Source organism: Adiantum capillus-veneris, chromosome 17 (genome assembly GCF_014529385.1).
Source record: "Adiantum capillus-veneris isolate H3 chromosome 17, ASM1452938v2, whole genome shotgun sequence".
Lineage (NCBI taxonomy): Eukaryota > Viridiplantae > Streptophyta > Polypodiopsida > Polypodiales > Pteridaceae > Adiantum > Adiantum capillus-veneris.
Genome location: NC_140947.1, coordinates 114,800,347 through 114,872,435, shown reverse-complemented (window position 1 = coordinate 114,872,435; position 72,089 = coordinate 114,800,347). Strand labels below are relative to the sequence as shown.

Here is a 72,089-nt window from a genome sequence, read left to right as displayed (position 1 = left end):
TTTTCCCATTCCCTAGGCTCCACAAGTTTCCTATCAAATTCCAAGTCAACCACGAACTCTACTTAGTTGACTTATATTCATGTGCACGGACCTAGAGAACGTAACCCTAAGTGATTAGTCCACAAAGGGAGTAAGCCCAAAGATTTGTGAAAAGCTTCAAACTTCTCATGAGGTAGAGGCTCGTAGAGCCTTGTGAAAAGATATGCAGAGTTACTGTGTGTAGATGCATAAGCCAAGCTGACCTCTCCTACAAAGAGTCTCTCCCTATCATAACGATAATGCACCTAGATGTTCTTTATGCTAGCATGGAGTGCTAGGTACCTCTAGCTATCATTGAAGATAGTGATGACATAATACTTGAAAAGCATCTGAACCAAACGCTCTCAATAATAGCTACGAAAATTGCCTTGTACTCAGCCTCACAACTAGAAGTGTCTTCTCATTATGTATGGTTCTCTCTTTTTATCCACTCTTGTTGCTTCATCAAGGACTCCAATGATCACTTAATTGTGTCTAGAGCTCATTGCTTCCGTAGACATGAAGGTAAAGGCATCTAAAAGAGGACACTAGCAGAAAAAGTCTTCACAACCACAACATAACCGTGCAATTTTTTTATTCCAAAAGAAAACTCATTAATAAAGACCATTCAAACAAACAAGAGGGGACAACCCAATCTTTTAACCAACCTATAAAAAAAATAAAGCAAATTTAGGCAAAGAACTCGACATTGCAAGCACAAAATGGTTCACAATTAGTAGTACATTTCATTTCTTTGTCCCCCCCCCCCCTTCTCTCTCTCTCTCTCTCTCTCTCTCTCTCTCACACACACACACACACACACACACACACACACACACACACAAAAGCAACAAACAAGGTGAAAACCAAATCGTCCCTTCACATTGGACTGTCATTATAATGAGTTTTATAATGGCACGAGGTTGTGTGATAGCAGTGGGGAACTTGGAAGGAGTTCCCAAGTAGAAAAGGGTGTTTTAAGGAGACACAAAATGAGAAGTTTAGTATGTGTGGTGTGACATAGGATGGCAAATTGGTATTGAAGTAGGGTTTTGCATATTGTGTCGGGGCACTTCGATTCATGTATTTCATTAGATTCTTCAATATTGCAACCCTCAACTAAAAGAAACGTTTCAAAATATTTCAAAGTAATCCAATTCTATGTAAGTCTTCATTTTGATATGTTTTTTTTTTTTGCAATAAATCACATGTAACAAGCTTTAGAGACTTGCTGGTGCGACGCTAGTGCATTTAAGCATTGTTTTTTATCAATAGAATTAATAAGTTCTCTAAATTGTCTTTTCTTTTTCAAGAAATAGATCCGTCCATTAGTTAAGAATATTTCCCAAACGGCTACAACCAACCTCTACTATAAGGGCTGCATCAAAACGTGGGGAGACTCTCCCAATGATAATACAAGATATGTACAATGAGGGCTAAATCGCAAGATGGGAGGAGGGAATAGCCATAGTGGTGGCCGGTAGTGCCATCTAGGCACGCCATGGACCATGGTGAAGAAGGGCCTAGGGTGCCAAAGTCATATGAAGGCCTCACGACACTCTCGCATGCGATTGTAGCTTCCCTGAAGTTTCTCAAATTGACCTTTGAATCAGCTCCAGTCAGATATCACAAACATTGTGTACCATTAGGACATGATGAGCCTCAAAAAAGAGAAAGCAGTGGGCCCGTCGGATGAAATAAAGTGTCAAGCCGCAAATGAGCTCCCAAAGACACTCTCTATCATTGCACCACTCCTGGGGGATGGGCTCTATAGCAAGATGGAGTGTGGATCGACCCTCTCGAATCACTATGATCCTGCTACTGGAATCCATCTCAAATCAAATCGATGGACCTATGAGTATGGACTAGGCTGCAACACCCCAAGTGTATCGGCGGGTTGTGGTAAGTGTTGGCATCAGCCAAAGAATCCATAGCTAAACCTGTTGTGCCATGGAGCAGTCCCAAAAACAGTGACACTGAGTCTCAAATGGGTGATCACAGGTTGCACATGCTACCGAGAAGCCGTTGTGTACCAACCAACTCCCAACTACATTAGCTCTATGGGCAACTAAGCCATTGAAACATGGTACGGGCTATCTACTATCCCACAAGCGCTCACAGAACCCTGACAAGAACTCTACTGTGAGACCCTCCTCTTGCTAGTGATCATCAAGTCTCTAAAGCTACAAATAATAGAAAAAATGATAGATTTTAATAGTAAATTATCTTTAATATGCCTTTTATGATCATCGCACATTCTAAATTTATAATTGTTACACATTTTATAATCCAATATGAGGGGAGGAATCTGGTAGCAACAAAAAATGAAATCTCAAAAGTCTTGTGACACTAACTTTAAACAAGAGAGACTTCTTGACAATAAACCTTTAATTTTCTGATTGAGAATGCAAATGGTCCCCTTCAAGATAGAAAACTTGATCTCTTATCCTTGGTGGTAGTGGAAACCTGCATAGGATTCAGAGAGTAAATACCACCAGTTCTCACAAAAGGGGAAAAACATTGCTCATGCGTTTCATGAAGCCCTTTGAGATACTCCAATGTCACACTTGGCACCTCCGGCCTATTTCTTGAATGTAACGTCTAGACGTGTCAGGATTGGCCCTTAGATAGATGAACCCATCAGGGACAAGACCTGATAAAGTAGATATGAATGGTTCAAACCATAATTCATAAATGCAACATTTCTAGCTCACTCATCCGCTTTGATTCATGGAAGCTCCCATGAACTCCTGTTGACATAGCCTAAAATAAATCAACTCTTGCCAACAAAAAAAATAAGCCCTTATCTACCATCCACTAAGAGAATCAATAGTGTCTAAACCACGGGTGTGACTGCTTGAAAATTGATTTTTGAAGGTAAAGAAGAGTAGCAACTAAGGTTTTTGAGGGTACCAAAGCACAAAGTAATCTATCTATAAGTTTAATTAGCATGGATGACAATAACCAAGAGAGTAGAATGAACATTGATAACTTTGATTTTGCACATGAAGGTGCTAATGATGATGCCCCCATGTTTGGCAATTATCTTGTTACTAGGTTACAGCAAGCTATGGGCAACCCTGCTTTGCAAGCCGAAGTTACTCAACAACTTCGTGCTTATGGGATTTCCCTTCCTCTTCAAGAGGAGAGAGAGATTAGGAGGCCTCTTGATGAGACCCCCAAAATAATACTCTCTCCCATATGAGAGGAGGGATCCAAAGAACAAGAAATCAATGAATCCCTAAGTTCCTCTGAAGATGTGTCTCCACGAAGACGGCAGTCTAGACGATCGTCAAGTCCTCCCAAGAGGAAACGGTCAACCCACAGTCCTTCTCCTTGTCACTCTGAAAGGGAAGAGAGGAAACAAAGGAAGAAAAGGGCAAGAAAGAGGTCACCATCTCTCCTTCGTCTTCACCTTCCTCCTCTTCTAACGAAAGCTATGGCTATTCTCCTAGAGAATACAAGAGGAGAGGACATCCCAAATCTTACCCTACATAGTGAAGGTCCCAAAAGCTCAAGAAATTCAAAGAGGGAGGAAAGAGTATCTCTTTTCTCGCCTATGATGGCACCTTTGGTGCTATGAACAAAGTATTGGCCTTCATCCAACAATTTGATGTGGCCTTTGGAGACGAGGACTTCACAGAGTCCTCCAAGCTACACCATGTAGCTATGCACTTCCATAAATCTTCTTATTAATGGTGGGCTAGCCTTCGTGGCAACGGCAAATCCCCAAAGACATGGAAAGCTCTACGAGTTTCCATCATAAAGAAATTTCTTGCAAGCGATGCAAAGGACAAAGTGCTTACCGAATGGCGGAGTTTGAACCTTCTCTCACATGAGTCTATCCACAAATGTGTAGACAAGTTTTGGGATTTACATCTCAAGGCTACTGTCTCTCAAAAGATAGACTTCACCGAGAAAAAGAAACAATTTTGTGTGGGATTACCTAAAGAGATGGCCGAGTATGTCAACTCTCAATGGCCTAGTTCTATCACCGAAGTAATCCACCATAGCATGGTTGCTTCGCGCATCAATTTTCAACAAGGGGCTCGAAGGAATATCAAGCCCATGGAAATCAAAGACAAAACTGTTGCAAAGGGCAAAACCAATGCCTAAAATTCTTCCCAAGGTAGTTCCAACAACAGCAACAAAAACAATCGGTCCAAGGAGAAGGGAGTTTACAAAGGTAAAAATAAACTCTCTCCTGAAGAGCTTGAAGCTTTTCGCAAGGACCACAAATGTTTTAAGTGTGGGGAATGAGGACATGGATATCGCTCTTGCCCCAAGAGAAATGCTTGCAATGAGACTCCTAGAGCTTCCACTATCGAAGCTCCAAAAGAGGATGAGAGAATCACCTCTCTCCTATGCTTGGGGAAAGGTAAGGGAGCATGATGCCTTTATCTTTTTTGACCCTGGATCTACTCACAACTTCATATAAATGGAGTTGTCCACTAAGTTGGGCATTCAAGCTTTCGAGATGGGAGATACTGTCACTGATGACGAAGCTTTCAAGGGACAGAAAGCCTCCATTACTCCCTTGATTGGGAAGTTGAGGCTTCATGTCCAAAGCTACGTAGACAAAGAAGACTTTTACATTCTCATCTCCAACATGAGGATGTTATTCTAGGGGCACCATGGTTCAACCGCATGGCTTCCAACATGAAGTTCCCTAAAAGGAGAATCTACTTCACTTATAGGGAAAAGAACATGTATATAGATGCTAGTGAGTTTGGTCGTACTATACCACTTGTAAATCCTCTTGCTTTTGATGCTAGTGAGTCTCGTCGTACATACTGCATGTGTGTGGACTATCGCGCACTAAACCATATCACTATCAAAAACACATTTCCCGTACCTCACGTAGAAGATCTACTTGGTAAGCTACAAGGATTGATCTTAAAAGTGGATATCATTAAATAAGGATAGTGGATGAAGATATCCTAAAGACCGCTTTTCGTACAATGTTTTGTCTTTATGAATATCTAGTCACGCCTTTTTGCTCGACTAATGCACCGGCCACGTTCAATCGTTTAATGTAGAAAATATTTAGACCCTATGGAAAATTCACTAGAGTGTTCTTTGATGATATCATCATCTATTCGAAGACCTTCGATGAACATAAGAAACATCTCCAGGTGATTTTTCAAGCTAATTTGACGGAGAACAAGCTTTTTATCAATCAAAAGAAAAGTGAATTTTTCCTTCAAGAGATTCAATTCTTAGGTCATATTATCTCTCAAGATGGTATCCGTATGGATCCATCAAAGTTGGAGGTAATAAAACCATGGCCTAACCCAAGGAATCTACATGAGCTAAGAATCTTTATTGGTATGTGTGCATACTATAGACGCTTCATAAAATTCGCTCAAATAGAAGGACCATTACATGACTTAACAAAGAAGAACGTTAAGTACTCATGGACTGCTAAGGAGCAGAATGCTTTTGATAAGCTCAAAGTGAAGCTTATCTCCCAACCAGTCCTTATGCTTCCGAATCTTTAAAGCCATTTGAGGTCCAATGTGATGCTTATGGTGATTGCCTTGGAGTAGCTTGCTTCAAGAAGGGCATGTCATAGCATATGAGAGCCGAAGGCTCAATACGGATGAACAGGTCTTGGGCATTTATGAGAAAGAACTTTTAGCTATTTTACATGCCCTAGACACATGGAAGCACCATCTATTGGGGACTCTATTTAGTTTACAAACAGACCACCAGATTCTTAAGTACTTCATGACGCAAACCAAGCTTTTCGACAAACAAATGAGGTGGGAAAATTTTCTTTCGCAATTTTATTTTCATATTGCTCACATTGCTGGTAAGCACAAACAAGTGGCCGATGCACTTTCACGACGACCAAACGTTAATGCAGTGTCTATGGCAACTCACAATGATCTATCTTCTATGATAGATGAGTATGCTACTGACCTTGACTTTAAAGACATAATGTCAGCCCTTGGTTTGGGGAAGAAAGAGGAACCATTCACCTTGTAGGATGGTTATCTTCTCCATGGGAATAGGCTATGTGTTATCCACTCGCTTCGTGAGAAAGTCATGTATGAATCCCATGCTCCTGCGTATGCAAGGCATAGAGGCATTAAACCTACTCTTCGAGGAGTTTACTTCTATTGGCCTACCATGAAAATGGACATACAAGAGTATGTTTTAAAATGTGTGGTATGCCAAAAGACTAAGTATGATAGAGGTAAGCAACCTGGATTACTTCAGCCATTTCCAATCCCTAATTCACCATGGAAAGTATATCCATGGATTTTATCTTTGGATTACCCAAGTCTATCCATGCGAATACGGGAATATGGACAAAAGTCAACAGGTTTAGCAAGCAAGCACACTTTTTTCCTATCAAAAAGACTATTAAGGCACACCAAATGGCAACTCTCTTCATGTCTCAGATTTTCAAACACCATGGATTGCCAATATCCGTCCTGTCAGATAGAGATCCTAAAATGACCAGTAATCTTTGGAAAGGTCTCTTTGAAAATCTAGGTACAAGATTGAATTTCTCTTCGGCCTATCACCCACAAACTGTAATGGAAATGGCCTATGAACTTTGAGAATAGTGGAATTAGGAGAATTAGATAAAGCATTTTTGTGAGACTACTTTGAGAACATAGAGGGTGAACTTAATTGATGGTAGCAACATAATTATAGTACTTAATTAACTTGGCATGAAAAACACTTTTGCAAGAGACATAGTTTAGAGAACTTGACAACAATTGAGGACCGGATTTATGTGGAGCCGATCCCCCCTCCATAAGGCTTTTGTATTATAGATTCTCCCATCAAAAGAGAGACTTGGTACAATACAATCTTTGTGTTCCTTGTGATCTAGGTGATGCAATGAAGATGGAAAGCTTCATGCATCACAAGCATAACATAGTCTTTGTTTTAAAAAATATTAGCTATCCCTACCCTTAGTCCCAAGGCCTCAACACCTTCAAAGGTGGAGAGAGCTAGCGGGGAATGAGGGCAGGGAAGAGGAAGAAGAAACATGCATAGGAGAAAGAAATAGTTCCTCACTTATCATCACTCTTCTTGTTAGCATACATAATAGCATAGTAATGAAGATGGAGAGGATGGCAATCTTAAGCATTGAAGGATGGATCTTGGTTGGATTTGCATTCCGTAGCCAAGAGTGTTGGTGCAGGCTCTCAACTTCTCAACAAGATTGGAGAAGGAGATGAAGCTCTTTCACTTTGCACAAGTGAGGATGACCTTGAGTGTGTGTGTGAGAGAGAGTATACCCCCCAAGCACACCCCTATCTTCTCTTGGTCAACCCCTCCTTGTAGCTCAAGTAAGCATGCTAGTCTTGGGACAAGTGTCTCCCTTTCCCCTTTGAGAGAGAGGACTTGATAAATGCATAAACCATTAATTAAATTAGCTAAATTTTCATTGGACCCCTGAGGAGGTTGACATGTGTCCTTGTTGCCTCCTTGGTCTAGGTTTGCCTTGAGTGAGGGTGTGTGTGTTCTCTCTCATGCTCCCAACGTGTAGGGCTTGCCCCCTCCTTGAAGGGACTTGTTGACTTTTTGACACCTCAAGCCCCTCAACCTTGGACCTGGTTCCCACCACAAGCTTGGCCCTTAATCCCCTTAAGCTTGGGCCAGGTTCCCACCTCAAGTACAACCCTAGCATCTCAAGCATGACAAGCACATCAAGCATCTCATTCATCAAGCACCTCAAGAACCTCAAGAATCTTAGTCATCAAGCACCTCAAGCATCTCAGTCATCAAGCATGACAAGCACCTCAAGCTTGGGCCGGGTGGGCCGGGTTCCCACCTCAAGCACAGCCCTAGCTTACCTAAGGTCCAAGGCTTTTCACGCTTAACTATTGGAGGTCTTTAATGAAGCTAACCCTCAGGTATTTTAAGCTCCATTAGCTAGCCTTGCTCTTTGACAGATCATCTCTCATTTGGACCCCTTTAACCTTGGCCCCGTGTTGAAATAGATCCATAAGCACATGTCTATATTCTAACCCTTGTTCTCGTGTATTCTCCCACATTAAATGATTATTTTAATATGAGAAAATCATTTGGGCTGGTTAGAAATTAGATTTTATGACATTACCTTTCTCTTGAAATCATAGTCGTCCTCGACTATGAGGTAGAAGAGATAAAGTCTTAGTCATTAGTCTATGTTTCTTAGCGGGTAGAGGATCCCTTTCTACCCTACCACATCATTCCAAGATGGATGACTAATCCATTTGGTGCTTGGGAGACATAGATGCCATAAGCATATCTGCTCTTTAGTCCATTTCATTCTCCCAAGTAGAGTGACAAATTCTACTTGGTGTTTGAGAGACGTCGTCATCACAAACATGATTCTAAGTATGCATACTACTTAAATTTGTGCACAATGAAAGAGAATCAGTCTTATAAGACAAAAACATTGGTCATTTAAAAGAAATTTGCACATTTTCTTACTCTAATGTAGCATTGTAAGCATTGATAAGGTTCATACCATCCTTAAGTTGTATTCATTGCATCCATCTAGCATCTTCAAAAGGATAATTTTTGAGCTTAATAAGATACCGTCAGATAATCTTACCATGTCATGGTACCTTGTCTTCATGCCGAAGGATAGCTTTGGGTTGTAGCACCTCTTCTTGGTCTTCGATTTTGGGAGGGTCTTCAATAATTGGTTCACTTGGTGGATCTCCTTTGTAGAGCTTAAGTAGGCTCACATGAAAAGCATTGTGTATGAGCCAATGGTTGGGCAACTTGAGTTGATAAGCCATCTTATTGATTGGCTTTAATATTTGAAAAGGACCATAGTATCTTTTGGCTAGTTTCGCATAATACTTTTGATGGCCCTTAGGATTTTTGCTTGTCGTTTGCTTCAATCAAGCCTTGGGAAACTTAAGTAAGACCCAATCATTTTCTTTGAACGTTAAGGCCCTTCTGTGCTTGTTAGCAACAACTTTTAACCTTTGTTGAGAGATGGATATATCCTCCTTAATATTTTGAAAAGATTCTTGTAGCTCACAGCTATACTCATCGGCTGGCGAAGATCTTCCCATGTACTTTAAGTAGCAAGTGACTTTTAGGTCTTCCCTCTATGATCTCAAAAGGTGCTTTTTCCATAGAATTATGGACAGTAGTATTTTACGCATACTCTACAAAAGGTAAGTACTTTTCACATTGTAAGCATTGATTTACTTCTATAACATAAGTTTTTAGTAGATCGAGCATCGTAAGATTGGCTATTTCACTTTTTCCATTCATTTGTGGGTGGTAGGCCTAGGTTTTCAAAGAGACCTTTCCAAAAATTATTGGTCATTCTAGGATCTCTATCTGACACAATGGATGTTGGCAATCCATGGTGTTTGAAAATCTGAGATGTGAAGAGAGTTTCCATTTGGTGTGCCTTAATAGTCTTTTTGACAGGAATAAAGTGTGCTTGCTTGCTAAACTTATCGACTATTGTCCATATTCTCGTATTACCATGGATAGACTTGGGTAATCCAAATATAAAATCCATGGATATACTCTCCCATCGTGAATTTGGGATTCGCAATGGCTGGAGTAATCCAGGCTGCATCCCTCTATCATACTTGGTCTTTTGGCATACCACACATTTTGAAACATACTTTTGTATGTCTACTTTCATGGTCACAAAGGGAGTGGGTAACACATAGCCTATTGCCATGGAGAAGATAACCATCCTGCAAGGTGAATGGTTCCTCTTTATTCCCCAAAGCAAGGGTTGGCATTAAGTCTTGAAAGGCAGGGTCAATGGTATACTCATTAATCATTAAAGATAGATCATTGTGAGTACCTATAGTGAAAGGACGGTGGTAATGCGTGTGCTAGTCTCCACCAAATTGTGCTATCTTATAGCCTCCCCCTAGCGTACACATTGTCCGGTCGTGCCAGTGGCCTTGCCCATAGGACCCATGTCCTTACATCCCCCCCCCCTTCTTGGAGAATCATTTTCGTCCTCGAAAATGAACGTAGGAAACTGTTTCTTACGTGCGGAGACATTCTCCCATGTAGAACCTTCTTCAGGTCTATCTAGCCATTTTACCAACACCTGTCGTCTGACATGATGTCTGGTGCGAAGCTCATGAGAACCAAAATATTTTCGGGCTCGTGAGGGATGCTTGGCAGTTCGATATGGTCAACTAACACACCTGTGTCAATGACATTATCATTCTATCCTAGCTGTTTTTGTAAACGGCTAACATGAAAAACAAGATGAACTTGTGAGTGCTCTAGAAGAGCTAACTTATAGGCTACTTGACCTATACGTTTGATAATGGTAAATGGTCCACAACAGCAGTTTAACAACTTTTCCCGTCTTCAGACTTTCTGAATGCTTTGAAACTTTGAGGAGAACCTTGTCTCCTTCTTTGAAAGTAGCAAGATGACGATGCTCATCTGCGTACTTCTTATGTCGATCTTGAGCTTGCTTAACATTCTGTTGAGCAACTCGAAGCATGTCAACATGGTCTTGGAGAAAATCCTTCGCTTGTTGTATCTTCTCCTTAGCCAACCCCACCGTAACGGGTGATCTAGGTTGAAATCCATACAAAAGCATAAATGGACTAAACCTTGTAGTCACATGCTTTGAACTATTATAAGCAAATTCCAATATAGGTAAGTAGTCTTCCCAATTGGTTTGCTTCTGGCTAACATACGCTTGTAGCATATCCTTTAGCACTTGATTAACTCTTTCTGTTTGACCATCCATTTCTGGATGATCAGTCGTACTTAGATTAAGTTTAGTTTCCAACTTTTGGAACACAGCTCTCCAAAAGTGATTACTGAACTTTCAATCTCTGTCACTAATGATACCAGCTGGAAAACTGTAAGTTTATATATATGCTCTACAAATAGCCGTGCTAATTTCGGTGTCTTAATCGTAGTCTTAATGGGAATGAACCGACCCATTTTTGTGAGACGGTCGACAATTACCCATATGGCATCATGGCCATGATTTGTAGTAGGTAGTCCTACTACAAAATCCATAGAGATACTCTCCCACTTACCTTGTGGAATCTATAAAGGATGTAAAAGGCCACCTAGCTTGAGGTGTTTTGTCTTATTAACTTGGCACTGTTGGCAATTTAGTATGTACTCTTGAACATCATGATGCAAGCCCGGCCAATAAAATTGCCATCAAACTAAGGCATACGTCTTATGAATACCTGGATGACTAGCACTTGGACTATCATGACACTCAAATAAGATTTGGCGCCTAGTGTCTGAGTCCTTTGGCACACATACTCTACCCTTGTGGAGTAAGTAGCCATCATCAATGGAAACAATATTCCATCGCTTAAGCTCTTCCTGAGTAGGGGTGGAACTCTGTGTTGGAGTTTTTATCTACACGTGCAGAGACATGTTGATATGGCTGTACAGAGACATGTGAGTGTGAGGGATCCGTTTTTAAAACTGCACTCCATACTTTAGCATATGGCTGATCTTGTGCACACTTGCCATGTAATGATTCAAAAAATCCACTCTTTATTTGCGTGAAAGCAAGTGAATTAATCTGAGGCATCCGACTTAGTGCATCCGCTACAACATTATATCGCCCCCTGCGATATCGTAGCTTACAATCATAATCTTGAAGGATTTCTGCCCATCTAGCTTTACGGCCCTTCAAGTCTGTTTCAGTAGTAAACCATTTGATACTCTCATGGTCAAAAACTACTTCAAACTCGGCACCATGTAAATAGTGTCGCCACTTTTATAAAGCATGAATTATGGCATAGAGCTCTCTCTCATAGACAGAATAATTCTATTGAGCTCCATTTAACTTTTTACTTTCAAATGCTATAGGTCTTCTCTTCTGGAGAAGTACTGCACCAATTGCTTTATCACTAGCATCAGTCTCTACCACAAACGGCTTAAGTGGGTCAACGGTTGCTAGGATAGGAGCAGTGGCTATAGCTACCTTGAGCTGTTCAAAACTACATTTTTGGGCTTCTTCCCAAGAAAAGGTCTTACCTTTTGCTTTAAGTTGAACCATCATAGGAACAACGATTTTGGCATAATCACGGATATACTGTCGATAAAATCCAGCCATGCCTAAGAATATTTGAAGCTCCTCAACCGTGTTGGGATGTGGCCATCAAAGAATGGCAGCGACCTTGTCAGTGTCCATTTTGATGCCAGAATAAGAGATCACATGACCGATGTAATGCATCTCTGTTTTTAAGAAATCGCACTTGCTTAGCATACATTGCGTGAACTCGTAGTTGTTCGAACACTAATCGTAAGTGTTCTATGTGTTCATCTTCACTCTTACTGTAAATGAGAATGTCATCAAGGAAAGCCACAACAAATTTTCCAAGATAGGGAAGTAAGACACTATCCATGAGTGTCATAAATGTAAGTGGAGCATTGGTTAAACCAAAAGGCATAACCAAAAATTCAAAATGCCCGAACCGTGTTCTAAAGGTAGTTTTGGAGATATCTTGCAAAAGGATACGCACCTGGTGGGATACTGAACGAAGATCTATCTTTGTATAGTATCTCGCCCCATGGAGTTGATCAAACAACTCATCCACTCTTGGCAGAGGATACTTGTTCTTGATGGTTATGGCGTTTAATCCGCGATAATCTACGGACATGTGCATAGTACCATCTTTCTTTTTTACCAACAGAATTGGTGATGCCCAAGACGAAGTGCTAGGTCTAATGAAACCACAGGCGAGGTAGTCAGCCAACTGACTCTCAACCTCCTTGGCTTCTTGAGCACTCATACGATAAGGTGGTTTACTCACTGGTTTAGTGCCTGGCAAGACATCTATGCCATGATGCACATAACGTGTAGGGGGTAAACCCGGCGGTAAATCGCTTGAGAATACATCACTATACTCCGTGAATAAGTGAGTCAATTGTTGCCGGGCAAAAGGAGAAAGTAAACTAGAGTTATGATGGGATGGAGAATCTTGTAATTCCTATAATGTTTGTTTTACAACAGTTGCACGTTGCTCTATAGAATTAAAATTGAGAGCACTTTGCTCGTTAGATTTGTTAACACTTTGTTTATCATTAGAATTCATTCCACTTTGCATATCATTACTAGAATTCAGTGCACTTTGCTCTTGAGAATTCACAAGACGTGGAGACAAGCAGTAACACAAAAAGACTTCATCTATTAAATCTGCTTTCTGCAAAATAGAAAGCTCGGCTGTACATATAAGAGGTGCAGATGGTATATTTTTCTCACCAAGAAAAAGCACATGTTTACCATTGGCCATAAACGATAAGGAGTTGTGTTCATAACTAGTGTGCAATGTGTTTCCTAAACCATGCAGCCACTCTCGTACTAAAACTACATCAGCAGGGTCCATGTTCATAACTTGGAAGTCAAGGGTCATCGTATGATCTTGAACAATAAGCTCAACCCCCTGAACTACCGTGTCCCATACTTCTTTATCATTCCCAGACATATGCTCCACCAGATACTTGTGAGAGCAGGGAGTCTGTGTAAGCTTCAATTTCTTGATTAGCTTATAGTTCAAGAAGTTATGAGCTGCACCATCATCCACTAAAATACGAACACATTGATCGTTAATAGTGCCATGCATAAGAATCAAATCATGGCCCGGGCCAAAGGTGGGTTGCCACATTGAAGCAGGTACACAACACTCGTGCTTTTCTTCCATATGAAGAACCTCTACATCACAATATTTAGGAGATGAATCTAATGTGAGGTGTTGCACCGTGTGCATGGCCTTTTCTTTGCTTTGCAAAACTGGACAATCTTTCTTGTTATATTGGTCCAAAAGACATCTAAAACACAAATTGTGTTTCTTTACACGCTCAAAATCAGCAATACTAAGAGACCCACGTGGAGTATCTCGTGATTGCTTAGGCTTCTTAGGCTCTTGTAGTGGGCGTGGAGAGGTAGATTGTCTTTTATTCCTCTTGGAACGGGTGGGAGATCTACCTCGCCATTGGCTCTTAGCCACATTGCTCTTAGCAAAATTATTCTTAGAGTAGGGAACATTTCCTTTCCTCTCTTGGTGGTCATCATTATATCTTTGGGCATGACTGATGGCTTCTTCCAAAGTTTTTATATGTTGGATTTTGACATGAAGATGATAGTCTTTGTCAAGACCCCTATTAAAACCCAGTATCTTTTGGAATTCATCTAGACCTTCTAGTTTTAATATGATTTCTCGATACTTCGAAAGATACTGTGTGAGAGAGAGGCCAGACATGTGGCATGCATCCCATGCTAACCAATTCTTATCTTCTTCATTGGAGTCCAAAAACTCTTTGGAGAAAGAAGCTTGAAACGTAACCCAAGACGGAGGACGAGCATCTATTGGAAATGTCTTCCACCACTTATAGGCCTTGCCTTTAAGAGAGAGATTTGTTTCCACAGCTATCTTTATATCCGGGGTGTGTCTCAATCTATGAATATCACTCCATTTATGTAAGAACGTATTGACCGCATCCTTGTTGCGATCACACTCTTCCCCGTGAAACTCAGGAATGGTGATATTCTTAAGTAATGCATTGCTACCTTTTGCATCTTCTGAAGCACTTGTCTCTTGGATTTCTTGAGTCGTGCGAGCTTGGCTCCCTTGAACTGTGCCACTTGTGGCTCCTTGAGCCGTTTGTGAATTCATAAATTTTACAAGTAACTCCGTAAGATTGGTAACATTTGCATTGAGTGCAGAGAGGTTGCGTTCAAGTACACTTTGGCAATTTTCCAAAGTCTTGAAAGCAGCCATACCTACAAGGCCATGATCTCCTAGATCATCGTCATCATGCATATTAATGTCAGCAGCACTTGTGGTGCCTTGACTTTGATCTACGTGCTCAAAATCAAAAGTGCGTGTAGGTGGGACAGCCTCACTGGCCATGGTAAACACACACTAATGTAAAGAGAGAAAAAAAACGTCAACTTGTACCTTGTGAAATTGAAGTCTTTGTGTTTTGTATGCTCCACAATTTGCGTTGCATGCGAACCTCCCCTTGCGAAAATTATAGCGCTTCTCGCATCGTTTGTCGTAAGAACACCTTTGTTGATTCTTCACAAAAACTTGTCGTTTTTTTGAAGGCTTTTTGTTCACTTTGAAGCTACCTCCTTGAGAAAAGCAAAATTTTTGGAGGAAAACTTGCCTTCCTCCAAGAAGTGAAAAGGAAGCGTGAAACTACTTCCTTGAAGTTTGAAGCTTTCCCTTTCCTTTTAGTTTTCCTTTCAATAAGTATGCTATCTTTCCTTGTTATACACAACAAGAGTCAATAGCTTGATGGTAAAGTGTTGGCCTTTTACCCTCACGGGGTGGGTTCAACCCTCCTTCATGTAAGGGTTAAGTGAGCCTTCCTACGTGCGCAGCCAACGATGCCAACGAAAGCCTTCGGAGCCTCGGTGCCGTCGAGTTTGCCTTGGTCACCTGCCTTGGTCGTGTAGGTGAGGCGGTCGACTGTCGTTGTTTGTATTCGGGGCACACACAGGAAACTGTGCCTGTCTTCTTTTTGCTGCACAACGGATATGTCGCTATCTGCGGAATGTGGGGGAGAAGCAACGCGTCGCATGCACATGCAACCCGCTTTTCTCCTTCCCCAAAAATAGCTCAGATACCAGTGAAAGGGTGGTGGTAATGCGTGTGCTAGTTTCCACCCAACCGTGCTATCTTATAGCCTCCCCTAGCATACACACTATCCGGTCGTGCCGGTGGCCTTGCCCCATGTCCTTACATATAGACACCGCATTAGCTTTTGGTTGTCAAGAAAGTGCATCGGCCACTTGATTGTGCTTACCAACGATGTGAGCAATATGAAAATAAAATTGCAAAAGAAAATTTTCCCATCTCATTTGTTTGTCGAGAAGCTTGGTTTGCGTCATGAAGTACTTGAGACTCTGGTGGTCTGTTCGTAAAATAAATGGAGTCCCCAATAAATAGTGCTTCCATGTGTCTAGGGCATGTAGAACATCTAAAAGCTCTTTCTCATAAATGCCCCAGATTCGTTCATTCGTATTGAGCCTTCGGCTCTCATATGCTGTAGCATTCCCTTCTTGAAGCAAAAGTGCTCCAAAGCAATCACCACAAGCATCACATTGGACCTCAAATGGCTTTGAGAGATATGAAGCATAAGGACTGGTTGGGAGGTAAGCTTCTCTTTGAGCTTGTCAAAGCATTTTGCTCCTTAGCCGTCCATGAGTACTTAACATTATTCTTTGTTAAGTCATGTAATGGTCCTGCTATTTGAGAGAATTTTGCTATAAAGCGTCTATAGTATGCACACATACCAATAAAGCTTCTTAGCTCATGTAGATTCCTTGGATTAGGCCATGCTTTTATTACCTTTTACTTTGATGGATCCATACAGATACCAGCTTGAGAGATAATATGACCTAAGTATTGAATCTCTTGAAGCAAAAATTCACTTTTCTTTTGATTGAAAAAAAGCTTGTTTTTCCCCAATGCTTGAAAAATCACTTGGAGATGTTACTTGTGTTCCTCCAAGGACTTGGAGTAGATGATAATATCATTAAAGAACACTCCATTGAATTTGCGGTAGGGTCTAAAGATTTTCTCCATTCAACAATTGAACGTGGCTGGTGCATTAGTCAAGCCAAAAGGCATGACTATATATTCATAAAGGCCATACGTTGTACGAAACACGGTCTTTAGGATATCGTCATCCATTATCCTTCTTTGATGATAGCCAAATCCTAATGAAGTAGGTAGAGCATTGTAGCTTATCAAACAGATTTTCTACCAGAGGCACAGGAGATCTATTTTCTATATAATGATATGGTTTAATGCTCGATAGTCCACACACATGCGGTATGTGCCATTTTTCTTTTGCACTAAAAGAATTGGAGAACAAAAGGGAGAGGAGCTAGGCCTCACCATCCCTTTGTCTACCAATTCTTGTACTTGCCTCATGATCTCCTCTTGTTGAGCTTGGGAAACTCGATAAGGAGGCTTGTTAGGTAGTGAGCTTCTTGGTAGGAGCTCAATTTGATGGTCATCATCCCCTCGTTTTGGAGGTAAGTCCATAGGGATATCATCGATGAACACATCTTGGAATGCTTTTAGAAAATTAGACAAGTCTAACTCTTCTTGATTCCTACCATTTACATTTGATGAAACATTAGGACCTTTTAGGGACTCTTTGACAAAAATCATGTACATAGAAACTGAGCTCTTCATTGATTTATCAAAAGCAAGAAAATTTACAAGTGGTATAGTATGACCAGACTCACTAGCATCTATACACATGCTCTTTCCGTTGTAGGTGAAGTAGATACTCTTTTTCATGGAGCTTCATGTTGGCAGCCATGCGGTTGAACCATGGTGCCCCTAGGATAGCATCCTCATGTTGGGCGACAGAATGGAAGGAAGGTGTGTGCACCTACCTGGTGTGCACCCATTGCGTTGCAAAATCCAAACTTCTCTCTGGGCGCGCCACCTCTTGGGCAAGCCCCCGTCCCCCTCCCCCCCCCCCCCTTGGAAGAACCGCATTGTCGGGCTCCTTTTCAACGCAAAACGCGAAGAAGCAAGCTTGAACCTTGCACGTCAAAACTGCGACCAGTAGCACATCCGCTAGGCTATCTACGACTGCCTGTTTGCGCTTCTGCCATTGTTTATACAAAATCAGATGCCAATCTGTGTGAATGTGAGGATGGCGGCAGAAAAAAATCTTTGAGTTTGCTGCCTAGCTCGTCTGAACCCAGCCTAAGGACTGTAAATAACTACTTTTGTAGGTTTTCTCACCTTCAAATTTAAAATCTAGAACACGAACTTAGGCATGTTTTCAGGAATGTAGTGTAGACAAGACTCTCTCTCTCTCTCTCATAACAGGTCTTGAGTTCAACTCTTCTCGTCTTGGGATGATTTCTTATGACGTTATAATCTCTTCTTCTTCTCTCTCTCTCTCTCTCTCTCTCTCTCTCTCTCTCTCTCTCTCGCGGCTCTACATTAAAACTTTTCTTACTCCTTCTGTATATATATATATATATATATATATACAGCGTGGCCATTGGGAATTCCGTCGCTTACGAAACTAAACCAGGCATGGCCGATTGTGAGCGTCCTTCTCTATGCACTTCAGTAATGCAACATGACAAGCAACAGACGATAAAATACTTTATTGGAGGTGGTTTTGGGGCGGTGTCAAAAAGGCCCCCCTAAGCCCTTGAATCAGCCATAGCTGCAGCTCTGAAATGCACAGCTATGTTGAGGATGATTAGTTCGCGCTTGTTCGTGTTTCTTGTCGAGGAAAATGAGATCAGGCATTGTAGCTACAGAGCTCATGGTACGGCATACATACACCTTGAGGAAGTGTAATGAAACAGTGCTGCTGGAACTACCTTCCGCAAACAATGAGTACCCTTCTTACTATGGGCATTCAAGGAAGGGACTACCGTTGGGCTTCACGAAATGAGCAAAGAAGTATGATTGATTGAGAGACCATATGACCCATCTGGAAGCCTTTGAACAATCGTTTACATACATACCAAATCAACCTTTGAGGACTGGCAAGCTTGGTGTTTCAGTTCGTCTGTGTCTTGCATGCGCATCGCGTTTTGTGGTAGATCAAGCTTGAACAGTCATCATATGGGAAGAGCTTCAACAATGCTTCTCTGCTTACGCTAATTACACAATTAATGTATTCATTAAGCAATGAAGAAGGCACATGGAAGATGAACTGGTGCAAGCATTTCAGAACATGAGCCCTCTCGACACGTAAAGGCAATGTGCAAGGCGCACTCGGGTGGAAGGTAATGTGCAGTGACCTTAGAAGGCAGAGTGTATGGCTCAAGGTAAGGATCACATATGGGGGGGTATCCCGCTAGACGCAGCAGAGGATGAGTCGGCGGTGGATGAAGACATAGCATCCTACCTGGGGAGGAAGAGGATATCATTAAAGAAGATCGAGAACCTACACAAACGACGGCTTCTTAGTGCGTTAAGTACTTCAGCAGCGACACGTAGTGGCTCCACAAGGAAGGAGTACATCGACTTTGGGTGTGCAGTCTGCAGCAGCCGTTTCCTGTGTAAAGCGCTAATTGTGCTACTCATTTTTGTACTCCTTATTGTCCTCATCATTCTTCTTGCTACCTTCCTCCCCAATCATCACCCTCCTAGATTGCATCATGACAAATACACCGTTGCCCTGAGCAAGGCTCTTCTCTTCTTTGATGCACAAATGTGTAAGTTTCTCGTGATGTGATGTGATGTGATGTGTGTGTGTGTGTGTGTGTGAGAGAGAGAGAGAGAGAGAGAGAGAGAGAGAGAGAGAGAAGAAGAAGAAGAAGAAGAAGAAGAAGAAGAAGAAGAAGAAGAGAATTTTAACGTTGTGAGCAATTATCGCAAGAGACCTTAAAGATCTATCCGACGAGGAGAGTTGAACTCAAGACTTGTTATTCAAGAGAGAAATGGCATAATTAATTTACCACACTTAAATGATAGAAAGGTTATACCATTTTCCTCTTTTTATTAGCACACACACACCCAAGAAGAAGAGTATTTTAACGTCTCAGAATTTTGAGAGAGAGAGAGAGAGGTGTGTTCAAGCAACATAGTCATTTCATGAATGTTGCTTATATGTTGCAGCTGGTGAGCTTCCCAGTAATTCCACCATCAAGTACCGAAGAAGCTCGGGCTTGCAAGATGGTATTTTAGCAGATGGAACATTTGTAAATCTGACCGGGGGCTTCTATGATTCGGGGAGCCATGTCAAGTTTGGATTTCCGGCAGCCTTTGCCACTACCCTTCTTAGCTGGACTGTGATTGAGTATAGTGCAAAGTACAAGGATGCAGACGAGCTCAGCCATGTCAAGGACATCATCAAGTGGAGCACAGACTACCATCTCAAAACCTTCAATCATTCTGATGACGACGTCCGACACATATATGCACAGGTATCAAATCATGAAGTTGCTACAGTGTTGTGTAAAGAAAGGGGAGGAGAGAGCTGTCTGAACATGTTAGTACATAGGATGTTAAGGAATGCATGCAAATATGCATACGGCCATTAGTGATGGTGCATTTTCTCAGTTTGAAGAGCTCACTTGAGCTCAAGAGTGGCATCCGTGCTCATTCAAAAAAGGACCCACCACGGGAAACATCTTTAGCAGACCCGCCTTTTCATTGCAATCCAATTAATCACTAGTTGTGCTAAAGGTTTTGCACGCAACGCTCCCAGTCGGACCCGAAATGTAATTAATTGCAGCTCACCGCTTGCATTCAGGTCTGCCCACACTCGAAAATTGGCCAAGGGTCTCGAGCCCACAACCCCACGAGAACCAAATGCCTCAATTTAGGTGAGTTACGCCAAGTAGCCCACATCGATTGCTTGTGTGAGAGCTCCAAGAATAGGTATTTGACTTTTATCTTGCAATCAGTAGGGCTTGATTAATGATGCGAATGGCGTCCAAATCAAGGGCTTAAGGGCTCATCCAAGACCTATTGCAGAGGGCTAAAAGCTCATGCATTCAATCAATCCAAAGCAAACAATTTTTTTTTGGAATCTCTTCCACTAATTAGCACCATAGTGTGAGTAGTGGCACACATGAGTGTACATATCTTATCTTTATTAGTGAGAGTGAATGAAAATGCAGCCTAAATGTGATGCAAATAAGGTTGATTCAATCACAATGGCGAGAACTAAGGAGAGAGATCCGGGGGATACAGAATGAGGAAATTCAGATCTTGAAAACGGAATTACGAAACCTAATCAAGGCCGAAGTAAATGTAACAGAATGCATTATGCAAAAGAAACTCGATGAGGTAGTAGCAAGTTTTGAAGCATGGAGAACAAATATGGAAAAGCACATGGGGAAAAAGATGCAATGATCGAGGAGCTAAAAGGAGAACTTGCAGCTTGCAAATCTGCAACTAAGGAGAAGGGAGACGACCAACCTTCGGTGCTGAAGGAGCTCGAGGACATGAAGGATCATATGAAAGCTCTACGGGAAGGAGATGAATAGAAATCGAAAACGACATCTTCATGGGCGGAACGTCTTTTTAAGACACAAGAAAAGGTTGATGAAGCAGAGAAATGGATTGAGGATGCGAAGAAAGGGAAGGCCCAGATGTCCGAGACCACACCTACCTCCACCATTATTAATATGACCATTGAGGAAAGCAGAAAAGGAAGAATTGGGCTCTGCATGTGCGGGTCACAGGAGTCAAAGACAAAGAGAATGTAGATGAAGAAGTGAAGGAACTGCTACAACGCATGGGCATCAGAGAGCCTACTCACACAAGTGCATGGAGAGTGGGCAAGAAAGGAATCGATGAGAAGGGAAACGTAAAGGATAGGGCACTTATTCTCCGCTTCCCGAATATAGAATAAGGAAAGAATTTCTAAAGAAGAGGCCAACTCTTAAGAAAACCGGTATTTTCCTGGGAGATGACCTTACATTGGCACAAGTGGCACACATGCAAGAGTTGATGCCAGAGATCAGGGCAGCAAGAGAAAAGGGGAAAATCGCCTTTTATAGAGGAGGGAAAGTAGTGGTTCTGGAAAAGCGCTCATCATGACGGTGCGAGACCTTTGGGGCGACGCTTCGGATAGCGGCGTGGGATTGTAATGGATCATATAGGCTAGATGTAGGTGCCTTTGAAGACAGCTTTAGGGACAGAGACAGTTTTCTACTCAGAGACACACCAGATACCGGGATAGCTTATGCCACATGTGAAGGGTTATTTATGGGAAACAGCTGGTCGACCAGACAAGAGATCTCTACGGGGTAGCCGGGGTTCAGGAGAAGTAGCAGTCTTATTTAAAGAGGAGCTGAAACCACTACTACAGATTATCAGGAAAGATGAGCAAGCAAGGTATATGTGGGTGAGAATGAGAGCCGAGACAGGTAGATTTCTATATATCGTTAAATGCTACTTCCCTCCAAGTACATCAGTCTACTCCTCACCTAAAGGAGAGTCCCCTTTCTCCATATTGAATAATGACATATGGGAGTTCTCTAGAGATGGAGACATCGTTCTCTTAGGAGACTATAATGCCAGAACGGCCAACTCTCAAGCAGTATTCTATGATACTTCTGAGGAAATGCTCAGAGAAGTGGATTTATCACAGAGGGGGCTTACTAGAAATTCACAAGATATAGAACACACTGAATATGGGAGACATCTCATGGAGATGGCAACTATACATGGTTTGGCCATACTTAATGGTCTAGAGAATTTCCCTTTATATGGGGGATTCACATGCTTCCTGCACAGGCATGGGGCCAGTACAGTGGATTATGTCATGACTTCACCAAGCTTTATTTCTAGTATCGAGGACTTTAAGGTGGGACCCAGACCGGTTGGGATTGCAGTGGATCATGCTCTCTTGACCTTATCAATCTCCTTCCAATACAATGCCTCTCAAGTACAAAGGAAGAAGACACACACAAGATATACTTTCACGCCAGAGATTGATTCAGTCTATGTGGAAAAGATCTATAATAGGATGTGGGCAGCCGAGCCAGTATATACTGTAGAGGAGTTTACTTCTCAGTTAACAGAGATACTACATGGAGCAACACAAGAGGCATACCCACATACTCAACCTGATCAGAAGAGAGGATCTGGGAACATGCCTCAAAACAGTTGGTATGACGAGGAATGCAGAGAGACGAGAACCCAGGTCCAGAAAGAGCTTACACTTGGGATCATCACATATAAGCAGTCTCGGATTGCTCTTCGGCGTATAGTACGTCGCAAGAAAAGGGCATTTTTAGCCAAACTGGAGAAGGATTTATATCAGCTCTTCTTGAGTCAGGACTCACATGAGGCCTGGCGTTTATTTCACGAGCACTCACTGCCTCTGACAATTACTTCTCCTGAGATTTGGGGTCAATATGTAACAACATTATATATGGTATCTGGACAGCCTCCATTACTATATTCGCTAGAGCCATGCCCTGCTACTAGTACTTTCTTTACTACGGAAATGGTGAAAAAAGCCATTGATAAGATGAAGACAAGAAGAGCATATGATCATGATGGTTTAGTAGCAAAACATCTGATCCATGGCAGGGATCTACTTTCAGAAGTCCTTGCTCGTCTGTTTAATCGGGTCATGTGTGAAGGATTACCTGAATCTTGGAAATTATCTACTATCGTACCTATTTTCAAGTCAAGGGATCCTATGATACCCGGGAACTACCGTACCATTATGGTAGGTCACACATTGACCCGACTGTACGCATCCATTCTTGAACAAGAATTGAGTAGATGGGCAGAGAATGAGGGCATAAGGACAAAAGGACAAGCTGGATTCAGGAGTGGTTATTCCACTTTAGATCATATTCTTACACTCAGAGCCATTATTGAGGAAGGAAGAGGAAGTGGGAGAAGGATGTATTGTTGCTTTGTGGATGTTCGGAAAGCTTTTGATACAGTACCAAGGGCCAGATTGATGCGCAGGATGCAAGGGTTAGGGGTCCCCAAAGAGATTATTGGGGGATCATGGCCTTATACGGGTCTTTAACTGGTTATGTACGTACTCCAGAAGGGGATTCCGACATTGTTCATTCCACCGTTGGAGTAAAGCAGGGATGCCCTCTGTCCCTTACTTTATTTGGTATGTACATAGATGAGGTATCAGATTACATTGATAGAGAGGGTGACAGAGGTGCTCAACTTGCAGGGTCATGGATCCCTTTGTTGTTGTATGCAGATGATATTGTATTGATAGCAGAATCACCAGATGGAATGCAGAGGCAGCTAGATGCATTACATAAATTCGCGGAGGACAGTGGACTGTCGGTAAACTTGGGTAAAACCAAAGTTATGGTGTTTATCACCACACCGCAGTGGGTTAGGAGATCGGCACGTACATTTGCATATGGCCAGGATACAGTAGAGTGATGCATACACATACCTTGGTGTGGTATTTGCAGGACCGAAGTTTACTCTTAAGAAAGCAGCGGATGCTAGATTGTCCAGAGCCTCTGCGGCCTTGGGAGGGTTGGAGAGGATGTGTCCACAACTGCAGTTTCAGGAACCACGAACAAAACTTTGGCTCTTTGATACTGTGGTGGCTTCGGCTATGCTTTATGGGGTCCAGATTTGGGGACCATCTGTGGATCAAGATAATTGGAAGTCAATGGAGAGACCTTTGGTATCTATGATTTCCCGAATGATTAGAGCCAAGGCCTCCGTACCACACGCGATTACCCGAGCGGAACTAGCTGCCCCTCCGATAGAAATTGAAGCTCTTACCAGATTAGTGTCCTTTATACATGGTTTGTGAGATACAAATAATTGCCGATATACTAGACTGGCCCTCGAATCCTCTCGACAATTAGCAATGAAAGGGGATACATCATGCTGGTATGCGCAACTGTCCTCGTGGTTTCAGAGACACGGGTTCAGTATGGAAAGATTACCCCCCTTCCAATACTCTCTTGAGGCTCCATCACTGGCAATTTACACGAACGGAGATTAATAAAATCATCCGTCAGGATCTTATACAATTGGATACTAAGAGGACATGGGTAGACCCTACACAAGAATTGGGCACGAAGATGGCCGACTACAAAGAAAACTTCCTACAGCTATCTGAAGATGGATTTGTGATTCGCCCGAGCTACATGGATACCCACTTGTCTCATGGTTTGAGATGTGCTATTGGTCAGATTCGTACATCCTCACACCAGCTGGAAATTGAATTTGGCAGATTTAGGGGAATCCCACCTAAGAGGAGAATTTGCAAATTATGCGGAATGGAGCCGGAGACTGAATTACACTACATATGCCATTGCACCGTATACTATGAGATACGTGAGCGTTTCCATTGCCCATTTAAAGAAGGCTTTGGACCTCTAGATAGTCATGCAATACCAAGATCAAAGATGCTTAGGCTTGTACCTACTTGAAGTACATCGGCACAGGGATAATCTAATGAGAAGACAAAGAGCACTACAGCCTCAGAGGCAGATCACAGATTTCTTCGGATCAAGAGAAGCAAGAGTGGAAGGAGAAGCAAGAGGCCAGCAGCCAGCACAAAGGAGTACCCACATTCATACCAAAGGCACCCTCATTGACAGGGCGATTGAGCTTAGGAAATCGAGACGACCATGACCGAGATGCAGAAGCACACTTCACCAGAGGAGACTACAACAAAGGATTAGAAGCATTCTAGCCAGACACCCAGAATGCTCCTAAGAAGTTTATTTAATATTTTGTATTTAGTTTTTCACATTTATTTTCACACTTTCACACTTTTCACACTTAGTACTTTAGTACTAAGGTACCCAGACATTGTAACAGATTCACCACTTTTGTATCAGTTTAGTCTCATAGGTCATTCTGGCCTTTTGAAGACGTTAATATAACATTCATTTCATTTCATTTCTCTGTGTGTGTGTGTGTGTGTGTGTGTGTGTGTGTGGAAAGATCGTCCAAATAATGAAGATCTAGACTTTACACTCTCGCAAATCTTTAATGTGTGCTACTTAGGACGAATGATGGTTCCTTTTATTTCCTTGTAGAGAGAGAATTAAAGAGAGAGAGAGAGAGAGAGAGAGAGAGAGAGAGAGAGAGAGAGAGAGAGAGAGAGAGAGAGAGAGAGAGAGAGAGAGAGAGAGAGAGAGAGAGAGAGAGAAATGAAATGATATATTAACGTCTAGAGAAGGCCAAAGTCACCTATGAGACCAAAAAAGTTACAAATGGTGAATCTAGTACAATGTCTGAGTACAACTAAAAAAGGGGGGGGGATGAGAGCTGATACAATGGTACAATGGGTGGGCTGATACAATGAGTGATATAAAGGTGGTATAAAGCTAGTAGAGGTAGGCAAATAAGGGGAGACGGGGGGGGGGGAGGGTAGTGGGGGTCAGAGGAGATCTCTCATCAGTCGGTGGCGAATCTTGTCAATACCCTCCATAGTCAGTACTCTGACTCGGCACCTCACATGTTGAGCTAGGGTGATCCGGATCCTCTGCTGCAGCCTCTTGCGATACTGTGAAGTCCCCTATGCTCGTGGGCATTTGGATCTCCCTAGCTCAATCGCCCGATCGATCGACGTATCTCTGGTGTGGGTGTGATCTGAAGTTGAGCTCTATTGTGGTGAGCACTCCTCTGGTTGCTCATTGTATGGTGTAAAGAAATCTATGATTTGCCTCTGAGACTAGCTCTCCCCTTATGTCCTCAGCAAGCTCTCCGTGTGTCTGCGCAGCTCGAGTAAAAACAGGCCTAGGCATCTCTGGTCAGGGTATCATGACTCTAGAAAGTGGTCCGAAATCCCCTCTGAACAAGTAGTGAAAGCGGCCGCAAATTTCATAGTACACCAGGTAGTGACGTATGTAGTACAACTCTGTCTCTATCTCAATATGACATAAATGACATGTCATGGCCTGTGCTGGTACTTCTCGAAATCTACCAGTCTCGATCTGAAGCTGATGCGAGGATGTGCATATCTGGCCAATAGCACATTATACCCCATGAGAGAAGTGTATATGCATGTATCTAGGCCTAGTCACAAATCCGTCCTCTGTGAGTTGGAGAAGATGCTCTCTATAGAAAGCCATCTTCGTGCCCAACTCCAGTATTGGTTGTATCCATGTGCTCCTGGTATCTAGCTGAATAAGATCCTGCGTATGAGTCTATTGATCTCTATCCGTGTGATAGATAGGGAGTTTTATATGGAGTGACGATAACCAACTAGGTTGAAAACGGGTGGACTGGAGTAAGCTCCTAGAGTTTAGACCATCCAACCATAGACACCTATCTTGAGCCAGTGCCTTGTATGGCAGGGTGTAAACTAATGATAAATTTGCAGGAGAAATTGCACATGCAATGCAAAAAGGTGCAGAAGAATAAAGTGCATGAATTTGCATACCGCTCCAAATAAATCAGTGTTAAACACTAGGGCCCATAACACTTAGTGTGCATGCATTTAACACAAACTTATGCAAACCGCAATGAAGCCTTTCAACATGAGGTGGACCATAACAGAATGTGAAAGCTTAGTCACACCTAGGTACCAACCATGAGACATTCCCAGTAACTGAGCATACTCGGCTATATGTAGAAACGACCCTCCGTTAAGGTGGTTTCACAGCACTTGTCATTGCAACAAGTCTGTACTGAGTACCCAACAATTTTTGGCCACTGAAATTGTTCGTGATACGATGTGCTCCAAATGGTTTGATAAACGGATGCGACCAGCACGTAGGGACTTCGTCGCGACTCATCAGTAAGAATTAGGCGCCAGTGTCAGTCTCAAAGACTCATATTCACCACATGTGGAATATGTCTCAAATAAGGATGGCCGAAAAAGTGACATCCATCAAGTACAAGATGTACTTGTGTGTGGAGGAACTGCAAAACACTCCGCGACAAGAGTGAGAGGGACCCTCATTATCTTGCTCCACACTGGCTAAACCGAACTCCTTGAGTTCTTAGACCATGTTGTATCCCATGTGACAACATGTGCCAAATTGAACCCTACAAGTAGGTTCGTAACAGCATAAGACAGAAAGATAGATTGGACACTTGGCCCAAAATACTTTGTGCCGACATGCCCTTGGCATGGCTCTGTAACATTCAAGCGTACTCAGACGTCTTAAAAAACCAAGCAGAGCATACTAAAAATGGAATAACACCAAATCAATAGATGCGTACCTGGAGATTTGAACATAATGTACACTTACCTGTATTCAAATGGAGAGGAGCATGTCCCCTACCTGAAAAAACAAACAGCATTGCACTGGGAACCCTAGGTGTTGCCTTTGCAATCCAAGCCCTTGGATTAGAATTTACATAGTCAAACCCCTTGGTAAGACTCTTTATAGAAATTGCTCAACTAGCAGATAACGGTTAACAACATAGTCAACCGTGTACAAAATGATGGGAATCAACTTGAAAAGTGCGTCTGTCCGCTACCGCGTGTGGTAGATTGCAGAATTCTATCCTTGAAAGTATAACTGGGAGAGATCAACTGTGATCCTCAATGCAGATCAAACTGTGATCCTTAATGCCTATGGGGTGAGGTAATAATCACCCGCCGGGTCTTACCCCAAAACAGTATGTCCATAGACACGCCGTAGTGCTATAGAGAGAGCAGGAAATCCACAAAAGTGAACTGCCGAGCTCTTATGGATAGTCATGCTGTCGTAATTGATTGCTGCATCTATACTTTCTTGTAGAGATCAGCTGCTGTGAGTTGAATATTATCAAAAACTGAACTTGAGTGCCGCACTGAAAACATGTAGTGCAAACATGACACCCTAAACGTCCGTAATGACAAGACTGTTGCTTATCCATTAACGTCGTTGTGTACTTCCTTGGGTAGATCTTGAAAACAATCACCCAAAGAATGCCAATAGTTGGGTCTGACCCTGACAACGGCTCGTAGCGTGTTTGGCTCATAGCGCTTATGCAAAGTAGTGTTCAATCGACGAACCAATGAAGACTAATGGGAGTAGCATCTTAGCCACGTGCTAGCTGTGAGTTAGAGCACCTTGGCTCAAGCTGACTCACGAGCAAAACATGTATCAAAAGCTTCTTAGAAGAGTTTCTTTTTTTCCTTAGAGAGGGAGAGAGAGAACGAAAAGAAGAGCATTCTGGGTTGAGGAACTTTCCTTAAATTTCTAGTGTGTGTGTGTGCCCAGAATGGGTGCTCTTAGACATCTTATGCCTGACTGGCAGCTTATCTGATAAGCATGCAACAATCGGCTGTATAATGCTATCATCGAGAGAGGGAAGAGAAAAAACAAGCCACAGCTTGACCCATCAATCTTGTAGCAGTCGTGATGAGAAGAGGATGACTTAAATAAGGCACTTTGCCTGTGAAATAAGGCCTATTTTTAGGTTCCTTTTAGTGTTGTTGTGTGTCCTATTTTGCCAGTTCCCCGAAGCCTTGCTTCCTATAAAATTGCCAAAGCACTTTGCTTTGCACAATTGCCAAGTAAAGTGTAAACAGGGAAAAACAAGAAAAACTTAAACTTGGCTAACCTGGTCGTTGCTGTAACCAGTTGGCCCGATATTCCGTGGAATAAAACTCGCAGGTCTATCGTATGTACAGATACGTCGCTTGTATGATATACGCCCGTTTGTTTCTCATGAAAGAACCCGCTAGCATATTGTCAAGTCCGTCCCAAGTTTGTATGCTCATAGCATAGGCCGAACATGGAAGTCTTGTCTTTGCATGATACTTTTCAATAGACCTACTTTGGATGCTACCATGCCTCAGAGCTACAGATACTCTTGCTCAAAGACAAATGTCCTAGTAAAAGAAAGTCGACCTTGTCGAGCAGTCACAAATAATCGACCTTGTCGAATTATACAATGTATTGAAAAGCAAAACAAAGTATGTACCTCGTACCGGCTTGGCTTGATTACGGAGACGAAGCCGTGCTCCAGTGATGTCTATAAAACAAGCCCTAACAATTTGCTTGATAGCTTCTTGAAATGGTCGTTAATGGTTGGTCCTGTCGTCGTTTGATTGCTTGAATGACCGATAACTGGCCGAGAAATCAAGTCCGAGCAACTTGTTTGATAGCTTCATGGAAGCAGTTAATGATCGGCCTTGCTGAGTACGTTGACCGTACAGTCATAGGTTTAGCGTTCAAGCCACAGGCTTTGCCTGTACATGCATGTACTGCTAAACCACTGTGTTTGCACTTAGTGTCGGTCATACTTGCACCTTGCAGACGTTTGTCCGTGACAAACATCTCTTGGAACAAGCTCCCCTTGCACCATAAACAATGGTCGCAAAGCTTGTGCTGACTAATGCAAAAATTCTACAAAATTGAAATGAATGAGAAACATCAATTTCAAATTTATTGTACTTACCGGCCATTGAAAACGTCTATTTTGGCATCACCATCAGATAAGAAGCAGTTGTCGAAGTGGTGACCACGACATGCATCATATGCATGAAAGTTCAAAAATTGCAAACGTGTTACTGTAATTTTCCACATGCCTGGCATGCTGCACCCTTGTCAACAATGCCGTGCCCTTCATAGTCTCGGTCGATGCACTTCTCCTTGACTTCCCTCGATTCTCGGTTTCTTGGTTGAGTTTGGCCTTACCTTGGCCTAGCGTAATTCATACCGAGGCTCATGGCTTCCTTGGCATTTTGTCACACCCCACTTGCATGCCTTGTATGAGGTGTGGGTTCGAGTTTCCATGGTCAGGAATCGGCTTCTCGTCGGCAGGCTCTGTCCGTGGTGGTCGTATCGATGCCGACTATCCTCGACTGCAACGCATGGCGCCCGTGGCGGTGGCGACGGTGTCGACGGCGCTCGTTGAATGGGGGGTGTGTAAGCCTCTTAATATCTTTGAAGGGTGGCCACCCTTTGACTGTGGGCGGCCCCCAAGTGGAAAACGAAACTAGAAATAAAAAAACGTAAAGCAGCGATGGCGGCCGTTGAGGAGCTGCGCAGAGGTTGCAGAATGCAATGTGATGCTCGCCAGGCTATGGACCAAGGTCGTGAATTGTCTGGCATGGCGGCGCGCACCGTTCAAGCCCGCCCTCGCGAAAATTGGTGCAGGTCGGATTTCTTCCCCCCTTGCCGCAAGCGGCCTTGCACACGGGCCTTGACCTTCGACCTCATCCTCGTCTGCTAAGCGGCCTTGCCCGCGCAGTTCTGCTGCGTCTTCTTCTCCTCCCCATGCAAGACATGCAAAGCCCCCCAAACGTGAGGATTGGAACAAGAGAGAAACCATGCAATGCCCTTCCTCCATGGCTCCCTCTTCCATCGAGCTTTGATACCAATGTAAGACCTAGGGTAACTGAACATAGGATCCTCCTCCCTACCGCCCCTTATATAGGCCTAGCTCCTAGCTCTTGCCCTAAGCGGATCCCCAGTCCGCACTGGTCCAGTCCAGGCCCTTGGCCTAGGTCCCTGACCCCCTAGGTTGGGCCTTGCCCCGTAGGACCCTTGTCTTGACAAGTGCATCCAAGGAGTACTGAAACGGAGGCAATTTGTCTACGTTGAACTCATGTAATTGAATTTTGAAACCATGATGTCATCTGCCCATACCAACATACTGTATCACCATGCAATGCTAGCTATGTGGAGGACTCAAAGGCTAGCTGAGCATATCTGTCTCTAGGGAGGTCCCATAAAGTGTGCATAAAGGATACTGATGTAGTAAGTGCCTCGACCATGACGGGAGGAGCAGCTAGCTCGGATCGAATAATGTCATGTGGCATTGAGGCCTTAGCCCGAATTATCCGAGAAATCATAGAGACTAGAGGCCTCTCCGTACATCTCCATCCATCAATGCTACCAGATCTGCCATCAGTTAGTCCAGTCAGTCTAGAATAGGAAGTGATCTGGCACTTTTGTGAGTTTGTTCGCAGATCGTGCATGACCAGTCACTTAGATTAGATGCATATCCTCCGGTTGCACACAACATGATCATCAAATTACAGTCAGAACCCATCAAGAGCATTTTTACAGTGCCTAGACCTATTTTCCCTGTTTTTGACATTTTTCACTTATTATTTTTAAGTGACTTTTGTTGGGAACTAGGTAGGGCAATTTTGCTAAGATAATATATAAGCAAACCAGAGTCAGCACTTTCTGGCAAAAGAGGCAGCAGGAGCACCGCTCAACAGGCACCTTCTCAGCAAGACCCCCGACTGCGTGACCTAGCGTTTTTGCAACTCAGCATCAAGTTAGCGTTTTTGCAAGGACAAATCAGCCTTGGCGATTTTGCATTGCAGAGGAGCTTCGGCATTGGTAGACACAACATAACCACTTCACGACAACAGATCAGCCCTAGCGTTAATGGATTTTATCCAACAACAGATTTTCAGCCCTAGTGTTTTTGCATCTGCAGACATTTCAGCGTTTTTGCAGATCTTCGCGACGGAATCCCCACCAGCATCAGCGTTTTCAGTTTTCAGCAGTTAGCACTCGCAGAAGAAGCCCAGAACCTCGCAGATCTTACCTTCCTGCAGCAGTTCCTCGCCGCACGATCAAATTCCTCAAGGTTTACAGTTTCAACCCGGAAAACGCAGATTTCAGCATCTGCGTTTTCAGCACGTCGTCATCGCATCGTCGCCATCGACATCGTCATCGACATGGAGTCAGAATTCAGCAGATAAAGATTTGCAGATTTCAGCCCCTCTCGTCGTCATCCTCATCGTCGTCGACATCGTCGGCAAGTCCAAGCATTGTAGAGATTTGTGCAATCATGAGTAGACCGCTCTCGCTGTAGAGAGTGGGGCCCTTGGAGGAGGGTTTGACAACTTCCCGGTGTCGTATTCTCTTCTCTCTCTATCTCTCAGTCTCATGCACCTTCATTCATAGTGTTCATCCACTTTGTTTCTGACCATTGCACTCTCTCACTAAAGGAACAGAAGGCTCTCCCTTCTGTAAGTAAAAGGAACCTTGAGCACAGTTCGGAGCACTCATCTTGAGCAAAGTTCAACATTCATTCCGCTGCACCTTACATTTTCCTTGTCGCTCTAATCTTTGGCATAACCTCTTGCATATGGGCGATCTGTGAGAGGGTAAGATCATCCCCGAGAAAGATGTCCATTTTCTTAAGAGTTGGTCTCTTCTTCAAAAAATCCTTCGCTTCCATGGAGGAAAAACGAGGATGAGTGCCCTTTCTTTCGAGGTTTCTCCCTTGCTCCCATTTTTCTTGTTGCCCACTCTCCAAGCTCTTGAGCATCGGCTCATGAACCCCCATCAAAGCCATGAGTTCTTTTACCTCTTCGTCCACATTATCTTTGTCTTTAAGGACGCAAATTCTCACATGTAGAGAGCGCACACGCCTTCTTTGCTCCTCTTCTAGTGTCAGTTTAATTATGGTGGGTGTGGACGTTGTTTCCTTGCTTCTCCCTTTCTTGGTAACCTCAATCCATTTCTCGGCCTCATCTGCCTTTTGTTGAGTCTTTCTAATAACGTCCACCCAAGAGGTCGTCATTTCTTTGTGTTGCTCTTCCCCCTCTTTGATGGCTCGCACTTGTCTTTGATCGTGTTGAGCTCTTCTATTACTGAAGGTTGCAATTTTCCTTCTTCAAGTGTGTTTCATGATCGTGCCTCAGCTAGCTCCCTCTTGAGTGATGCAATCTCTTTGTCTTGGGCCGTCACACGGTCTCCTAGTGTAGTTATCTTGCTTTCTTGGGCCAACACGCGGTCGTCGAGCATTTTTATTGTACCCAGTAAGTTGCGGTTGATTTTGTTGATGGTTTCGGTCATTTCTTCTTTGCACTTTTGAACTGCATCCTCTAGGGGGTCGGGCTTATCATTCTATTTCCTCATACTTGGTCGCCGCCACAAAACGAGAGAAAATTTGCGACTGTAGTAGGAGAGAGGAGAGACCAACCTACACGCACCACATTATGCATACATGTTCTCTCACATTAAGCTTACATGGCAAACATTTGCCTGTTGCACCTGCCAATTTTGCAATTTCTGTGCATTCTGCAGTTTTTTTTTAAATCCTTGTAAAATCCTTTAAAATTCTGAAATTTTGTAATTTTGCACTCGCTGTTTTCAATTTTTTGTAGGGCTGAAAAAAAGGGGGTTGAAACTTTCGAAAAAAACCTGCACCTGCGGGTGCGGGGGGGGGGGGGGGGGGTTTGCGCACGAAACTACCTTCGATGGGGCAGAGGCAACGTGAGCAAGGACAGCGTGGCAGTGCAGCTCGCGCAAGCAGGGCTCAGGTGAGGCAGAGAGAGAGAGAGAGAGAGAGAGAGAGAGAGAGAGAGAGCGCTGCTCCCTCTTGCTGCAGCTTGCTGAAACCCTAAATGTAGCCCTAATCACAGCCTGGCCTGCAAAAACCCTAAACGTTGTCGTCTCTTGCTGCAGAAACCCTAGCACAGCCTGTTGAAACCCTAATCGCAGCCTGACCTGAATGCAGCTTGCAGAAACCCTAATCGTTGCCCCCGCTTGTTGCAGAAACCCTAAACGATGCCCCCTCTTGCTGCAGAAACCCTAATGCAGCCCTAATCGCAATCTGACCTGAACGCAGCCTACAAAAACCCTAATCGCTTCCCCCGCTTGCTGCAGAAACCCTAAACGCTGGCCCTCTTCCTGCAGAAAGCCTAAATGCTGCCCCCTTTTGCTACAGAAACCCTAATCGCTGCCCTCTCTTGCTGCACACACACACACACACACACACACACACACACACACACACACACAGAGAGAGAGAGAGAGAGAGAGAGAGAGAGAGAGAGAGAGAGAGAGAGAGAGAAATGAAATGAAATGAAATGTTATATTAACGTCTTCAAAAGGCCAGAGTGACCTATGAGACCAAACTGATACAAAAGTGGTGAATCTGTTACAATGTTTGGAAAGTGTGAAAGTGTGAAAATAAATGCGAAAAACTATATACAAAATATTAGATAAACTTCTTAGGAGCATTCTTGGTGTCTGGCTAGAATACTTCTAATCCTTTGTTGTAATCTCCTCCGATGAAGTGTGCTTCTGCATCTCGGTCGTGGTCGTCTCGATTTCCTAAGCTCAATCGCCCTGTCAATGAGGGTGCCTTCAAAAGGTCTTCAAAAGGCCAAAATGACCTATGAGACCATCAGATACAAAGTGGTGATTCTAATACAATGTCTGAAGTACAAGTACAAAAAGTACTGAAAGTAAAAATGAAAACTGAAATGAAGTGTGAAATGTGAAAATGTAGAATAGGCCCTCAATGACAATCTGGGTGTCGTGCTAGAATGCCTCTGATCCTCTGCTGGAGTCTCCGTCGATGTAGTGTGCTCCTGTGTCTCTGTCGTGGTCGTCTCGATCTCTCGAGCTCAATCACGCTATCAATGAGGGTGCCTCTGGTATGAATGCGGGTACAACCCTGTGCTGGTGATTGGTCTCTTGGCTCCCTCGATCCAAAGAAGTCTGTGATCTGTCTCTGCGACTGTCGTACTCCATGTCTCCCCAACAGACTGTCTCTATGTCGGTGTAGCTGAAGTAGATATAAGCCAAGGCATCTCTGGTCCTGATACCTCATGACTATCTAGGGGTCCAAAACCCTCCCTGAATAAGCAATGGAAGCGCCCTCGTATCTCATAGTACACAGTGCAGTGGCATATGTAGTGTAGCTCTGTCTCTGGCTCTCTACCGCATAGTTGACATATCCTAGACTCTGGTGGTATCCCTCTGAATCTACCCGTCTCAATCTCCAGCTGGTGTGAGGATGTGCGAATCTGACCAATAGCACATCGCAGACCATGAGATAAATGAGTGTCCATGTAGTTCGGACGAGTCACAAACCCATCCCCTGAAAGTTGGAGAAGGTGCTCTTTGTAGAAAGCCATCTTCGTGCCCAACTCCTACATCGGCTCTACCCATGTCCTCCTGGTGTCCAACTGTATAAGATCCTGACGAATGAGTCTAGTGATCTCCGTCCGTGTGACTGGCAGGGAGGGTGCATCCATGGAATACTGAAAGGGAGGCAATCTATCCATGCTGAGACCATGCCTCTGAAACCATGAGGTCATCTGTGCATACCAACATGATGCATCTCCCTGCATCGCTAACTGTCTAGAGGACTCAAGAGCCAGTCTAGTATATCTGCCTCTATGTTTATCCCATAGACTGTGCATAAAGGACACTGATCTGGTAAGAGCCTCAATCTCTATAGGAGGGGCGGCTACCTCCGCTCGAATAATCGCATGTGGTACAGAGGCCTTGGCTCTAATCATCCGGGATATCATAAATACCAAGGGTCTCTCCATGTTCCTCCAACTGTCATGATTCACAGATGGTCCCCAAATTTGGACCCCATAAAGCATAGTTGAAGCAACCAAAGTATCAAAGAGCCATAGTTTTGTTCGTGGTTCTTGAAACTGAACCTGCGAACACATCCTCTCTAGCCCTCCTAATGCCGCATAGGCTCTGGATAGTCTAGTCTCTGTTGCTCTCCTCAGGGTAAACCTTGGTCCCGTGAAAACCACCCCCAGATATGTATATTGAACAGTGTACTCCACAGTGTCCTGGCCATATACGAGTGTAGGTGCCGATCTCTTGACCCGCTGCGGTGTGGTGTTAAACACCATAACCTTGGTTTTACCAAGGTTCACAGACAGTCCACTATCCTCTGCAAAGTTGTGCAATGCATCCAACTGTCTTTGCATGCCCTCTGGCGACTCTGACATTAACACAATATCATCAGCATATAATAATAAAGGGATCCATGTCCCTGCCAGCTGAGCGTCTCTGTCACCCTCTCTGTCAATGTAGTCAGAGACCTCATCTACATACATACCAAAAAGTGTAGGGGACAAAGGACACCCTTGTTTCACTCCAATAGTGGAATGAACAATGTCAGAAATCCCCTCAGGAGTGCGTACCTGGCCAGTCACTGAGCCGTATAAAGCCATGATCCCCTATATGATCTCTGTGGGTACTCCCAACTTCAGTAGCCTGTGCATCAATCTGGCCCTCGGCACTCTGTCAAATGCCTTGCGGAAGTCCACAAAGCAACAATACATCCGTCTCCCATGTGGCCGACCCTCCTCAATAATGGCTCTGAGTGTAAGAATATGGTCCAAAGTGGAGAAACCTCTCCTGAATCCAGCCTGTCCTGCTGCTCGTATGCCCTCATTTTCTGCCCATTTACTCAATTTTTGTTCAAGAATGGATGCATACAACCGTGCCAATGTGTGCCCTATCATAATAGTATGGTAGTTCCCTGGTACCGTGGGGTCCCCTGCCTTGAAAAGAGGTACAATAGTAGATAATCTCTAGGACTCGGGTAGTCCCTCACACATGACACGGTTAAACGACCGTGCAAGAACCTCTAACGGTAAATCTCTAGCATGTATCAAGTGCTCTGCCACCAAACCATCATGATCATATGCTCTCCTAGTCCTCATCCTGTCAATGGCGTTTTTCACCATCTCAGTGGTAAAGAAGGTACTAGTGGCTGGACATGGCTCTAGAGGGTCTAGTAATGGTGGTTGCCCAGGTACTGTATATAATGATGCTGCATATTGACCCCAAATCTCGGGAGAGGTAATCACTGGAGGAGGTGAGTGCTCATGGAAGAGACGCCAGGCCTCACCTGAATCTTGGCTCAAAAAGAGCTGATACAAATCACGTTCCATCTGGGCTAAAAAGGCCTGCTTCTTACGTCGCACTAAACGCCGAAGGGCAATCCGAGATTGTCTATATGTAAGCTCGCTCTGATGGAACCAACCCTCTCAAGGGCCCCTACACCGTTGCCGATGTGGTATTTACTTTTGATTGCGTAAATGAAATGTACACACATGCAATACCCCAATGCAGACTCTACTAACTCGAATGGGGGATGTTGTGATGGGACAAACACCACGTGCCAACTGAAAAGAATAGACTGAGACAAACATTTAGCTTTTCAAACAACTGAACAAAAAGACCGAGAGACTCCACACGAGACACGAAGTGGCGGAGTTCCACTCCTAGACTGCAATGGCCCCAAAGGATGGCGCCCCTTCCAATATATCTTTATATTGTTTCAACAGGGTACAGCTCTGTGGCTCTGCTTTGCTTCTCCACGTGGTAGAAACGATGGCGCCCCTTTCGATATATCTTCAACAGGGTACAACTCTGTGGCTCTGCTTTGCTTCTCCACATGGTAGAATGCCAGAGAGAGAGCACATAGTTCATATTTAAAGGCTCTTGGCCATCCAAAGCAGTTACATGAAAAGCGATAGGTTTTAAAAGCATCTGGTCCAAAAGCTAAGCCCCAAAAGTTGCTAGCAAAAATCGCCACGTCAGCATGCCAGCGGAAATCGCGGGTGTCCGTATAGCTTGCCACATCATGATTTTTAATGCAAGCTTTGGTGTGTGTCGTGCTTTATTTTAAGTTGGGCCCCTCGGCCAAGGTTCTGTAAGTTGGTTGGGGGTTAGGGTTTTTAATCCTAATCCATTTGAATAATTGGCCACTCGGCAAGAGCCTGTAAGTTGGTAATTCCTTCTTCTTCTTCTACTTCTGCTCCACTCGGCTGGGATTTGCAAGTTGGCTAGGATTAGGCTCAAGGAGTCCTAACCCTCCAGGTCTTCAGTGGCTTGACATGATTTGTAACACTCCCCTTCTTGAAAGAAGAGTAATTGTTCGTGATTATATTTGCAAACAAACTCAAGTTAGATTAAAAATATCCGAGGGTCAATCCTGAGGGTCATTCAATTTTCTCATTCCATACCGGAGCTCTTGATATTCCGGCGTAGTAAAATTAACCATCACACCTAGACTACGCTGATCTTTAGAGGGATGCACTAAAGCTACATACCTAGGCAATCTCACCTAGTTAGGAATATTTAGGAGTTGGCACATCACGATGCAACATAGATGCTCACATATGCATGTTACAAGACACAACAAACATCACCGTTGAGCACTCCTCCCAGACAGACGGTCTTAGGCATGAGGGTACTCAATGACTACCTTCTCACTCCTCCCGCAAATAACCTAAAAAGGTTTGGGCCATGAGCTTAGAGGATTGATACAACCAAACACTTCCCAAACTGCAGCCTACGTTGCTTGGAGGCTCCAAATGCAAGCTCCCCAAGCCATCGGCCTGCGTCGTTCAGACGTTCCATATCAAACATGAACTCTCCTCTTAGGAAAGCCCGAGCCAAAAATTTTAGTGGCTCTTGGGTCGACAAGATAAGTGCCTTGATGCCATTTATCTTTCCATAGGCTTGCATAATTCGTTGGAACCTTCCAGAGCAATGTCGCAAATGTTGGGGACAAGTCCCACTGCATTTTTTGCTCTCTTTGCAAGTGGTTGTTCTAGAGGCATATCCCCCCTAGTAGGACAATTGTTGTAAGTGTTGTTTCTGGAAGCATTCAAAGCAACGACCTTCCTATAGTAGGGTGTCTCGTTGGCGTTGAGTCAAATGAGGTCTAGTTACTTGAGTCGAGTTGTCACGAGAGTCCCGAGGAGTCGCTTCAATAACAAATTCCAATTTTCCTTTCATAAGTTTGTAACCAACCGTAGCACGGTCCATGAGTTCTTGCATAGTAGATACTTGTTTAGAGAGAGAATATTCTTGTAATGATGATGGCAGTCCAATTGTATAGTGCTGGCGTTGGTCCTCCAAGGGAATCATCTTGAAGAAAGACACGAAACGTAAACATCAAGGAACCTTTGGTTGTAGTCTTCCATGGTTTTTGTGGCAAGCATTTTCAAGTTGCCCCATTCTGATAGAATCTGTACCTCCAACAAGGAGGTCATGTAGCTTCCTGCAAAAATAGCCTTGAAAGCCTACCAAGTCCTTGGAGCAGCTGGGTAGCAATTGAACTCCACCATTGCATAGCATTATCTTTGAGAAATGCCACGGCTCGAGAGATCTTTGATTCTTATATGTAGTTCCCCAAGGCATAGATGCTGTCAACTGTGGTAGGAACTGCAAGGTGCTCCGTGTCCATATCCCGTATCTGCTCCACAAGCAGTCCAGTTGGCGGGGAAACAGGATGAGAGGATGACGCTGGAAGAGATATCCTTGCGGAAGGTCTAACAGCTAACTGTGGAGCCTGTGTCTAAGAAAGAGCTATGTCCGGAGTGGAGACCTATGAAGGAGCTGGTGAAGGTGGTGGAGAAGGATCCTGTGGAGATGGATCCTCCCTAGCAGAGGTAGCAAAGGATTGACCCCCGTCTGTCCCTGTCCCTGAGGTCAAATCTGATCCACTAGTCTACTAGCAGTAGGTCTTGATGGGGCTTGTACCTGCTGCTATGGACGATGCTATCGTGCCAACAGAGGGCGATCCCTAGCAAGATACCCCATCTCGTGGCCCGTAGGCACTGACCAGGTCACCCCATCGTCGTCATTCTGTAATGGAAGACCATCTCCCCAATTGAAATCTGTATCGACTCAAGGAAAAACAACATTAATAGGTGCATATATTTGAACATAGGGGGACCCATAGAAAGTCAACAAGAGCCTAATACAACTCCACCAAATCCGGAAGCCATCATTTGCAGGAGCAACTCATGAGTGAGTTCTAAGGGCAGATGTGGAAATGGTATGGTGAGAGGGTATTTTGGGAACAATTGCTGACTCTCAGAGTCCTTAACTATGAAGCACAGGTACCACGGAGTCGTGAAGAGAGCTCTAGTGCCTGAGACAATGGGAGCTCTAGGTAAGAGACCTGTAGTTGTTGTAGAATCCGAGAGTTGTACTAAAAATACCCGTGCTCAATAAGGAAACCTCCACAACCCTACCCACCAAGGTACTCATGGCAAACTGGCACCAATCACACAGCTGCACGAGAAAGAGTAGGTCCTGTCATGTGCCCGACCAATGATTGCGCCAGTAAACTGTCTTTTCGCCCGAATGCGAGTCAGAAGCTCTCCGGTACAAGCAATTTGACATGGAGAAGATGATGGGCCACCTTGAGGGATGGCGGATCTCTCTCTCTCTCTCTCTCTCTCTCTCTCTCTCTCTCTCTCTCTCTCTCTCATAACCGTCAGAATCCAAGATGATTTAATGATGGAGAGGGTTCAAGTGATGATTAAATCTGAGCTCAGCTTTATGAGAGATGACATCAGGAAAGAGATGTACGCAAACGCAGAGAGTTATAAGAATTCTATGTATGCAGATATGAGGAAAGAATCGGATAAAGCGATGCTTGGTAAGCATGATGAGATGTATCTATCTGTGAAAGGGGAGATGCAGGCTCTAATGCGGGCAGAAGTGAATAATGGAATGTATTATGCAGAAAAAGTTGGATGAGGCAATTGCAAGCTTTGAATCTTGGAAAACCAATGTGGAAAAGTGCATGAAGGAAAAAGATGTAGTGATTGAAGAGCTTAAAAGGGAACTTGCAGCTTGCAAAATTATGCCCAAAACGGAAGGGGGAAATCAGCCCTCGATGTTAAAGGAGCTCGAAGATATTAAGGAGCAGGTGAAAACTCTGCGCGAAGGGGAAGAACTAAACTCGAAAGAGGCTTCCTCATGGCGGAGCGCCTTTTTAAAACACAGGAGAAAGTTGATGAAGCAGAAAAATGGATTGAAGGTGCAAAGAAAGGGAAGGCCCGGATGCCAGAAGCCGAACAGACTTCTATTATCATCAATATGACCATTGAGGAGGAACAGAAGAGGAGGACTAGAGCCCTCCATGTGCGTATTACTGGTATCAAAGACACCGAGAATGTAGAAGATGAAGTGAAGGAACTCTTGCAGCGCATGGGCATCCCGGAACCTATGCACACAGGTGCTTGGAGAGTAGGAAAGAAGGGAGTGGATGAGAAGGGAAACGTCAAAGAGAAAGCACTTATTTTGCGTTTCCCGACTTTGGAAACAAGGAAGGAATTCCTGAAGAAGAGACCAGCACTTAAGAAAACTGGAATATTTATGGGGGATGACCTTACTTTAGCGCAAATAGCACATATGCAAGAGTTGATGCCAGAGATCAAGGCAGCAAGGGAGAAGGGAAAAATTGCCTTTTATAGAGGAGGGAAAGTAGTGGTTTTGGAAAAACGCACAGCATGACGGTGCGAGACATATGGGACCACACTCCGGATGGCGGTATGGAATTGTAATGAATCATGTAGGCTGGATGTGGGTGCCTTTGAGGATAGCTTCAGAGATAGAGACATTGTCTTTTACTTAGAGACACATCAAAAATCTGGACAGTCGATGCCAAATGTGACTGGTTATTTATGGGAGATAGCTTGTCGGCCAGACGCTAGATCCCAGCATGGGAGTCGAGGTTCAGGAGGGGTAGCAGTCTTATTCAAGGAGGAGTTGCAACCGCTATTACAGATTGTGCGGAGAGATGACCAGGCGAGATACATGTGGGTGAGACTGAGAGCTGAGACAGGCAGATTCTTATACATTTCTATATGTTACTTTCCCCCTAGCACATCAGTCTATACCTCACCTAGAGGGAAATCCCCTTTCTCTATACTTGATGATGACATATGGGAGTTCTCTAGAGATGGAGATATCATTCTCTTGGGAGACTTTAATGCCAGGACGGCCAACTCCCAAACGGTATTTTATGATACCTCGGAGGAGATGCTTAGAGAGATGGATATATCGGAGATGGGACTTGTCACAAAAATACGGAAGCGTAAACTGACGTTTAATTGCACTTCAAATACTCAAGAGAATTAGAGGGAGAGAGAAAACTTGACACTCCATTGGGGACCAGAAGATGGGTTGGTCCCCCCCCATAAAGAGAATATCTTTATTACTAAGGGAGAATCTTTACAAGCACAGGAACGGGGCATACGCCCGTCCTCTATTCTTACTTCTGTTCTGTTCTGACTACTGACTGAGAAAGTGTTTCCACTTTCTTTCTGCTTAGGGGATTTCCCATCTTCTGCGAGACTGGTTGGAAGCTCTCGAAAAGAGAGTCTATCTTCCAAAACAGCTCATCGGAAGCTCTCACAGAGGAGAGTCCATCTTCGGTTATGTGTTGCCTTCATGCTCATTCATTCATGCATCGAACACAAAAGAGAAACAAGCAAAATGCACACGCACATGCTTGCTGTAATTTTCTGCACATAACCTGAAATTCTTACCTGTGCACACCCCTATGCCGAAACAGAGGTCTTCTTCGCGATGGAATCGCGCCAAACTTGATGTAGACTTAGGATAAGGAGAGAGAAGAGAATTTCTATGGCTGATCTGCTGAAAACAGCCCTAATGGAGGTGATTAGGGGCTGAAAACAGAGAATTACAGCAGCCGCACTCTGCTAAGAGAGCGTCTACGGCAGCTTCTCGCGATGAAACTTCACCAGAAGGTGTCTATGACTGTGAGATCCCTTGTTCTTGACAATGGGAGCACAAGGCTACCACATATGTCGCAAGGGGCTGCTCTCAAGCTTCAATGGAGGGCTCCACCGCGTAGAGCACGCTCACATTAGGGGGGGTAGGTGCACTGCCAGCCCTGAAAATGGGGGAGGGGGCTCCTAAATAGCCATCAGGGAGAGGGGGCACTAGGAAGAGAGAGAGGGTGAGAGTGAGAGTGAGAGAGAGTTAGTTTGCATTGGTAAGTGTGCCACTTGGCACACTTACTTTAAAAACTTAAAAACCATTCAACTTTTGACTTTAAAAACTTCTAGCTCATTAATTAAAAATGTGCAACTAACTAACAAATGCTACCAATGATTCTTTTATGAGAACACCAAAGGTCTGCCGGCGCAATGCCGCACTTGCACTGCACCGCCTTTACCTGTTCACACTTGTCCGGCCGCCTGCCCGGGCACGGACCGTTAAATTTAATTTAACGAAACTTACCCTAAGGCTTTATTAGCTTTATTAGCCTTAGGGTCATTGTTCTAAGGACCCCATCTCATTCATGTGCTTGTACTGACGCGCGTATTTTTCCTGAGCCTATATCTGAGGCTACTGCTTACCCCTTTCTGAAGACCCGATTTCCCAATCACTAGGGCTTCAGGGTAATTTCTGCTAAGGTCCCTCTGAGGTGTTGTGGCCCGCATTTAGGCTCACCTGAGGCCTTAGAACTGCTAGGTCTATTGTGGTGTGCACACAACTGATTAGATAATTCTTTTCTCGTAAATAAATTAATTATTTACAAAGTCTGACTTAGTTACATCCCTCTTGGTTCTAAACAGTTGACCTCAACTGTAGAGCGTCAACATAACTGTGCAAGATGTCAGGGTAGTCCTTGAGATCGGACTCAGTCATCCACTTTGCATCTAAAGGAGTGTAATTCTTGAACTTGACTAAATACTTTCGATGTAGACTCCCCGACTTGAGTTGTCTCTCCGAGTGGTGTATTATCTGTTCAGGTTTAAGGATTTCCTCAGTCTCTTCGACTTCTGGAGGATCTTCTTGTACGGGCGCCACTGGAGGAGGTCCAACATATGGTCGGAGGAGACTAACATGAAAAGCATTGTGGATGCGCCAGTTAGAAGGCAAATCCAATCTGAAAGTCACATCATTGACTTTATCTGTAATTTTGAAAGGGCCGTAAAATCTATGGGAAAGTTTGACAACTTTCCCTTTGTCGACCCGCTTTTTCAATCTAGCTTTCTCAAACCGAAGCGGGACATATTGTCCTTTTTCAAGATTGAGATTCCTTCTGTGCTTGTCTGCTTTTCTCTACTGTTGCTCTTGAGTACGAAGAATCGCTTGCTTTACTTGTTGATGGGCAATATCAATATTGCGCACAAATTCATCTACGGTGAAGATGTTTTCTTTGGTCACCATAATAGGAAATAAGAGTGGCTTCCCATAAATAATTTCGAAAGGGGCTTTACCAGTTGAGGAATGTATGGTATTATTATACGCAAACTCAACTATTGGTAAGTACTGTTCCCATTCGGATTGTCGTTCCGAAACATAGCACTTGAGGAGATCTAAAACAGTGGCATTAGCGATTTCGCTTTGACCATCTGTTTGAGGATGATAAGCTGATGAAAAATCAAGCTTAGTTCCCAAGTTTTCGAACAATGGACCATGCTCTCTTGACTTTTTCAGTCTCTTTCCAGTATAGTGCCTCTTAGACACCACGGAGGATTGCACACACACGGTATACTTTTACACCAGAGACGGATTCAGTTTATGTGGAAGAGATTTACAGACGGATGTGGGCAGCCGAGCCAGTATATACAGTGGAAGAGATCACCACTTTATTGATGGAGATCTTGCATGGGGTTGCAGCAGAGGCATACCCACACACTCAACCAGATCAGAGAAGACATTCTGGGAACATGCCTGAGAATAGTTGGTATGATGAGGAATGCAGAGAGATGAGAGTTCAGATTCAGAGCGAGCTTATACTTGGAGTCATTACATATAGACAGTCTCGGATTGCCCTTCGGCGCTTAGTGCGACGGAAGAAGCGGGCCCTTTTAGCCCAGATGGAATGTGATTTGTATCAGCTCTTTTTGAGTCGAGATTCAGGTGAGGCCTGGCGTCTCTTCCATGAGCACTCACCTCCTCCAGTGATTACCTCTCCCGAGATTTGGGGTCAGTATGCAGCATCATTATATACAGTACCTGGGCAACCACCATTACCAGACCCTCTAGAACCATGTCCAGCCAGTAGTACCTTCTTTACCACTGAGATGGTGAAGAACGCCATTGACAGGATGAGGACTAGGAGAGCATATGATCACGATGGTTTTGTGGCAGAGCACTTGATACATGCTAGAGATTTACTGTCAGAGGTTCTTGCGCGGTTGTTTAACCGTGTCATGTGTGAGGGACTACCCGAGTCCTGGAGATTATCTACTATTGTACCTCTCTTCAAGGCAGGGACCCCACCGTGCCAGAGAACTACCGTACTATTATGATAGGGCACACGGTTGTATGCATCCATTCTTGAACAACAACTGAGTAAATGGGTAGAAAATGAGGGCATATGAGCAGTAGGACAAGCTGGATTCAGGAGGGGTTTCTCCACTTAGACCATATTCTTACACTCAGAGCCATTATTGAGGAGGGTCGGGCACATGGGAGACGGATGTATTGTTGCTTTGTGGACTTCCGCAAAGCATTTGACACAGTGCCGAGGGCCAGATTGATGCACAGGCTACTGAAGTTGGGAGTACCCACAGAGATCATATGGGGGATCATGGCTTTATACGGCTCAGTGACTGGCAAGGTACGCACTCTTGAGGGGATTTCTGACATTGTTCATTCCACTTTTCAAGTGAAGCAGGGGTGTCCTTTGTCCCCTACACTTTTTGGTATGTATGTAGATGAGGTCTCTGACTACATTGGCAGAGAGGGTGACAGAGGCGCTCAGCTAGCAGGGACATGGATCCCTTTATTATTATATGCTGATGATATTGTGTTGATATCAAAGTCGCCAGAGGGCATGCAGAGACATTTAGATGCATTGCACAACTTTGCAGAGGATAGTGGACTGTCTGTGAACCTTGGTAAAACCAAGGTTATGGTGTTTAACACCACACCACAGTGGGTCAAGAGATCGGCACCTACACTCGTATATGGTCAGGACACTGTGGAGTACACAAATGAATATACATATCTGGGGGTGGTATTCGTGGGATCGAGGTTTACTCTGAGGAGAGCAGCAAAGACTAGACTGTCCAGAGCCTATTCGGGCATTGGGAGGGCCAGAGAGGATGTGTTCGCAGGTTCAGTTTCAAGAACCACGACAAAGCTATGGCTCTTTGATACTTTGGTTGCTTCAGCTATGCTTTATGGGGTCCAAGTTTGGGGACCATCTGTGAATCATGACAGTTGGAGGAACATGGAGAGACCCTTGGTATTTATGATATCCCGGATAATTAGAGCCAAGGCCTCCGTACCACATGCGATTATTCGAGCGGAGGTAGCCGCCCCTCCTATTGAGATTGAGGCTCTTACTAGATCAGTGTCCTTTATGCACAGTCTATGGGATACACATAGAGGCAGATATACTAGATTGGCTCTTGAGTCTTCTAGACAGTTAGCGATGCAGGGAGATGCATCATGTTGGTATGCGCAGATGACCTCATGGTTTCAAAGGCATGGTCTCGGCATGGATAGATTGTCTCCTTTTCAGTATTCCCTAGATGCACCCTCCCTGCCAGTCACACGGACGGAGATCACTAGACTCATTCGTCACGATCTAATACAGTTGGACACCAGGAGGACATGGGTAGAGCCGATGTAGGAGTTGGGCACGAAGATGGCTTTTTACAAAGAGCACCTTCCTTTTTACAAAGAGCACCTTCTCCAACTTTCGGGAGATGGGTTTGTGACTCGTCCGAGCTACATGGACACTCATTTGTCTCATGGTCTGCGATGTGCTATTGGTCAGATTCGCACATCCTCACACCATATGGAGACTGAGACGGCTAGATTCAGAGGGATACCGCCGGAGTCTAGGATATGTCAACTATGCGGTAGAGAGCCAGAGACAGAGCTACACTACATATGCCACTGCACTGTGTATTATGAGATACGAGGGCGCTTCCATTGCTTATTCTGGGAGGGTTTTGGACCCCTAGATAGAGTCATGAGGTATCAGGATCAGAGATGCCTTGGCTTATATCTACTTGAGCTACACCGACATAGAGATAGTTTGTTGAGGAGACATGGAGCACGACAATCGCAGAGACAGATCACAGACTTCTTTGGATCGAGGGAGCCAAGAGACCAACCACCAGCACAGGGTTGTACCCGCATTCATACGAGAGGCACCCTCATTGACAGGGCGACTGAGCTCGGGAGATCGAGACGACCACGACCGAGACACAGGAGCACACTCCATCGACGGAGACTCCAACAGAGGATCAGAGGCATTCTAGTACGACACCCAGATTGTCATTGAGGGCCTATTCTACATTTTCACATTTCACATTTCACACTTCATTTTCAGTTTTCATTTTTACTTTCAGTACTTTTTGTACTTGTACTTCGGACATTGTATTAGATTCACCACTTTGTATCTGATGGTCTCATAGGTCATTTTGGCCTTTTGAAGACGTTAATATATGATTTCATTTCATTTCTCTCTCTCTCTCTCTCTGTGTGTGTGTGTGTGTGTGTGTGTGTGTGTGTGTGTGTGTGTGTGTGTGAAAAGAGCAGAAGAAAAGGCAAACGTGTAGAGAAAAAACCTGTAGGGCCGCCATATGAACTTGTGTACTTCGAAGGTGTCTCTCTATCTCTTCCCCCCCCCCCCCCCCCCCCCCCCCCCCCCACACACACACACACACAATGCACATCATTCTCAGACGTGTGCACGTTTGACTAGGACAAGCTTGTTTTATGGCCAGTTGATGTTGCTTCACAGGTTGGAGAAGGTACTGTACGCACATTATCGTCTGTCGAGAATGACGGCTCTTGTTGGCAGAGACCAGAAGATATGAAGTATCCTAGAGTGGTGGCTAAATGCACATCTGCACCAGAGCTTGCAGCTGAGACAGCAGCGGCATTGGCTGCAGCCTCTATCATATTCAAAGCCGACGAACACTATGCTACCAGCTTACTACAAGGAGCTGAAAATATCTTTGCATTTGCAACAAACCTTCAGAAAAGGGCAAACTATACTGAAAGTGGTGCTCCTGATGCTGCCTCTTTCTATCCATCTTCGGGCTATTACGACGAGCATGTCTGGGCTGCCGTATGGCTCTTTTTTGCGACTGGTAATTGGAGCTACTTCAACTATGCCATTGATGAGAATCTTATGAATTCAGCACAAGCGGCATACAATACTGGAAATGCATATGGAGTATTTGATTGGGATAACAAGTTATTGGGTGCTCAAGTAAGAAGGCACAACCTTCTACTTTTGTTGCTAGTTCAATCTTCTATCTGTGATAAATGAGGTTAATAGAAGTAGTGATTATGTGATTGGTAATATATGGCAACCGAGACATTATTTGTGTGGCTTTAATGACAGTTATTATTAACACGGCTCCTCATTTTGTTGGACCCTGGTATGCCTGCATTAAGCACCCTTCACGAGAACGTAAACTCGGCAATGTGTCTATATCTACCCAATCTTCGGAAATTGCAAATGACAAAAGGTATACCGGATTGTGTACCTATTTGTACCTATCCCTCTCTCACAGATCAAATGTGCTTCCATATGCACACATTGAAAATTCTGTGAATCTGGATTTATGTTGGAGGTGATGTATATAAGTCTCACATATGCACCTCATATTAGCTGTGTCCACAATAACTAAGTTTTCTATTGTCTACTGATCATGCAGGAGGGTTGGTTATGCTCAAGGGTGTCAATGCGACAGCTCCTCTTCATGATGCAGTAACAGCCGCTTTTTTGTCCAAATTATACGCAGACTATATGAAAGCTGCAGACATTCCAGGATGGGATTGTGGGGATGCATTTCATTCATATGACGCGGTTACAGATTTTTCCCTATCACAGGCATGAACATGGAGAGGATTATTATCAATTTTCACCCCAATTGTTATGAACAGGCAGTGTTGTCTTAACAAATTAATTAGTGTGAATAATGAATGTATGAATCATGAATGTCTGTTTGTCTGGGAGCTTCTGTAGATACCTAATTCAACACTCACTGCTTGGCATTGGTGATGTTAGTGAATCGCTTGAGTATTTATATAAGATATGAAGAATTCTAGAATGTTGATTGAAATGTAGCCACTTTACTCTTGAAATTTTACTGGAAGGTTTTCAAAGCGTAAGGAGATTCTTACTTACAAGCACTTTTGATCATTAGGTGGATTACATTCTTGGGGAGAATCCAGAAAAACTGAGCTACGTGGTCGGACATGGCTCGAGATACCCCAAGTATGTCTATCATAGGGCATCTTCAATACCATCAGATGGTATCTATTATGACTGCAAGGGGGGTTTCCTATGGAAGGATAGTTCATTGCCTAATCCCCACACACTTCAAGGCGCTCTTGTTGGGGGTCCAAAGGCGAACGACAGATACAAAGATCAACGTCTCAACAATGCGGAGCCCACTATAGCGAGCAATGCAGGGCTTGTGGCTGCTCTTGTCGCAGTCGCTAGAGACTCATTGGCATGGGACCCAATCGACTCCGACACCCTTTTCTCCTCTTTGCCTTCCCTTTCCCAGCCTCCTGCATAGACTGCCAAAATGTCAATTGTGTGGAGTTCTAGCATCTCTTCTGAATATTCTCTATAATCAATGCAAAGATAAAAGGATGGAGGTCCATCTTCATATAAAAGGAAATATGAACAAGTTAGCAGCCCATTTGTTCAAAGTTTTGCTATAGATGTCAGCATGGTTCTCCAATGATAAATAGTGTCCTTGTCCAATGACTGGATGACTCAATTTCCTTTCTCAAGCACTACAACAAAATGAAGAAGAGAGCACTAAAAGAAATTGAGAGAAGAAGAGAGGAATTTCTTATGTCGTCGGAATTTCGGACGAAGTTAGGAATCAACCGCTTATCTAAGCTGCAAAAAACAGTGGTATGGAGTGCACAAGTTCATAGATCTCTTTGAAGAGAGAGAGCTACCCCTTTGAGTATTTAACTGCCATAATATTCACAATGTTCAACAGCTCAATTGCTTGATGGTATGCCAATTCTATTGGTGGTATGGCATTTTCACTAATGGAAAATTCACCAAAAGACCCTTGAAAATTGTGGAGATTCCCTGAATACCCCTCAAAATGGAAAAAAAAAAAACTCAAAATACCCGCCTATTTTGCCAAAGAATTCCAAAATGCTCTTATTTTTCTAAACTTTTCAAAAATAACCCTTGTTAACGCCTCTCATACATCTCCAAAGTCAATTCTCTTTGCAACCCTTCTTAGGGAGATTGGTTCTCTCTCAATAAAAGATGATAGAGCTGGGACTTTAAATCTTGGGGAAAATTACCAAAATACTCTGAATTGTATGCATCCCAAAACTGAATGTTGTCAATAGAAACTCTAAAGACAGAAAGCAAAGTTACAAAGAGATTTCAAGGCAACGGTGCTTGGAGAGTGTAATGGGTTGGTACAACACTCTTCCCTTCTTGCAACTATGTTCTCCTGAACTTTACAAGCACAACAAATTACTGAGGCACCGCTAAAGCATACTATCATTTGGGTAACTTGTCAGTGTTAATTTGTTTACCATATCTCATTGGTGTTTTTGTGGCTTGAGTACCTTGTCAGTGTTAAGTCTACTTGAATAGTCATTAGTTTGCTACATGGTATCAGAGCTCCACTAATCCTATTATCCTACTCTTTGGCTCCTGTAATAATCTTCTAGCCCATCAACAATATAGAATTAGGAACCTTGCATCAGCTCTCTCCATCATTGATAAGCTTGATGATATGTTAAACTTCCATGTCTAGAAGCTGTAAATAGAGCTCTACAACAAATCAGTCCCTCTCTGGGACTATGTCACTCAAAGATCTACTGCCTGAGCAACCCAAAGAACTAGCACCTTGAGGCAAGATCAAGGCACATGAAGACACCTACACTCAAACGCAACATTGCTAAGACACACATGTGCCAGTTGGAAATTTTTCAAGAGACTTAGTGGCAAAGCTTCAGCAGGAGCAAGCTCTACGTGAGCAAAGCTCTAGCTCTTAAACGTTTTTCTTTGCAATAGCCATACAACACTGACACTCCAAAGCACTATAAAGAATACGAAGAAGAAGAAGCCTTATCCTTAATCCCAACAGACTCAACCTCAATGCAAATAAGCCCTGAAGAACACCCCAAAGCTTTTCCTGAATAGTCATCAGAATGGTGCATTCACAAGAAGATTTAGAAATTTTGTCATGTAGCAAAACAGTCTTTTTCAGTGTTTTTCATACAATGCATAACATCATGAGAGGCACCACATACCTAGCTAGGTACAATTAGGGGCAAGGGACCACCGGCCCTCCCACCGGGCCAGCGGTCCCCTGCCCCCAATCGTACCTAGCTAGGTATGCAGTGCCTTCCTCACAAAAGCTCATGATGTTGAGGTAAGTCACAATGTGGGAATTATTGTGAAAATTTGTCCAAAACTTCTTGTGATATATTGATGATAGCATTCAACTTGCCAAAGCTTCTGGAGCAAATTCTCTAATGCTCATAAGACTATCATCCCTAATGTCTATTATGTTCCATGGCTCGCCTTAATCTACTGGTAGAAACCTAGCAATCACAAGTATTTCATTGATGATACACCCTCCACCGTCACTTCACCAACTTGAAGTGCAAAATCAGCAAGATCCATTGCATCAATAGGCTCCCTAATGATAATGTGAGAGAGTATCCTTCTAATCTTTGTCGAGAAGTTGATTTGCCATCACAAAGTTAGTTATCACAGACCATCCACAACAAAAATGGCATCATAGGCCAAAAGAATTACACATTGATATAAGCTGCTTAGGCAATGCTACAACAAACTCAATCTTGCTCTTTCTTATGGGGAGGAACCACTTGCTATTTCTTTTCACATCCAAAATCAGTTCATCACTGCCACTACATTCAGTTTGCCATCATGAGTTTATTATCACAGACTATCCACAACAAAATAGCATCACAGGCCAAAAGAATCATACATCTAATTGGACTAGCAAGAGACACAGAGCATGCTCAATACAGTGGTAAAAGTGATGATCATCACAGGCCTCTACAAGCATACTGATTTCTTGTTCTAGTTCATTTCTGTAAAACTTTCTGGACCCTTTTTTGGTTACATCCTCAAGTGAGTTCAAGGTGCTATTCTGTCTTGGTAGCATTTTCCCTCCTCTCTTATGCCTCTTGAAGCCTCAATCACATCCTTATGTTTCTACATCGATTCTCTCCTCATCTCCATCTGTATCCTCATTTTCTTTTAAATTTAAGCAATCAAAACCTTCCATTGTCTCTCTTGCCTCTATGCTTAGCAAATGGCTCCTCATAACATCACAAAACAGCTCCCAAACTTCTTAGCTCTCATAATTTACATCATTGCGGTTCCTAGAAGCAAATTAGTAAGCAACAACACATTGCATTCACATACCCAAGGATATTCCACATGAGCGAATGAATTGAAGGCTGTTGATCTATGGTCAAATGGGAAGCATTACCTTGATCCATTATTTGGTGGACACATGTGCATGCACTCTTCGCTGTCGGTAATTAGTTAATGGCTTCCATTGATGATGCATGAGATTGAACATTCTTGTCATAAAGGAGAGGCTCTTCAGGCTAAATACATTGATTGAGATTAATCCAATAACTCAAGATTGTTAAAAAATAAGACATTTTGTCTCGTCAACCATCTGAACCTTTAATTGAATGCCGTTCAGGGTAGAGAAAAGGTATGGGGCTATTTCCCAAGCAAGTTCCACTATAAAATGTGTGTTATGTCATAAGTTCTTCTTTGTAATCAAGAGACTGGTCAACCATGAGACTAGGGTATTGGCTCTGGTGGGAAGACCAAAGTGGCATTCATCACTTTAACATAATGGAGATTACAGATTTATTACACACTTAATCAACACCTACACCAAGAGAGAGAGTAAACGTAAAGTAAAGCTTGATTATTGAAAGAAATGGTAGTACAAAAGTGTGGTACAAGTGCATAAGGATCGCACTCCAAATCAGTCCCAGAATGTAGAGTTGATACTAGAAGAGTGGGGGTTTAATTTGGGCTCTCATATACATCACCTATCCTCTAGTACACCTAAGACTAAGCACATGACTAACGCATTCCTCCAAGTGCATAAGGATCACACTCCAAATCAGTCCCAGAATGTAGAGTTGACCTTAGAAGAGTGGGGGCTTAATTTGGTCTCTCATATACATCACCTGTCCTCTAGTACACCTAAGACTAAGCACATGACTAACACATTCCATGATGATTGGGATCAAAGTAGACTAAAAGTGGTACACACCAAGAGGCATACAGCACAGGCTAAAGCTTACATAAGCTAACATCGGGTTCAGAAATGCAAACATGAGTACTGGATTGTCTTTTAGAGCATGTTGTTGGGACAAAAAACATCATCAAGATGATATCTAATGAATCAAGTAACGGGTTCGACATCATTTCCCCTAGAAGCTGGAGAAAATTGTAAGAGCAAAGAAGATGAAGTATGGTCTGAAACAATGTAGTTGTCAAAATCACCTGCAAGGAACTTTACATGATGCTTGCAACATCTTACAGCATTGCCATTGCAGCAAGAAAGAGCACCTTTGCTGACATTGGGACCATGTTGGGTGTTTTCAAAAAGATGATTTTCTTGGTCAGAATAGAATTTCTCAATAAACATGAATCTATTACCACCACACCTTTTCCTACACCTTCATGCTTAATGACCAATGTCTTCCTTTATGCCTCCGTGTTCTCCTTGTGCCTCGGCTTCCAATGAAGTTCCAATGTCTGTGTAAGATGCAATTCCACCCTTGTAAGCATGTACCAAGGAGACAGATATGAGCTCACAGAACGTATACGATACTTTGTTGCCTTTGTTCAATGGTGGGAGTACAAATGTAAGTCCTAATGAGGCATACGTGCTGCCTTGATCAGCGTTGAGCTCCCCTCGCAGAAGAAATTTTCCAGCCAAACTAGATTGTTGACCATGAGGAGTGCCAGCTTAAGTCCGGTAACCCTACTAGAAACACCGACACAACACCAGCAGCGTGTGCCCTTGCGGCAAGGAGTCCTCTGTACCAATACCACCACATCATCGACAACTTGCTACAACTGCAGCCTGGTGTGGGGGGTCTTTCCAGTACTTGTGTGAGGGTGCCGAAGAGAAGATGGCATACTTTGGGGCCGTTGCCAGACTTTATGTACACTGATATATATATGCTTGCCATCATTCGTCTGTCAGATATACAACACAATTACATAGGCTTCCTTTATCAAAGTCCGTATAATGAGCTATTGCCACAGTATTTACACAGCTGGAATATTCCCATCTATACACATGTAAAAGCAGTAAAAATTCAATTTCTGGTCCTCTGCACATATGTTTGGTCCAGCCGTGTTCTCTTCTTCAACAGCCTCTGACCCAACCTTGAAGTCAATAATGGACAGACTTCACTCTGCTGAGACCTTCAATGTGCTAATTGTAAAAGTACATACACAATCCTGGCGATATTCTTTAGTTATACAAAAGCAGTTATCAGAAATGCTCTTGTATCAAGCATATGCATCTGCACAGATGTTTGACATCAACACAAATGAGCCAGCCTCCAAAGTTGCTGCACGATCAAAGGCCTCTGAGCCAAGTTTGAAGTCACCCCACTTTTGGCAAGCACCTAGCATTGAGTCCCAGACAGCATTATCCACTACAGATTGCATGTCCTCTACTAAAAGCACGGCCTCATCCAGTTGGCCTGTCCGACCAACAAGATCAATCAAGGTGCTTTGATGTTTAATAGCTGGAGCCATTCCATACTCTCTGACCATGACCTCATAATATGCCTGCCCTTTCTCCATGAGGCCCCCGTGGCTGCAAACTGTAAGAACTATAAGAAATGTAATCTCATTGGGCGTAACACCATCCTCCCTCATTCTCTCAAAGATGTGAAACACAAGATCACTCTTGCCTTCACGTGCATACCCTGTGATAAGTGCATTCCAACCTGTAACATCTTCTTTTGGCATTGCATCAAATTCTTGTTGCGCATCACCCATGCTCCCACACTTACCATACATGTCTACTAAGGCAGAAGCTATTATAGCCTTAGATTCTTGGAGGTCAATAACTTTGCACACCTGAACATGCAATCTTCTTCCACGATCTAGCGCAAGCAAATTACCACAAGCTCGAAGACTGCTCACAAATGCGACACTATTTGGCAGAACACCTTGCTCTTGCATACAAGCATACAGCACAAGAACCCTTTCACTCTCTCCTTCATTAGCATTGGACATAAGCATCTCACCCCATAGGCGTGCATCTTGGATCGGAGAATTGTTGAATAGATCTTGAGCTTCTACCAGAAAACCGAACCGTGCATACACAACTACTAATGACTTGACCACAACCAAATCGTCTTCAAAACCCTCTTTCATAATTTCAATATGTGTTTTTTGAGCTAAATCAATATTATCTACTCTCTTGCAACCTGTTAAAATGGTAGCAAAACTGATTGCATCTGGAAAGACTTCTTCTTTATGCATTTCCTCAAGGAGGTTAAATGCTTCTGTGCACAGATCACAAATTACATAGCCTTTAATCAGAGCATTCCAAGAAGAAGTATCCCTTAAAAGGAGACTTTGATGTGCATGATGTGCTTCTTCTAGTAAGCCACACTCTGCATACATTTCTATCAATGAGTTTCCAGGAAACGAGTCTGCCTCAAGTCCAAGCTTGGTAGCATATAAGTGCAGCTCCTGGCCTCTCTTTACTGCATTCAAGCCACTGCAAGCTCCTAAACAAAATACAAGAGTTAAAACATTGAGTAACACTCCTTCTAACTGCATGTGCTCAGAGAAATCCAGCACCTTTTCTCTCAGTCCATGCTCGATGTGGCCTACCATAAGAGCATTCCATGAGATAACATCATGAACTAAAAGGCAATCAAAAACTTCTAAAGAGTCTAAAAACCAGCCACACTTTGAATACATGCTCACTAAGGTGGTTGAAACAAGAGGATCTTCTTCAAAACCTTTTTTAACAATAAGAAAGTGCAATTCCAATCCCTTCTCTATAACTCTCAAGTCTCCACAAGCTTTTAAACCGCAAATGAGCGCTGTTGCATCCAATGCCTCTTCTTCCAAAAGCAATCGGTCCAAGAAAGTTAATGCTTCGGAATGAAGTTCATTGTCCATATACCCAATAAGGAGTGCACTCCATGAGACTGGATTATGCATTATCATCTCATCAAATACATCCTGTGCTTCTACAACTGAGCCACACTTAGCATAGCAATCCACAAGAACACTTCCAACATACAGATCAATTTCGTATCCCTCTTTTAATATCTCGGCGTGCAAATGTTGGACTCTATCAACTTGTCTTGAACTGCCACATGCATTCAAGCTGCATGCATACATGACAGCATCTAGACACAGACCCTCTGATTGCATCGTTTCTAGCAGGTTAAGAGCTTCCTCATCAAACCCATAATCTACATAACCTGCCATCAAAGCAGTCCATGCAACTAAAGCTGGGGTGGACGTCCTGTCAAAAACAAACCTTGCTTCTGCAAGTGAGCCACATTTGGCATACATGTCTACTAGACTGCTGATGATACAAGGATCGGCATCAAAGCCTGCTCTAACTAGCTCTCCATGCAAATGCAAACCTTCATTCAGGGCACTCGATCTGCTACATGATCTCAGAGCCTCTATGTACGAGACGGCATTTGGAGCAACACCCTGCAATTGCATTTCACTCAGACACTTAATACCATGTTCTGCACAACCTTTGTCAGCATATCCTGTAATAAGTCCATTCCATGAGAATACATCCCTTACCAATAGCTTATCAAAGACTTTGTTAGCGTCTTCATGCAGGTTGCACTTAAGATAAAACAAGACAAGAGAATTACCAACCAGGGGATCCTCATCAAAGCCTCGTATTAGGACGTCACAATGTATAACCTGGCCTTCATCTGTGGCGCCTAAGTTACCACAGGCCTTCAAGCAGTAAGTGTAAGTCATATGATCTGCAACAACACCGTTGGTATGCATCTCCAGCAAACAATTTATTGCCTCTGTGTTCATCTCCTTCTCAATGTACCCTGTAATCAATACATTCCAAGAAGCTGCATCTTGCACCAGAGTTAAAATCTGTCGTGCGTCATAAAAAATACCACACTTTGCGTACATAGCAATCAAACTTATACCTATGTGAGAGTCCTCTTTAAACCCAGCCATGATGACTTGAGAATGTACTTCCTGGCCAGTTTGAAGAGCTTGTAGAATTCCACAAGCCCTTAAAACACTAACAAAGGCAATCTCATCAGGCGACAAACCTTCTAATTGCATTTGAGTAAAGCAACCCAATGCTTTTTCTGCAAGGTCATGCTCAATGTATCCTTTGATCAAGGCACTCCATGAAACTACATCACGATCCAGAAGATCATTGAACAAGTCCTCAGCTTCTGCGAGCAAGCTACAATTTATGTACATCTCAATTAGACTATTACATATGACAGCATTATCTTCAAAGCCATCCTGGATTATCCGTCCATGATTAAGGAAACCCCTATCTAAATCTTTACAAGCGCCACAAGCCCTTGCAATGCAAGCTAGCATAAAACTATTTAAAGTAACACTTTCCTCCATTTCGTTGAAGCAGTTAATTGCTTCCTCAGCCAACCCATAGTCTACATATCCAGTAATCAAAGCTGTCCATGAGATGGCATCTTGTGTGGGTAGCTTGTTAAACACTTGCCTTGCTTCTCCCAGTAGACCACAATCTGCATAAAAAGCTAGCAAACTGCTGCCAAGGATTGATTCTAAGCTACGTTTCACTATCTCGTCATGTATAGCCTGCCCTTTACCTATCAACCCTGCAGTTTGGCAAGCTTTTAAACCAAACATCCATGTTATACTGTTTGGAGATGTACCTTTACATTGCATCTCTTTCAATAAACTGCAAACCTCATTGCAAAGGCCATGCTCAGCAAATCCTGAAATCAATGCAGTCCATAAGATAACATCTTGAACAGGAAGCTGATCAAACACATCTCGGGCCTCTGTAAGGAGACCACCTTTGGCATACATGTCCACCAATGCACTACTGACATACATATTATTGTCTAATCCTTCTCTAACAACCCAATCATGTATTTCTAGACCCTGACTAACGGCTCGTAGTTTGGCACAAGATCTTAGAAGACAAACAAAGGTTCGCTCATTTGGATCTATCTCATCTGCTTGCAGTCTTTGAAATAGTTCAAATACATGCATGGCAAGATCACAGTCGGCATACCCCACCATTAATGCATTCCAGGAGACTATGTCGCGAGTTGGTAGCATATCAAACACACTCTGAGCATCTGCTAGCGAGCCATGTTTTGCATGCATGTCTATCAAAGCATTCGCTACAAATATGTCTGTCTCGTACCCCCCCTTGATAATTTCTGTGTGAACATAATGGCCGTGCCCTGCATATTCAAGCTTCGCACAAGCTTTCAGCAGGGCAAGGTACGTTTGTCCACTTGGCTGTATGCCGTCTGTCTGCATATGCTCATACAAATCAAAAGCTTCTTGTATTTCTTCACATTCAACGAGCCCTAGTATAAGGGACGTCCAAGCACGCTCACTTGGATAATCCAACTTGCAAAACACCTGTTGTGCTTGGAGCATGCTTCCACAATCTACATATGTGGGAATCAAGCAGTTTCCAATAGCTGCCTGAACCTCCAAACCCTGGCTGCAAATTTGAACATGTAGGCGGTGAGCATAGTTCAAGTCTTTGTTCTTTCTACAGGTTTGCAAAGTGCCCATGTACTCGTCGACCGATGGTAATGTGTCCATCATTATGAGAGGACCACATTGCCCTTCTATGACTGCCATCATGTGACAGCCCATGGGAACGCTTCAGATGCATGCATGTGAGCTTCTCAGAAATGCCCTTCGATTAATTGGGGACGAAGGGCAGCAGAAGCCACACCTTTTCTGCAAGATTGGAAAGCTGCTGGTGTGCGTTTGCACATGGTAATGGTTCTTCGAGAGTTTCCATTAGCACTAGTGCCGGCTTCAAGCGTTGCTCTGCTGGAGGCGCCCAAGCTAGCTGAAGCATAATTTTTTTATCTGAAGCCATACGTATCATTGCTGTCGATGCATGCTCCCGCTATCCCATTGCTTCCGGACTAGGAAAGAAGTGTGAACATCTTTCTGAGTTCGAATCCCAACTGTTTCAAACTTTATCCAAGCCTTAAAAGTAGTAGCCAATAAAAGGATACTACAACAAGGTTTGATGGATATCCAAGCCTTTAAAGTAGTAGCCAGTAAAAGGATACTACAACAAGGTTTGAATAAATCCCCATCGTATCTTTTCTATTATTTGCATAGTTGATGAGCTATCTTTTGGACATCATTTCTATTCAAAATCGTGGAATGTCATAGGAGTTTGGACTGAGAATATTTTATTTTCCTTAAATTGGCCCAAACATTTTGAGGGTCCCAAAACCAGGGCCCCTTCCCGCAACAAACTTTATCTAAACCTTACAAATAGTATGCTACAAGGAACATTCACGCATGTTCCAAACCATGTGAAAATTGGGTGTTTGTATCCAAGATTGTTGCATTGGCATGTTTTAACATGCCTTAGAGGAGAAGGGAGAAATGCTTACAAGTTTCTTTTGGCCCCAAATATACAATGTAGATCTTACTACCTTCTTCTTACACTCCACCCATGAGATAGTCTAGCTAATATATCTAGCCCAATAGGTATTCTTGCCATTCATCTTTAGTGATCTTATAGCCTAATGTCATTGGCTCTAGATTTGCTTCTTTACAACAGGTTCCTTAGCATTCGTTAGTCTTGAATCTTGAGTTAAGACCTCTTGCTCAATTTCTTTTCAACAATTTAGCTTCAATGATTGTCATCGACCCCGTAAAGATTCCTTGGTTTTTTGCCTCTTGGGTAGACCAAGGGAGTGCTCCATTTTTGCTAAAGTTTTGTGTCAACCGCATAGGCTTCTAGTGCTACATGAATGGGTTCAAACGCCTTTTCAACCAGCTCTAAACCTCTTAATTCTATTGTAGAGTCCTTAACTTTTAATATTTTACTCCTATTCTTCTTTGTTGGATTCGTAGCTTACTTATGGTTGTCCAATTTTTTCATTTTTTCCTTTATTCTTTTCTTTCCATCAAGCTCTTCTTACTCTCTATGAATTTCTTTAGTTCTTTTTCCTACTATTCAGCCTAGTATGGACTCTGGAGGATTTTTTTGCTTTGTGTAAGCTTTGTGGTGATCAACTTGACAATGATATGATCTCAAAGATGTTTAAGAGTGCCCTCCTTTTTTGGCTTGGATGTTTGTAATCTATGTCAATCCACTTGACAATGATATGATCTCAAAGATGTTTAAGAGTGCCCTCCTTTTTTGGCTTGGATGTTTGTAATCTATGTCAATCCACGTTCCTATAAGAAATTCTAAGTCTTTTTTGTGTGAGAAAATTATCTTCTTCATGGTCCTTTGCTCCATAATTGTGATAGTTCCTGTTTGCTCTCTTTTTAGTTTAAGCACTTGTCCTTTCAAAGCTTTGTTAGCTATGGAATAGAGCATTGTGTGGCATGATCAACTATCGTTATTTAACGCCATATCAATATCTTCAAAATATTGTGAAACTAGCATTAAAGCATTTTTTGCACCCATCTCTTTTGTCTAGGAGAACTTCATTTGCATTTCATTAACATTAAGCATAGGAGGTTGTGTCTTCCCTATTCCCATGGCAAGTGTTTGCATATATGTTGGGCATTGAGGATACCTTTAGGTTGGTGATGTGGGATTTTCTATAGGGACATATGGCATGTCCTCCTCCTATTTGGGCTAGTAATACGATTTTGAATTTCATTATTTTTCCATTGTTCTCTAAATCAAACCAATTTATTTTCTCTTAAGAATAAATATTGCCTTCTTATCGGAGCACCCTTGATTGGATCGGCCTTTGAGGCTGCCTAAACATTCCAAAAAAAGATCTAGTAGCCTCCTCAACTATTTCAAGTGGCAATAGCCTGGTGGATGGCCCTGTCGTAGTAGGTACAATTGACACCTTACACTCACTTTTTCCTTTACTCATACTTTCTTTGTTCCGCGATTTCTCTATTGGTGTCTAGATCGAACTGCATCATGGATACAAGCATATAAGGGCTTGTGTTTCATGCCTTAAAGGTGTACATGTAGAGTATACAAAACTTCCAAATTTGAGGATGTAATCTCTCTTGCTTTGCATCTCAATTTTTGGACATCTTGTGATGTGTTCTCATTTGATTTTCATAGTCTCAAATAGATCTTAAAATACAAATCAAACCTGCAGTACAATACTTCATCTCCATTTTCAAGAAAGTAGTTGATTCAAAGTATTGAAAAATCGTAGGTGTGAGCTTTTGGAACCCCAATAAATCTTTTTCCTATAAAGTCATTCCAAATCCATGAAACTAATACTAAAATTCTTTTATTATTTTAGATCTGGAGATTTGTTTAAAGATCGCTAAGTGACTGTAAGGATGACATCATCCATCATATTCTTTCACCCATTTCTAGAACTAGGTGATTCCTCGCCGCGAAGAAGAGGGAGATGCCGCTACGCCGCACTCAACCGCCTCGTCGCCGTCGTGCCGCCGCAATGCTCGATCGCACTCTCTCTCTCTCCCTCTCCCTCTCTCTCTCTCTCTCTCTCTCTCTCTCTCTCTCTCTCTCTGTGTGTGTGTGTCTCTCATACACACACACACACACACACACAAGGAGATGAGGAAGAAGAAGATGGAGATGGATCAAGAGAATTCTTCAATTGCACAAATGAGAGAATGAGTGATTTTTAGGTTTAGTTGAATTTTATATGAGCTCGCCCCACACACTTGGGCGCCCATGCTTAGCCAACTAATCCCTTGAATGTTCCAGTTAGAGTGCGCCTCTCATCGGCGATCACTCTTACCCTTTTCCTATTGGACCGACAAGCCAGGTACCTGACTCTACCAAATCAATAATACAATGTCCGTTGTAGGTGATAGGAATGTGCGTGAGGGTTAATATGCCCGATGTAGATTCCATCCTTGGAAGCTATTGAGTTGAAGCTCGTTCATCGAGGTGGAAGAGCTTTTGAGATGAATGTCCTTAGCCTCCTTCAATCACTGCAAAATCAAACAACATTGGCACAATAGTTGCATTCTCATAAGCAATTAAAAAGCATATGCAGTTGTAGGCAAACAATTTGATTGGTAACAGAATTTTAAACCATTTGTCAGCAATAAACATTAAATTGCAATATAATCAAACGCATAAACAGCTGTAAAGGTAAAAAATTAAACAAGTCTGAGGTCGCTAATTTAACGGTCAAAAGGCACTAAAGATCGACTATTAATACCATGGGCAAGCTTCTCAATTTTCTCTGGTCAATTAAGTTGTTTAATCGCGAGAGCCAAGTATTTCATGTCCGAGGGCTAACTAGAGGCTATACCTAGAAGACCTTGTAGTTAAGCTACGATAAAAGGAATTTCTCATGAAATCATCGCCTAAATGATTACTTTTTCTTTGACCCCCCAAAGTCTATTCACAGTAAATCAATTTTGATGTGTGTGCTTGTTTGTATACCTTGGGTTTTTTGCTTTTCAAGGAAAAGCGCCCACACTGTGAACCTCTAGGGCTCTAGTACCATAGGCGATACATGTGAGTGGAGTACCAAATCAAGCTGAGGTTTCTCTTCCAGCTTAAGATTTTACATTGTGGCACTTTGATTTTTTGTTTGTTTGTTTTCAGCATTTTAATTTTGTAACTTTGGGGGGGTCATATAACATTGTTACCCTCCCCAGGCTCATCACACTAGTAAACTCCCTTTATAATACTTAAGCTAAAGGTCAGTAGGGACTAAGCCCACTAGATAGCCCTAGTACATTTCACACAATGTTGCCTAAATCGGATTAAGAACCTAAGTAACCATTGATTATTAGGAAGGCATTCCCCATGGTATTAAGAGAAGATCTCTAACACCTAACTTGGTCAAACTAGCTTAGTCGGACTACTTGATTTTTAAACCTAGACAAGTGATTATGACAAAAAATTACATTGAATTTAATGTTTGGTACTAAGCAAATGCGTTGAATATTATGCTACCAATCACAATTAAAGCATACAAACATAGATGCAAAAAAGATAAGGGACAATGCTAATGGACAAGAAACACTTGTTTGTGTTGATGATCGCGCTTGATTTGAAAAGTGGATGAGAGAAAGATTCTATGAAGGTCCAAATCCTAACCACATCAACACGTTCCTGTACACACGAGGAAACACAAAGAATACCTCTAGGAGGCACATCAGTGGGAAGAAAGAACTTTTCTAATCACTAAACTCTAAAATAGAAACACTCCTATTGTACTAATCCTACCTACCCTCCATCACTCGAGTGATGATGATCAAAGGTGTTTGATGACATAGGTTTCTGTTTGATGTGAATGTGTAGGTCTGGGTCAATGTTTTGACTTTTATTGTGCATACTCATTTGCTAATTGCTCTTGCTCTTTATTATTTTTGTTTTTTGTGAGTATAAGGCTTTATATATGCATTCCCTAAGATTGGAGATTGAGAGGTCAAGGAGGAAGGTTGAGAGGGGAGCAAGTGAATGATGACTGTCAGCAAACACTCCCCCCTTCCTTGGGTAGATCATATCGTTTGGAATGATGTCGTCACCTTTTGAAACCAATTGTTCCAAGTTGTTATGGGTGAAGGCTTTAACCAATAGTTTTCGACCGCCGCATGCAAGGGTGGTAAGGTACTCTCCCATGATTTTCTTTACAACATTGTTGTAGGTGGTGAACTTACAACGGGAGGTGCAAACTCTTTCTTGCTTGTATGGATATATACAATGGTAGGTGGAGGTTGTGTTGAAGCTTCTATTTTTGTATAGGAACTACACAAAGAGCAAGAAGCTTCATTTGATTTCTTTGTTCCTGAGCTAGGTGGAACAAATCGTTCTTTCTTCGGTACCCAAACTAGCTCTGGAGCAGGTGTGTAGCATTCCGTGATTTTTTGCTTTCAACAATCGTCAATTCGTTTTGGAGCTACAAGATTGAGCTCACATGGGTCAGATGACAAGTAAGAACACAATCTACGTTTTGGCACCCATATTTGATTATTTCCTTCATAGTAGCCTTGGGCTTCCAATAGTTTTTTGGGAATCCACCGCCACGTTTCCTTACATTCCTTGGAGCGAGTGGAACGTTTCTTACAAGGCTTCTGTTTTTTAGCACTAGCTATGGTCGCTAAAGAAGCTTTAGGGACCCACTTGTATGTTTTCTTCGTTGTATTAGGATGAGTCTTGTCAAAATCTATATGCATTGTTTGTAGCATATTTAAGGGTACGGGCATTTCATCCCCCTCAGGTGTTACCTAGGTCATCCCCCTGTTTCCCCAAGTGTTTATGGTTGCTGCTAGGTGGACCCAATCCACATTGTCTGACTCAGTCATCCCAGGTAGTACATTCATATAAGAAGAATCTTACCCAGCATCAGTGTTCGCTTTACACGTGTAACAATACTGCAATGGGGCCGAGTGAACTGTGGTGTCAGATCTATGATCAATTATAAACCTGTTTCCTAGAGGATGTGCTCGACCAGTCACAAGATCCACTCGAATGACAGAATCTTGAACTGCAAGTAGACATGGTTTTTAGACCAGTCATGCACCATTTTTGCTTCCCTCATGAAAGGACGTCCTAAGATCATCTCTGATGCCATAGTGTGTTTGGAGAAATCCATAACAATGAAGGTAACTCTTATTTTATGTCCAAAGACCGTGATCTTGAGATCTTCTAGCATCCCAATAGGTTTAACAATAGACCCATTGGCCATCTTCACTACTATGGTCGTGGTCGCAAGGTGAGGTCTTCCCATAGTTTCCTAGCAATTTTTAGTCACAATGCTAACCCCAGCACCACCATCAAGGATTCCCTTCATAGTTAATCCCTTGGTAGTGATTGGTATGGTTGCATTGGATTCATCACCCTCAAAGTATTGTCCCAACTTGTTAACATTTATTTCTATAACAAGGTTCTCATCTACGTTGAGTTGTGGATCTAAGTGTTCCTCCTCTATTGGCATCTCCCCAGCTCCATCCATCTGTGCAAATTGTGGTAGCCCAAACTTCAGTTCTCCATTGAGGAAGGCTCGAAGAGCTGAGACTAGCTCAGGGTCTTTATATAGTTTGGACATGATGGTGGTTCTAACTTCTGAAGACATGAAATCCATCAATTTGGCAATGTTTAACGGAACCTTTTGGGCTTCAGTCCCTTGATGTCGGGAAGATGGGATCTCCATTTCTTCGATAGGATCAAGTAGTCCCTCTGTAAACATTATTTCCATCAAGAAGTGAGTACGCCCACTTTCCCATGACTTTAAGTCACTTTCTTCTTGGATGACACTAGGTATGGATAAGGGTCTATGGACTTTGTGAGATTGTTGTTGCATAGAGAACACGGTGTCTGTAATTTGGATCTCTGGTTCTAGATCCCTTTGGGTATCTTCTACCAAACTCCTTAATTGCTTGACTTGCTCAATCTCCTCTGTAGGGTTTGGATAAGTTCCTATCTTCTTCTTGGATCGTGGCCATTGTGACTCATGAAGATCTTCCTTGTTGGTTTCTATCTTAGTGGTCGTTTTGATCTCCATGGTTTCTGTCATAAAATCTAATATCTAACCAACCCAAATGATTTTCTCATATTAAATTGATCACTTAATGTGGGAGAATAAACGGGAACAAGTGTTAAGATATAGATATGTGCTTATAGATCTATCTCAACACGGGGCCAATAGTAAAGGGGCCCAAATGGGAGATGGTCTATCAAGAGCAAGGCTAACCAATGGAGCATAAGACCTTAGGGTTAGCTTCATTGAAGACCTCCAATAATGTGTGAAAAATTCCTTTGACCTTAGGTAAGCTAGGGCTGAGCTTGACGTGGGAACCCGGCCCAAGCTCGAGGTGCTTGACCTGCTTGAGGTGCTTGTCGTGCTTGAGGTGTTTTTCCTACTTGAGGTGCTTGATTAAGGCGCTTGAGGTGCTTGACTTGCCGCTTGATTAAGGTGCTTGAGGTGCCTTGACATGCTTGCCTGAGATGCTTGTGGGAATACCCCCTAGTCCAAGTGCTTTGTCATGCTTGATGACTAAGGTGCTTGAGCTCCTAAAGTCAAAAAGATCCCTACAAGGAGGGGGGCGAGCCTACAAGGGGGGGGGATGAGAGAAAACACACACTCACACACACAAGGGAAGCCCCAGCTTGAAGAGGCAGCAAGGACACTTGTCAAGTTCCTCCTCATGTTGCCCTCATGGTGTGCCTGAAGCCTATTGGTTGGCCACCCAAGGGGTCCAATGATAATTTAGGATATTTAATTAATTGATTTTGCATTTATCAAGTCCTCTCTCTCAAAGGGGAAAGGGGGACACTTGTCCCAAGGCTACCCCTGTTGCTTGTAATGGCTCTTGCTTTGTGATTGGCTAGGCCTGGAGGGGTCCAATGAGCTTCAAGCATGAGCTACAAGGGGGGGTTGACCCAAGCAAGCTAGGGGGGTGCTTAGGGGGTATACTCACCCACACACACTCACAAACACTCTCATTGTGTGCTATGCAAAGTGCAAGAGCTCCCTCTCCAAGCAAGTAGAGGTTGAGAGCCTACACCAACACTCTTGGCTATGGAGTACAAATCCAACCAAGAGCCATGCTTCAATGCTTGAGCTTGTCATCTTCTTCTTCTTCATTACTATGCTATTATGTATGCTAGCTCAAGAGTTATGATAAGTGAGGAACTAGCTCTTTCTCGTATGAAATGTTTCTTCTTCCTCTTCCCTACCCTCATTCCCTACTAGCTCTCTCCACCTTCGAAGGTGTTTGAGGTCTTGGGACTGAGGCTTGGTATAGTTAAAGCTTTCTTCAAGTTTAGGTTATGCTATGATGGTGATGCATGAAGCTTTCCATCTTCATTGCTTCACCTAGGTCACAAGGAACACAAAGAATGTATTGTAACAAGTCTCTCTTTATGGGAGAAATCATAATACAAATGCCTATTGGAGGGGGGACCGGCTCCACATAAATCCGGTCCTCAACTGTTGTCATGTTCTCTAAATTCTCTCTCTTGCAAAAGTATTGTCTATGCCAAGTTAACTAATTGCTATGATTATGTTGCTATCTTCAATTATGTCTACCCGCTCTGCTCACAAAATCATTTCTTGAAAGTATTCTCATTAAATTCCGCTACTCTCAAATTGAATAGGCAAATTCCATTACATTGGTATCAGAGCATTTGGTTTCTCTTTTCTTGCTTAAGAAGAGAGGTCCTTAAGTAGCCTATAAATGGTTGATGTTGTTAATTATAATAGAGTAAGTGGAACTGGGATCTAATATCGCTTTTGTTAAGCCCACTATGTGGGGGATGGTGCACACCTCGGGAGCTTTGGACTTAATAATGGAGTCTTTTTAGACTTGCCTACGGCTTTACCATTATTGAGCCATAAGAAGTCCGAAAGGAGCTAGCCCTTGGCAATTCCTCTATGTTAGACCTACTCCTCTACTCTCTATAATTAACCACTTTGAGCCGTGGGTGTAGATACTTAAGAGCCGATTTTCAAAGGCTAAGAGGAGTGGCAACTAAGGTTTTGTATTGCCAAAGCATACACTAAGTATAAACATAAATTTTGTTAACATGGCTGACAATAATCAAGAGAGTAGAATGAACATTGATAGCTTTGATTTTGCACATGAAGGTGCTAATGATGATGCTCCCATGTTTGTGAATTATCTCGTCACTAGGTTGCAACAAGCTATGGGCAACCCTGTTTTGCAAGCTGAAGTTACTCAACAACTTCGTGCTTATGGAATTTCCCTTCCTCTCCCAGAGGAGAGAGAGCTTAGGAGGCCTCTTGAAGAGACCCCCAAAAGAAGACTCTCTCCCATTCGAGAGGAGGAATCTAAAGAGAAAGAAAGCAATGACAGTCTAAGTTCTTCTGAAGATGTGGCTCCACGAAGATGGCGGTCTAGACGATCGCCTACTCCTCCCAAGAGGAAAAGAGCAACCTATAGTCCTTCTCCTCATCACTCTGAAAGGCAAGAGAGGAAACAAAGGAAGAAAAGGGCTAGGAAGAGGTCACCCTCTTCTCCTTCTTCTTCACCTTCCTCCTCTTCCGATGAAAGTTATGGCTATTCTCCTAGAGAATACAAGAGGGGAGGACATCGCAAATCATTTCCTGCATGGCGAAGGTCACAAAAGCTAAAGAAGTTCAAGGAGGGAGGAAAGAGTATCTCTTTTCTCACCTACGATGGCACCTTTGGTGCTACTGACAAAGTGTTGGCCTTCATCCAGCAATTTGATGCGGCCTTTGGGGACGAGGGCTTCACAGAGTCCTCCAAGCTACGTCATGTAGCTATGCACTTCCAAAAATCAGCTCGTCAATGGTGGGCTAGCCTTCATGGCAATGGAGAAGCCCCAAAGACATGGAAAACTCTACGAGTTTCCATCATGAAGTAATTTCTTCCAAGTGATACTAAAGATAAAGTTCTTACCGAATGGCGCGGCTTGAAGCTTCTCTCTCATGAGTCTATCAACAAGTATGTAGACAAGTTTTGGGATTTACATCTCAAAGCTACTGTCTTTCAAAAGATAGACTTTGCCGAGCAAAGACAGCAATTCTGTGCGGGATTACCTGAAGAGATGGCCGAATATATCAACTCTCAACGGCCCGGTACTATTACCGAAGTAATCCACCACACCATGGTTGCTTCACGCATCAATTTCCATCAAGGGGCTAGACGTAATGTCAAGCCCATGGAAAACAAAGATAAAAATGATGCAAAGGGGAAATCCAATGCTCAAAATAATTCCCAAGGCACTTCCAACAACAACAACAACAACAACAACAATCGGTCCAAGGAGAAGGGAGTTTACAAAGGTAAAAACAAACTCTCTCCTGAAGAGCTTGAAGCTTTTCGCAAGGACCATAAATGTTTCAAGTGTGGGGAGCAAGGACATGGCTATCGTTCTTGCCCCAAGAAGAATACTCGCAATGAGACTCCTAGGGCTTCCACCATCGAAGCTCCAAAAGAGGATGCTCATTGCAAAGGATCATCACTCTCCTATGCTTGGGGAAAGGTAAGAGAGCATGATGCCTTCATTTTGTTTGACCCTGGCTCTACTCTCAACTTCATATCAATAGAGTTGGCCACCAAGTTGGGCATTCAAGCTTTTGAGATGGGAGATATAGTAACAGCTGATGCAGCTTTCAAGGGACAACAAGCCTCCGTTACTCCCTTGATTGGGAAGTTGAGGCTTCATGTCCAAAGCTATGTTGACAAAGAAGATTTCTTCATCTCTCCTCTCCAACATCAGGATGTTATCCTAGGGGCACCATGGTTTGATCGCATGGCTGCTAACATGAAGTTCCCTGAAAGAAGAATTTACTTCACCTACAGGGGAAAGAACATGTATATAGATGCTAGTGAGCGTGGTCGCACTATTCCACTTGTAAATACTCTTTCTTTTGATAAATCAATGAAGAGCTCAGTTTCTGCGTACATGATTTATGTCAAAGAGTCTCTAAGAGCTAATAATGTTTCATCAAATGAAAATGATAGGAATCAAGAAGAGTTAGACTTGTCTACTTTTCTAAAAGGATTCCAAGATGTGTTCATCGATGATATCCCTATGGACCTACCTCCAAAACGAGGGGATGATGACCATCGTATTGAGCTCCTTCCAGGAAGCTCACCGCCTAACAAACCTCCTTATCGAGTCTCACAAGCTCAACAAGAGGAGATTATGAGGCAAGTACAGGAATTGGTAGACAAAGGGATGGTGAGGCCTAGTTCCTCTCCCTTTTGTTCTCCAGTCCTTTTAGTGCAAAAGAAAGATGGTACATACCGTATGTGTGTGGACTATCGATCACTAAACCATATCACTATCAAAAACAGATTTCCCGTGCCTCGGGTAGAAGATCTGTTTGATAAGCTACAAGGATCTACCTACTTCAGTAGGATTGACCTTAAGAGTGGCTATCATCAAATAAGGATAGTGGACGAAGATATCCTAAAGACCGCGTTTCGCACAACATTTGGTCTTTATGAATATCTAGTCATGCCTTTTGGCTTGACTAATGCACCAGCTACTTTCAGTCGTCTCATGGAGAAAATTTTTAGACCATATCGTAAATTCACTGGAGTGTTCTTTGATGATATCATCATCTACTCCAAGTCTTTGGAGGAACATAAGAAACATCTCCAAGTGATTTTTCAAGCCTTGAGGGAGAACAAACTTTTTCTCAACCAAAAGAAAAGTGAATTCTTCTTTCAAGAGATTCAATATCTAGGTCATATTATCTCTCACGATGGTATTCGTATGGATCCATCAAAGTTAGAGGTAATAAAATCATGGCCTAAACCAAGGAATCTACATGAGCTAAGAAGCTTTATTGGTATGTGTGCATACTATAGACGCTTCATAGCAAAATTCTCTCAAGTAGCAGGACCACTACACGACTTAACAAAGAAGAACGTTAAGTTTGTATGGACTGCTAAGGAGAAAAATGCTTTTGAAAAACTCAAAGAGAAGCTTACTTCCCAACCAGTCCTCGTGCTTCCGGATCTCTCAAAGCCATTTGAGGTCCAATGTGATGCTTGTGGTGATTGCCTTGGAGCGGTTTTGCTTCAAGAAGGGCATGCCATAGCATATGAGAGCCAAAGGCTCAATAGTGATGAACGAGTCTTGGGCATTTATGAGGAAGATCTTTTAGCTGTTCTACATGCCCTAGACACATGGAAGCACTACCTATTGGGGACTCCATTTATCCTACGAACCGACCACCAAAGTCTCAAGTATTTCATGACGCAAACCAAGCTTTCCAACAAACAAATGAGGTGGGCAAATTTTCTTTCGCAATTTAATTTCCATATTGCTCACATAGCTGGTAAGCACAATCAAGTTGCCGATGCACTTTCACGAAGACCAAAAGTTAATGCGGTGTCTATAGCTACTCACAATGATCTATCCTCTATGATAGATGAGTATGCTACTGACCCTGATTTTAGAGACATAATGTCAGCCCTTGCTTTGGGGAAGAAAGAGGAACCATTCACCTTGCAGGATGGTTATCTTCTCCACGGCAATAGGCTATGTGTTACCCATTCCCTTCGTGAGAAGGTTATGTATGAATCCCATGTTCCTCCATATGCAGGGCATAGAGGTATTCAACCTACTCTCCGAGGAGTAGAGACGTATTTCTATTGGCCTACCATGAAAGTGGACATACAAGAGTATGTTTCAAAATGTGTAGTATGCCAAAAGACTAAGTATGATAGAGGGAAGCAACCTGGATTACTCCAGCCATTGCCTATTCCAAATTCACCATGGGAGAGTATATCCATGGATTTCATCTTTGGATTGCCCAAGTCTATCCATGGGAATACAGGAATATGGACAATAGTCGACAGGTTTAGCAAGCAAGCACATTTTATTCCTGTCAAAAAGACTATTAAGGCACATCAAATGGCAACTCTCTTCATATCTCAGATTTTCAAGCACCATGGATTACCTACATCCATCGTGTCAGATAGAGATCCTAGAGTGACCAGTAATTTCTCGAAAGGTCTCTTTGAAAATCTAGGAACAAGATTGAATTTCTCGTCGGCCTATCACCCACAAACGGATGGCCAAAGTAAGATAGCCAATCTTACGATACTCGATCTACTCAAAACTTATGTTACCGAAGTAGATCAACGCTCACAATGGGAAAAGTATTTACCGCTAGTAGAGTATGCCTACAATAATACTGTACATACTTCTACGGGGAAAGCACCTTTCGAGATCATAGAGGGAAAACCTAAAAGTCCCTTGCTACTGAAAGTACATGGGAAGATCTTCGCCGCCGATGAGTATAGCCGTGACCTACAAGAATCTTTTCAAAAGATTAGGGAGGCTATAGCCATCTCTCAACAAAGGCAAAAAGCTGCTGCTGATAAGCACAGAAGAGCCTTAATGTTCAAAGAAAATGATTGGGTCTTACTCAAGTTTCCTAAGGCTCGATTAAGGCAAACGACGGGCAAAAATCCTACGGGCCATCAAAAGTATTATGCTAAACTAGCAAAAAGATACTATGGTCCTTTCCAAATCTTGAAGCCTATCAATGAGACGGCTTATCAACTCAAGTTGCCCAACCATTGGCTTATACACAATGCCTT

At 43.1% G+C, this 72,089-nt stretch overlaps 2 protein-coding genes across 3 annotated transcripts; one reads left to right on the top strand and one right to left on the bottom strand.

Annotated features, from left to right (window-relative positions):
• The first annotated feature begins 18,020 nt into the window (after positions 1 to 18,020).
• On the top strand, positions 18,021 to 50,211 carry LOC147437921 (endoglucanase 25-like). 2 transcript variants are annotated; one of them, XM_086487324.1, is made up of 6 exons: positions 18,021 to 19,015; positions 19,575 to 19,882; positions 47,604 to 48,077; positions 48,213 to 48,339; positions 48,529 to 48,704; positions 49,021 to 50,211. In XM_086487324.1, exons 1-6 carry the CDS (start codon positions 18,772 to 18,774, stop codon positions 49,396 to 49,398), a joined length of 1,707 nt encoding a protein of 568 aa, XP_086343450.1. In that variant the 5' UTR covers positions 18,021 to 18,771; the 3' UTR covers positions 49,399 to 50,211. The 2 variants fall into 2 exon arrangements, with proteins under 2 accessions (XP_086343450.1, XP_086343449.1); XM_086487323.1 differs by having other exon boundaries at positions 18,023 to 19,171; positions 49,021 to 50,057.
• A 2,675-nt stretch (positions 50,212 to 52,886) lies between these two features.
• LOC147437920 (pentatricopeptide repeat-containing protein At3g09040, mitochondrial-like) lies at positions 52,887 to 59,048 on the bottom strand. The gene has a single exon (XM_086487322.1). The coding sequence runs from the start codon at positions 58,743 to 58,745 to the stop codon at positions 54,396 to 54,398; it is 4,350 nt and encodes a 1,449-aa protein (XP_086343448.1). The 5' UTR covers positions 58,746 to 59,048; the 3' UTR covers positions 52,887 to 54,395.
• Positions 59,049 to 72,089: the final 13,041 nt, after the last annotated feature.

Coding starts and splice junctions, on each gene's coding strand:
- LOC147437921 (XM_086487323.1), top strand. CDS start 18,772: ATGGCTCAAGGTAAGGATCACATATGGGGGGGTATCCCGCTAGACGCA. Junction 48,078..48,212: donor ACAAGTTATTGGGTGCTCAA/GTAAGAAGGCAC, acceptor CTTTAATGACAG/TTATTATTAACACGGCTCCT. Junction 48,705..49,020: donor CAGATTTTTCCCTATCACAG/GCATGAACATGG, acceptor TTTGATCATTAG/GTGGATTACATTCTTGGGGA.
- LOC147437920 (XM_086487322.1), bottom strand. CDS start 58,745: ATGGGCTGTCACATGATGGCAGTCATAGAAGGGCAATGTGGTCCTCTC.